Raw genomic sequence first — 69,494 nt, 5'->3', positions numbered from 1 at the left:
CCTGAGATTGGCACAGCCGGGGAAGTTTGCAGGAAGAAGCAGGAGCATACTAGCCAGCAGTGTTCAGGAACAGAAGTCCCTCAAGCTCTGTGACACTGACAACATTCAGGGGAAGGAATGAGCATGGGAGACGCCATTGGGAGACACCATTGGGAGACACCATTGGGAGACGCCATTGGGAGACGCCATTGGGAGGGCCAGGGGATGGTGTTGGGGGCTGACCTGTAAGAAGTCTCCAGAACCCACAAGTCTCCAGAACTCACTTGCTGAAAGGGCTGCCTCTTTTTTATTTCCACTGTGGTAAAAATCATAGAACATGAACTTTACTGTCAACCATATTGAAGTGTACAGTCAGTAGTGTTAACTACATCCACATTGTTGCGCAGCTGGCCTCTAGAACTTTTTCATCTTACAAAACTGAAACTCTATACTTATAGAACAACTCCTCATTCCTTCCCCTCCCCCCAACCAGCCTCCGGCAGCCACCATTCTTTCTGTTTCTGTGATTTTGACTACCTTACATACCTCCCATAAGTGGAATCCTACGGTATTGTCTTTTTGTGAAGAACTTACTTCACTTCATATAACGTCCTCCAGTTTCCTCCCTATTGTAGTGTATGACAGGATTTCCTTCTTTATTAAACCTGAGTAATATTCCATTGTATGTATAGTTCCCTTTTTCTCTTTTTCTTTCTTTTTTTTTTCTTTTTTAAGATTTATTTATTTATTTTAGAGAGAGGGCGCATGTGTATTGGTGGGGAAGGAGCAGAGGGAGAGGGAGAGAGAAACTCAAGCAGACTTCACGTCCAGCGTGGACTCTGACCAGGGGCTCAATCCCATGATCTGGAGATCATGACCTGGGCTGAAAACCAAGAGCTGGTTGCTTAACCAACTGAGCCACCCAGGTGCCCCAAGACCACGTTTTCTTTATCCATTTATCCACAAATAGATACTTGGGTTGCTTCTACCTCTTGGCTGTTGTGAATAAAGCTGCAGTGAACATGGGGCAGGGGACAAATATCTCTTCAAGATCCTGCTTTCAACGTTTTTTGGTGTATGCCCAGACATGAAATCGCCGCATGATACAGTAATTCTATTTTTAATTTCTATCTTTAATTTTTTGGGCAACCTCCACACCATTTTCCAGACTGGCTTCACCATGTTGCGCTCTCACAAACAGTGCACAAGGGTTCAACTTTTTCCACATCCTCACCAACACTTAATTCCTTCATTTCTTTTTTTTTTTATAATGGCCATCCTAATGGGGTTGAGGTGATATCTTATTGTGGTTTTGATTTCCATTTCTTTAATGATTAATGATATTGAGTATCATTTTATATGCCTGTTAGCCATGTGTGCATCTTCTCTGGAGAAACATCTATTCAAGTCCTTTGCCACTTTTTAATCCAGTTACTTGCTTTTTTTGTTGTTGAGTGGTAGGAGTTCTTTATATGGCTCGGATATTATCCAGTTATCAAATGTGTGATTTTTTAAAAAAGATTTTATTTACTTGTTGAACAGAGAGAGAGAGCGCGAGAGAGCGAGCAGGGGGAAAAGCAGAGGAAGAGGGACAAGCAGACTCTGTGCTGAGCATGGAGCCGGAGCCCTGAGCCCGATGTGGAGTTCAATCCCAGAATCCCTCATGACATGAGCCAAAACCAACAATTGGACACTTAACCCTTAACTGACTGCACTCCCTCCCCGCCCTGTACCCCTCCAGACTTGGGATTTACAAATGTTTTCCACCATTCCACAGGATGCCTTTTCACTCTGTTGATTGTTTCCTTTGAAGTGCAGGAGTTTTTAAGTTCAATATGATCCCATTTGTCTATTTTTGTTTTTATTGACTGTACTCTTGGAGTCCTGTCCAATAAATCATTGCCAGATCCAATGTCATGAAGCTTTTCCTTTCCGTTTTCTTCTAGGGGTCTTGGGGAGAGGGCTGCCATTCTGGCACAGTTAGGAAGATGGGGAAATGACTAACATCGAGAAAATCTGATGTCACCAAGATTCAGAGCTTAGAAATCGGCACCACCGCACCTTCCCGCCCCGATCACCACACTTTACCCTTGACGTTTATGAAGTCAGTGACTAGACACTGGAACCTGGGTGCAGAGAAACCCACCATGCCCACAGACACGTCAGCAGTGAGAAGTAACTGGGGTAGCAGGGGTGGTCTCTACCATACGTTTGCTTCCCAGTCTTGCTTGGAAGCATCTAATCCTGGAGCCATATTTTTGTTCAGCAGCCAAGGAATCTAAAAGGGTGGTGTTGGGTTGTCAGCCTCTGCACTGAAACAGAGGCCCAGTAAGGAGGTTGGAACAGTTGAATGGATGATTAAGGCCCAGGGAGGGGGGAAGGAGGGTAAGGTAATAAATTAGATGATACACCGCCAGGCTCCCACTTAGCAGATAGTGGAGTGTTAGTCTGTGCCTCGACTTTCCAGGTGTGAAGGCATGGTGGAGTTGATGAGGCAGGCTGGTGCTGGGTAGGGTGGCCCCACGGCCCTGGGCACCGATTCTGCACCTGGACAGGGCTATAGAGGAGTCCCACTTCTATCACGCATGAGCTGGGTGGCTTGAGCAGGTCACTGGGTTTTTCTGGATCTCCTTGTTTTCCCCCCGTCTCTGTAAAAGGAGTAGCCCAGAATATCTTGCAGCTCTCTCCTGGGCTGCTGGGCCATTTCTCACTCAGGTCAGCAAGACTTGACTTTAAGTCTTCCTCCTCAGCCAACCTGCTCTGGGAGGTGAGTGTGGCCCTGGGTCTCTCGCTCCCCTTTCCCCTCTGCGACATCTCTCAAGAGCCAAGGAGACGCTGGCTCAGAGCTGCAGGGCCTCCTGAGTGTGATGATGGCATGAGGCCTTCTGCTCTCCGGCATTGTCTCTAGGCCTCCCCTCAGAGCAAGAGAGAATTTTGCAGTCACAGCTGAGAATGGATGGATGGATGCTACGTCATTTAGTAATTCCAAGACTCCTTTTTTGGCCCAAGAACCTCCCCTTCTGGTTCCCCCAAACAAAATATTTTATATAATCTAACCTATAAAACAGATTTAAAAAATTGGGGGTGCCTGGGTGGCTCAGTGGGTTAAGCCGCTGCCTTCGGCTCAGGTCATGATCCCAGGGTCCTGGGATCGAGTCCCACATCGGGCTTTTTGCTCAGCAGGGAGCCTGCTTCCCTCTCTCTCTCTGTGCCTGCCTCTCTGTCTACTTGTGATCTCTGTCTGTCAAATAAACAAATAAAATCTTTAAAAAAAAAAAAAAATTGGAGCTGGTCTGAGTAAAGTGTTGGAGGGGATCCCTGCGGCCCTATGGAAAGAGTGAACACCAATGCCAAAAGGCCTAATTCTCTCCCCAACTTGCTGTTATTGGCTTGGGTGGTGGGGCTGGACAAAACCACTTAACTCTCTTTGGTCCTCAGTTTTTTCATCTATCAAATGGGAATAATTTCCCTACTTTCTGTGCTGTCTCTTGTCTCTGAGTCCATAGATAGGAAAGTACTTTAAGCTGAAAACACAGAAGTAAGGGCATGTCGGGTTTTGTTTATAACTTGCTTTGTTCTGCATTTTTTTTTTTTTTTTTTTTTTTTTTTTTTGCAGTGGGGGTTAGTAGTAGCAGAATCAGTTAGACTTCCAGGCTTTCAAGATGAGTCTTTCTTGTAATTCTACTCCAACCTCAAAATCTGAAATGGTCTATCGGCTTGATCTCTTCCTTTCTTACAATGGAAGCCCCCTTCCTCCCTGTCTTTCCATGTTCCCAGAATTCCAGGGTCTACCTGCAGCCTGGACCTCTAGAGTCTCCGATTTCCCCTTCTCCCAGCCCCCTCTTCCCTGCCACTACCCACACTTCTTTGGTTGCCTCAGTCTCCCTCTGGCAGAATCCCCTTTCCAGAAAGGGCACTCCCAAAGAAGCCAAAACATATGTCATTTCTGGGCCACTGAGAACAGAGAAAAAAGAAGAGAAGGGCCTGACCACCCTGATAGAAGGGTTGGAGAGAGAGGGGCCGAGCTCCACAGCCCCTCCCTCCCTTCCTGCACACGGGAGATTTTCCTTCTTGTATCTTAGGTTTGCTAGGCTGCAAATGGGTAGGTAGGGAGCCACCGTAGTTCTTCAGATTCAAAGACAGTGTTGTCTGCCATCCTCAACCCCAGCACTGGGGACATTGGGGACCAGAGAATTCTCTGCTGTGGGAGCTGCTGTGTACACTCTAGGATGTTTGAGAGAGTCCCTGGACTGTACCTGCTAGGCACCAGGAGTCCCCTGACCCTGAGTGGGGACAGCCAAAAGTGTTTCCAGACAGTGTCCAATGACCGTCCCCTTGGAAGCAAAACTCCTCTCAGCTGAGAACCACTGGTATAAGTTGAACACACTGGAAAAAAGAGACCCTTCATAATACTGCCTGTATGTGACCAATACACATTTATAAATTCATCCGCTGAAAGACATAAACTGAGAGCAGATTTGGAAATGAGCATCAAAGCTGTCAGGCAAAACCCTTCTCTCCTCTCCCCACCCCCACCAGCAAAGACCCAGTATGCTCCGTGTGCTCGGGCGAGAGTCCTACCTTCATCATCCTGGCTGACCCCCGAGAACTCCCCTCCACGGGCCCGGATAATTCCCGCAGCGTGGACCTCACCCTTGTGAAGTCGAACACATTAGTACCAGCAAAATATTTCTTAATCTCCTAAGCCTCAGCTTTGAATCCTTAAAAAGAAAAGAAAGAAACAGCACAAATCTCTTAATTAGGACGCCCAATCACTTCGATAAATATTTACCCGGTTCCAGCATGAGGCTGGAAACCCCGAGCAGTTAGTCAATAGGGGTCAGCACAGTGCACCCTGGGAGCCGCCGGATGCAGTCCAGCCTGGCTTTGGATGGCGGCTTGGAGGATGCCTCTTTCAGCGACAGGTGAGCAAATACATTCCATGCCTACTCTGCACACCTGCCCCCTGACAAAGCCCCAGGTGGGCATGGGGGGCTTATCATAAATCATTGCCTGGCTTCCTTGGCTTTCTGGAGCCAGGTGGTGGCCTCCTGTGCCAGCTGGGCCACCAAGCCAACCAAACCATCCCCTGCATTCTGTCACGTGTCCTGGCTGAGCACCTTTGCCCCTATCTGGAACTCTCCTCTTTTCCTCCACTTAGCCATGTTACAGGCCACGCTCTACAGGTAACTTCCCCGATTGTCTCCTCCATCCTTCTACCCAATCCTCTTTCCCTCCATAGACTCTTCATAGCTCTTAGGACCTGTACCCAGCCTTGAAGTAAGTAGGAGCTGTCTGGCCTTGCTACACTCCAAAGGCGAGGGCTTCCCTTAAATTTTGGTACCTCCAAAGGGGTCTTGCGTAAAGTAGGTTTTCTGCCCATTCTCACCAAGTGAGCAATCAGATGCCACTATTCCGTTCCCATTTTATAGAAGTGGAAACTGAGACCCCAAGAGTTTCAGGTCTTGCAGATCCTCAGGCCTCCTGACACATGTGGGAGCCTTCAGTTGCCACTGGAGCCTGAGATGGAAGTAGGAACTAGGGAGGAGGTCTTCGGGAAGCAAGCTCTTAACTCCCTTCCTTGGAGAACAAAGACACCTTGTCAGGTGGCAAAACAGAAAGGATCCAAGGAAGGTTCATATTGGCCCTTTCCACTCACTGGAACTTCTGTCCATCCTTCTGGACTGAGTTCAAGGTCCACCCTTCCTGAAAGTCCTCTGAGAACCACAGAACGAGACTGCACGTTGATATGCAGGTACTTTTCTCTGAGGCTTGTCTTCTCAGAAAGCTAAAAACTCCACTGCTGTTGCAATAAGACCTCTCTGCCTGGATTCCCCCCAATCACACCCCCACCACCACCCAAGGTGTGGCTTTGAATTGCTCTCCCTGTCCTTCCCTCACAGACATACCCCTCAGGGGTCCTTGGGCAGTAGGGGTCTCCAAGGTCACCCCAGGGCCTAGATAAAGAATGGGAATTCCAGAGAGGGAGGGGACCACCCACAGATGTCAGGGGAAGGGAACTAGGTGTTCCCACTTGAGTGTGGTTACTGCCTGGTTTATTCCGCCTAGGAGCCCTGACACTAGATCTTCCTGTCTCTGCAGACACCCAGAAAATGCACAAGAACTTGAATCACTCCTGGTTCTGCATCACCATCGTGGCCACCATAGCTGACTGTGATTGATTGCTTCACATGCCAGGTTCTGGACTAAGTACATCGCGTGCATGATCTCCACCAAGCCTCAGAACAATCCTCGGCAGTAGACAGGATTGTAATCTCCACTTTACAGATGAGGAAATGGAGGCTTAGCAAGATTAAATAGTCACATAACTGGGGCCAGCCAGAGAATTAGAAGAGGGGTTGGGAGACCCTGGGAAGTCCCCCCCCCCCACCTCTCAGAGCTTGGTCCCCTTCCCTGATAAGAAGTGGCTCCCTGATATGCTCTCTAGGGGCTCCCTTTGGGACTTCCTGCAGCCCTCCAGTTTCCTGTGCTGTGTCCTGAAGCCTGACCTGCATTCCCGGGGGAAGCCAAGCTCTCCTAGCGGTGAAGACCTTGGAGCAGAATTGCCTGGGTTCAAGTCTAGCAGCCTGCAGAGTGACCTTAGGCAAGTCATTTTACCACAGTGCGTCAATTGGTCCCCTGTAAGACAGGAGTGACCCTGATAGCACCCACTCCATTCACTGTGAAAGGATTAAGTGTGTTAATATTTGTCAAGTGCTTAGAACAGTGTCTGGCAGAGTAAGCACTATGTAAGAGTTTGTTAAATAAATAAAAATTCTCTTTCCTCTTGCTCTATGGCCAGGTGCTTGCTTGCAGAGTAAGGCCTAGAATGACTAGTGGGGGGGGGGGTGTGGGGCAGGATTGCCTTAGCAATGGAGCCAAAAGGCCAATCATGAGAGGAGCCTTACAGAATCAACCAAAGGGAGAGGGATGAAGATTTCTCTTCCCTCCGGGCAGTCCAAAGGAGAGGTCTTAAAAAAAAAAAAAAAAAATCAAAGTCACTTGAGGCAGAAGAAGGGATGACGCGAGAGGTTCAAAACTCCACCCGAAGCACTGGGATTGGTTCCTCAAACAGGGAACCATAGCCGGATGGCTGACCTGAGCCAGACCCTTTAATTTTTGAGAAAGGGAGAAAACATATATTAAAACTCTCTCTCTGAAGTGTTTGGCAATTATTTTGAAAGAACCAGAGCAGCAGCTCTTGGAGCTGGGAAACAGCTGCCCATCAGCCACCCTGCACCCCAAATGAGGGGCTGGGGAAACTCGGTTTAGGAAATCCAGGCCGGGCTTTCTGTCTCACCCGGGTGACTTTTTTTTTTTTTTTTTTTTTTTTTTTTTTTTAATGTGCCAGGAATTCCTCTCCCACGTGGGGTGGACTCCGAGGTACTCAATTAAGCAGCCAATGAAAAGTCAGCTCTCCGGTAGCAAATGACCCTGACACTTCTTGTAACATAAACAGTTGAAACGTTTCCAATTAGAACTGGAGACAGAGACGTTTGAACTCTTTCTCTCCACTCCCCTCCTTCTTTAAAAATAATTGTCAAGCGCTTTGGACATGGTGTTGTATACATGTTTTTTTATTTTCTTTTCTCTTTCTCGAGCATAAAAGAAATGTATATTTCTCCTTGTTCTGTTTTAATTTGTAGGGTGTCGCGCGGGTTAGAGTGGTGGCAAGCCTAAGGGGGTGCTGGCCTGGTTACTTACCTCCGGCCCCTCTTCCGGTTCTGGACTCGGGAGAGCAGGGAGTGATGCTGGGTGTGCATCGAATAGGATTCCGGAGGCGGGCGAGAGGGGCCTGTGACCCTACAGCTTGACCCTCGGAAAAGGCTGCTAATGAATGAAAGAGTGAATGAATAGGAAAGAATCAATGCCTTTCCTTCAGCAAAAGCTTGCACAGATCCTCCTCCCGCAGGCAAAGGAGGGGCTGAGGTTGGTTCTTGAGCTGGCTGCCCGGGATTCTAATCTTAACACTTCTGCCCAGCTTGGGGCAAATTGGGAGCTTTCTCTGCCTCTCTTTTATACTCTGTTAAATGGGGTTACCAGCCGGGCAGCTTTCCAAGGGCGTGAGGTGAGGACAGAGAGAGTTCTCGCTTGGGTAACAGCGGCCTGCCTAGTGCATAGTAAGCGCTCTAGGGCCCTAACCATTCTTGACTTCGTGGCGGGCCCTCCAGCTGCGCCCTACAGGAGGCGGCGCTCCGCAAAACCAGGTCCGTCTATGCAGCCGCGCACTCCTCCAACGTGCTGCGTCCCGCGCGGGCGCTGGGGCTCACAGGTGAACTGGACGGGAGTCCTCCCTGTGGGAGTGTCCAGGCTCCTGGGTTCCCGGAGATTGCGGACGTCGGGGCAAGAGCGGTGCCTACGCCAGGGACAGAGCTGCTGGGCTCTTCTGTCCGCAATCCGAGTAGATCTGACCGGGGGGCTGGGACTAGTCGGCCGACTGCGGGCGGGCGCCGTCGGAGTCAGTCCGGAATCAGATCGAGAAAGGGAGGCCGGACGAGACGCATCTTGAAGGCATTGTGTTTAATAAATCCAGGCGAGACGCACACCCGCTACTCCCCCTCCTCTTGGCTCCCAAATCGAGACCTGCTGTGGGATCCCCAGTTTACGGGGTCTTAAAATCCCCTCCACTTTGATTAGCAGCTTCAAAGGGCTCCTTTTAAAGTTTGCCCCCTCCCTGCCCCCACCTTTCCCTTTACAGGCCACCCCTCCCCCATCTCTCCTTTCTAGACTTCTGGACAACAACAAAACACAACGCAAGTTTGGGGCGGGGATGGGAGGGGAGGGAGAAATCTTCAGGTTTTCTCCTAAACGTGGGCCGTAGAAATTACCTGTTTCGGGCGTGCGCAGGAGTCAGAGAACCGTGGAGTTTAGGGTTGTTTTTTTTTTCCTTTCTTTTTCCTTTTTTTTTCTTCCCTTTTTTTTTTTCTTTTTTGGTGTGTGTGTGTGTGTTTTTTACCTTTTATTATTTAAATTGATACGTTTCATTACTAGGGAGAAAAATAAAATATTCCTTTGATACACAAAATCAAATTGATATTTAGCCTCTGCTTACTTTTTTATGCATGGCTCCTTTATACCACATGGTAGTGACAGATTGTTTGAGCTGGAAGGAAAAGCCATTCAAAGCTAATTAAGCAGCCATTCCAAGCACTATTTGCAAGCGGGAGGCTCAGAAGCCTCGGCATTTGTCAGCGCTCCCCCACCCCTCGTGGTTTTGATTGACAGTTCTGGCCGCGGACTGACAGCTCCCGGCAGTTCCACCAATCAGGAACAAGGAGCCCCCTCGGAGGTCTCTGATTGGTTTTCCGGGTCTTGCTCGGGGGCGGGGTCGACGGCTCCCACGTGGGGGACAGGAGCGAGAAAGGGGCGGGGCGGGTAGGAAGCGGGTGCGCCCACCCGTGACGTAAAGGGGAGGGCAGAGAAGGGGGAGGGGAAAAGGAAGCTCCAAAGAGGAGCCATTTTGTGTCTAATGAATGCTGCGGCCAGATGCTCGCATCTGTCGAGCTGGGCTTCTCCCTACCCACCCCCTTCGGTGCGCGCCGCAACGATTTATGTTTTTATTTAGGAAAATAAATAAATGAAGAGAGGAGCGCGGTTCAGGGCTGGCGGCCGGAGCGGGCGCTGGAGGTTCAACTCCGAGGCGGGCGCTCACGTGTAACTCCCTGCGCACCGGCCTCCGAGAGCCCGCTCGCTCTCAGCTCCTCATTAAGATGCAAGAGCGAACTCCAGATCCTAATGAGGGGAAAATATAGATCCGGGGGCGCGCGGCCGGCTCGCTCGCGCCCGCCACCGGCCCCGGGGTACGTGCGCTCTCATGGAGATGCCGGGGAGGGACCCGGATTCCCCCCACCGGGGCCGGTCCACCTGGCGGTGCCCGAGGGGGTCCGGGGCAGGGCCGCTTCCCCCCACCCCCTTGGCCCGTCTTCCCTGACGTAACCCCGAGCGGCAGATCGAGGCTATCGGTTTGCGGGCAAACTGGTCCCCGCAGTCTGAGTGGCCTGTGCGACCCCGCGGGGAGTCCCGGGGACGCGGCGGTGGGGGTACGAAAGGAGCGCACGGGGGCGAGCGAACGTCTGCGCCTCCCGGGGCGTCGAGGCTGGCGGCCGAGACACCCACGGGCCGGCACGCGCGCCCCTCCGGAGGCTTCCGCCGACGCTGTGACACTGCCGCGAGCAGGCCAGCTAAACCGGGTGGGAATGGGGAGCTCCCGGGCCCGTGCAGGGCAGGGCCGCCTCCCCATCGCCTCCGCCGCATCCCGGGCCCGTGTGCGCGGTGAGGAGCCGCGAGAAGGAGCCCCGAGTGGGGAAAGCGCGATCTGGGCGGGTTGTCCGCCGGCAGCCGGCCCTTCCATCTGCGCTGGCCGCCGAGCAAGAGTTCCTCGGACTTCTCGCAAGCAGCCGCAGCACATCAAAGACGCCGTTTATTTGGCTTTCTGAAAAGAAGGAGGAATGAACAAAGAAGAAAAGCTGGGGGCCCGTGGGGGGGGCGAGGGGGGGAAGGAGAAGGGTGTAAAGAAAGGGGCACCCTCAGTTCCCAGCGAATTTTTTAAGGTGGGAGGCAACTTTGCGACCCACCATTTTATCAGTCTTAAATCTTGCGAAGTGAAAACGTTAAAGTGACAAAGTGATTCTGTTTGTTTTATAGTATCTAATTGGGCTGCTTTGCAGACCTAATGAGATTCGAGGGAGGAATCGTTCGCCGCCACTGCAGAATAAACTGATACATTACTACCAGCCACAGGTTTTGAGGACCGTACAGCTTGTCTTTTTTTCTTTTGTTGTTATTCCTCTGTTTCCTTTCTTTACCCCTCCCGCCAAATAATTATTTGCTAGTAGATCGTGGGGGGAGGGGAAGAAAGAGAAAAGCGGGGTGGGGGGAGTCTAGCAGCCCGGGACTATAATATATATCTATTTATTATATGTCTTTCGGTTAATTCCTGATCTGAGGAGCGCTGTTTTTCACTCCCATGCGAAAGTCACCAGCGGGTAGGGCCTGATTGCTACTTTTCATGCATAGTTTTAGACACAAGAGGGCATTGTGACGTCGCGCCCGGCGGCGCCCAGTCGCAGGCCGAGTCCGGTAGCCCCACGTGGGGGCCCCGCACTCCCATTGGCCAGCGCAGGGCGAAGCTGCCACATTATTTTGTTACTTTTCAGTCCCTATTTGGAACTGCTCTCGCGGCAGTTCAGACCTCGTGCTCGTCCCCCTCGCCTGTCTGTGTGTGGTATCCGCAGGTCCGGGGCACTTTTTTGGGTGTGTGTGTGTGTGTGTGTATGTGTGTTTGGTAGTGTGTGTTTGGGGGGGTTTGTCGGGGCGCGGAGAGGACAGCCGGGCCGAGGGGAAGGAAGGAAGCCGCAGAGCTCCCGGGTCTCCGGCTGCGCTCTCCTGCCTGTGCGCTCCGAGGCGGCCGCGGTGGCGGCGCCGAGCGCTCCTCGCCGAGGACGCGGCGCTGGAGCTGGGAACAGCGAGGACCCATTTGCGGAGGCTTCCTGTGCCCGCTGGAGTTAGGATGCCAGGGCGGCTGATTTGCACCTACTGAGCCTGGAGTTTCCTCCTCGGCCCTGGGAAGGGCTTGCAGCGGCGGCGGCGGCGGCGGCAGTAGCAGACGGAACAGCAGGCTCTCCTCTCCGAGGGGGGGCGTCGAAGCGCCCGCGCCGGGCTCCCGCCCTCACCCTCCGGCGCTCCTGCGGCCCCCAGCCACCACATCGGTGCTTGCCTCCTTCCTCTTCTCCACGAGCGCCGCCTCTGGGATCGGACCCGCGCGCCCCGGATGCTGGGGCAGCCTCGGCGCGCCCCCCTCGCGGCGCGAGGCGCTGAGTGATCCCGGAGGGGGCCCGCAGTCGCCCCAGGAGGGGACCCCGGCCTCGAGACCCCGCGCCGGAGCCACCGTGGAGACGACGATGTCCGCAAAGCGCCCGGCTCTGAAGCGCTCCACGCAGCTGGGGGAAGGCGGCCGGCCGCAGCCCGCCGAGCCCTAGGCGCACAAAGCCCGCGCCCGCCGCCCGGCCTCGGCGCCCGCCGACGACTTTGCCGCCTGCTCCGCAGCTCTTTGTCTCGACTTGGGGCGAGCGCCCGACTCTGGGATTTCGCTGCGAGAGCGGGCTGGGGGGGCCGGGGGCGAGCTCTAGGTTTCCCGGCCGCCCCCCGCTGGGGCTTGGCTCCCCCCTCCCCCGTACCTCCCCGGCCCGAGCTCTCGGCGCTTCTACGCTCTCCGAATCACGACCCCTCCCTGCCATGTATCCGCAAGGCAGACATCCGGTGAGTAATTGCAACTCGGTTTATTTAAGCATCTATCATGGCAGGGTAAACGAGGCAGTTTATCTGGCACCTCCATTTTGCTTGTTGCTACCTTTATGGGGTGTGTGTGTGTGTGTGTGTGTGTGTGTGCGCGCGCGCGCGCGCGCTCACACAAAGGGGATAGGGATGGGGGGGCGCCGTTGAGAGAGGAGGTTAATTCCGCCCGAGTGGCGCGGGGGGCTGCCCGTGTTCCAGCGGCACTGTTTGTTTTCACGCTGCCCCCCCGCCCCCTCTCCCAACTCACCCAGCTGTCTCCCAGTCCCTGTCTTACTTGGGAATGGGAGCCCGTTCGTGCAGGGGATGCAAGCCCCGGCCGCCAATGGGGAGGGATATGGGGCGTCCACCGCCGCCTCCCCCTCCCCCCGCCTCGACGGGCAGCTGAGAAACTTGCTAGGAACGTTCTGGGTTGTGAGGGTGGCCTCTGGGTTGGGCGGGGGGGACCGGCAGAAGCCGCCGAGGGGCAGAGGCAGCCCGGAGCCCCATCTGACTCCCCCGCCCCCTCCCCTGTCTTGTCCTCACGGACTCCAGGCTCCCCATCAGCCCGGGCAGCCGGGATTTAAATTCACGGTGGCTGAGTCTTGTGACAGGATCAAAGACGAATTCCAGTTCCTGCAAGCTCAATATCACAGGTAAGGCGGGTGGGGGCCTCCCCGGGGCCGGCGGGGAGGGGCGTCCCCGCCACGGCTCCTGCCACCCCCAGCGGGGAGGGTGGGGGCTCCCGACCCGGGGCGGCGGGGCAGCCCGGGCCTCCGCCTTTTGTTTCCCCTTTGCGAGAGCGCGGCGCCTTAACCCTTTGCTGCCCGCAGCCTCCCGGCTTTCCCGGCCGCCCGCGGGGCCCGCGCGAGGTGAGGATCGGTGTCGCGGGGGGCTCATTCCAGCTTCCGGGGGTCGCGAGCCGGGCCCCCCGTCTCGTTCCCCGCGGCCTGGAGAGGTCCACGCGCTCGGCCGCGGGAAGTTTCAAGTTGTTTCACTCCCCTCCCGGCGGCGGGGAGCAGAGCCCCCTCCGCCCCGAGGCTGCGGGATGATCGGGGTACCCCCGGGGCGTCAGGAAGTAGGAAAGTGGCTCGTGGAGGCCTGGGCGCTGGAGCCTCGGAGGAGGCTGCGCGGGCTCCAGGCCTGAGCAGGCTCCTCCTGCCCTCGCAGCCTCAAAGTGGAGTACGACAAGCTGGCGAACGAGAAGACGGAGATGCAGCGCCATTACGTGATGGTGAGAGGCGGCCGCGGGCCTGGGGCGGGGGCAGGCCGAGGGCGGGGGTCCGGGGACCCTGCAGCGGGGTCCCCAGCACGCGGCGGCCGGCCAGCCAGCCAGCCAGCCGCAGGGTAACTCTGCGAGCCGGTGTCAGCCGCAGTGTACCCCGACCCTCCACTAATGCCGTCCCCCTCCACTACCCCCCCACCCCCACCCCGCCTTAGCCCGGGCCACTTGCAGGAGGGTAGGTGAGAGGAGGGGCAGAAAGAGAAACCCCACTCCAGGCGGGGCGCTTGGACGCTACCTTTATGCCCCTTTCATTTGTGTTTTCAAGGTTTCCCAGAGGGCTGCTTGCCCTGTCTTGGCTAGTGAGATAGCATTGGATCAGCCCACGTCGGGGTTGGAGGAATCTCTCTCTTAGAGACCTCCTGGGAGTGTTTGGAAACTTTGCTGCTTTGCAGCCCTGGGATCTGGCCAGAGTGGGACAGAAGCTCTCTCTGCCTCCCCCTTGCCTCCCCCTGGGTTTTGTGAGCCTGGAGGAGCCTTTGAAAGCCCTTTGCCTCCATTCCCCTCCCTCCTCAGGGATACCCCAACTGGAGAATCTGGTCAGCCTTGGGGCAGGAGATTGATTCTCACCCGTTTCCCAGTGTCTGTTTCAGTGAGTTTCAATCTTCCGTTTGTGAGAGAACATGGAAGGCACTTAAGCGGCCTCCCTGCACTGCTTTTCACATAAGAGGCCTTCGACACATTGCTAAATAACTCTCAGAGGACAAGAGGGTCCCAGTGTACACACGATTCCCTGTTGAACCCGAACCTTGTATAAACAGGATATATGGCACATGGGATGCTTGTGGGAGGGGTTGGGCTCTGCTCTTCGCACTACTGCATGTATAATGTCCTGTAGAGGAGAGAACAGCACTCGCCCACTGTCAGCTCTTAAACCCATCTCTGTAGCTTGCTTCGGGTTTGGGCTGAACCCCTTTAGCAGACATATCATAAAAGTATGACTTGGCCAGAAACCTGCCCCAAAAGCTGAGTTTGGAAAGTGAGCAGATCAGTGTGTTGCCTGTTAACGGTGATTCTTTTCACTTTTAGTACTACGAGATGTCCTACGGCCTGAACATTGAAATGCACAAGCAGGTAAGTGCTTTTCTTTCTAAAAAATCTGATGGTTAAAAACATATAAGCCATGGGTTTCTGATAGCCCCTCCTGTTTGAAAATGAGCCTAATCCTTGTGTTCCTCCTACTTCCCCTTGAAGAGTGAACGGATCCAGTCTCCAAAATGCAGGGTCTGAGGCGTCGCTGATTTCTTGGACATTTTGAGGTTTTTAGCAATCAAACTTGTGAAATTAGTCCCGGTTTTGGATGTTGGTGGACGATAAAGGAGCAAAAGGAAAGTTGTACTTTCAGGATCTGCTTTACAAAATCCTGAAGCCCAGAGTGGGGATGGCTGGCTGCTTTGAAATGTTTTAATGTAAAATTCTTGAGGGGAAACACAGGAGGGGTATGTCTGTGTGTGTTTGTGTGCGAAAATTTGATGTTCTGCCTTGATAAGATGAAACTTCAAGAGTCTCAAAAGCCAGGCTGAGCTGTCAGAATTTAAGGGCACAAGCCACTAAATGCTGAGAAATAGGAATCCAGGATGAACTACGGCTAAAGTGCCTTGCAGTTCCAAGGCCGCTTTCTCCTCTCCATCTTCATTTGAAGGCAGCTGGGTTCCCATTTTACAGAGAAGGAAGCTGAAGCGGAGAGGTGAAGTAACTTGCCCTGGGGCAGCCTCGTGGGGGCTGTTGAGATGGCTGGTAGTTGAGCTCAGCTTTGAAATCCTGAAGTCAAACCAGTTTCGCTAGTGTGCTGCTGTTTGATGGATATGTAAACTATCTCGAATTGTCACTCTTCTAATAACAGTATACCTCAAACCTAGCAAATACAAACAGCCTTTATCTCCGGTGCATATCAGTAACTAGTCCCAGGCGCTAGGCTGGGCTGTGGGAGAGGCCTGTTTGTGTATTTGTGTTCCAAGGAGAGGCTGCCTGTAATTTGGCTTGGCCAGAGATTAGAAGTGACTTGGCACAAATAAATGGCCCAGGCCGGTTGTTCTTTTTAACAATTGGTGTTCTTGAAATCTCAGAAGGCTGTTGACTCATTCCAGCCTTTGGTGACCGTGACTTGAATGGATTTTCTGCTTCAAACGAACAGTCATTTACAAGGTCTAAATTTTGTTCTTTCTTCGGGGGTGCACAGGGACCCAGGCAGGTGAGAAGGGCAGGTGACCCAGGAATGCTTGTAGATTGCCACCTGCTCTAGCGGCTTCCTATAAAGCTTTTTGAATCTGTGGTTTCCTTTCGGTACTGGAGGAGCCCCAGTGTTGGGTAGAGGGCAGCCAGAAAGGGGCCCGAGTTTCTGGAGCAAGGTAGGAAGCCAGTCTGTGGCTTCCTGAGGGATTATGAGCTCCTTAGGAAGGCGCAGGAAGGCTACCAGGGTCTTACTTCTTGAGCCATGGAAAATCATAAGCAGACACGGCTTGGTACGTAAGGATATTTCTCTTCAGAAGAATGAACTGGAGACAGGTTCTATCCACAAATTTTAGGTGGGACCAGTGGGATCTGACTCGTCCAGTCCGAATGCCTGCAGCAGCCCTGGGTTCTCAGGAGTTCAAGGATCTTGGGGTATCAGGCAAGGTGCCACCTCCTCCCTTTCTCCACCCCCACTCTTTTTTCCCCCTCAGTGCTTAGTATCTTGGGTGTGTTTAAAGAGGGTAATTGCACCCAGGTTTAAAATTTATAGCAGCAGTTATTCTAAGAGCTTCGTAATTAAGGTGTAATACGTTGTTGCATGTTGAGGTCTGCATGGGTGGTGTTCCCTAGTCTGTGAGTGGATGGTTCTTTGGCACAAAGAATCCACCTTGGCCGGTGGAGCAAAGGTGTTCCCGGAGTCCTGGGGAGACTCTGAACTCCAGAAGAGTTTGCCTTCAGAACGCCTTCGGTGGTGGGGTTCGCCCCAAGAGCAGCTCAGCTGTGTGCGTCTGGGACCTCTGGCGATTCCCCAGACTGAGCTCTTAGGGGGAGAATGCCTGAGGTTTGGCAACATAGTCTCACAGTCCTCCCAGCTGCTAGAGGCAGACAGATGGGATTCCTTGTGCCCTTTGTAGAGGCCAGGAAACTGAGGCTTCAGGGAGGCCAGTGGGGCAGAGCTGAGACTCCAGGCCACACCTCTGGATTGCCCCACTGAGCACTTTGACCCCACTCCCTGCTCCCCTTTGCCTTCCAGCTCGTTCCACTTGGCTTCCGAGCATGGACGAGTGTGCTCTGAGCGCCAAGGCCTTCGCAGGGTTTAGGGCACAGTCTTGCATTGGGTGTAATCGCCCTGTGGCTGTGGAGGAGCAAAGAGGCAAGAGGTGAAGAAACCGGGGCTGAGAAAGGCAGCCCTGACCTAATGAGGCCGGCCACTCCCTAGGCTTGTGAGGGTTCTGCAGAAGAAAGCCCAGCCACTAATTGTAGTGTGGGTCTTGGGTGCATTTGGCGGATGGTGGTTAGGCCTGAGCAAACAAGTTTATCAGCTGACCTGTTTAGCGGTTGACTGGTGTTTTATCTGCACACACAATCAAGTGACTGGAGTGCTTGAATTATTCATGCAGTGTCCTGCCCTCTAGACTTGACTGTTCGTGTGATTACATCTGCCTGGAACAAACACGCCGGATTCTTCATCTTTAAGCTCAGCAGTGGGGGCGGGGACTGGGTGTACCTTTATATAATAGGTAAGGTCTAGAGCCAGCATCTTGGGAACTGGGGGGGGGGGGGTCCTCAGCCTGCTCGCCCACAGCGCCACACCCCCTCTTTCCACCAACCGCCAACACACACACACACACACACACTTTTTTTTTTAAAGCTCTCCTTTGCTGTCTCTATGGGAAATGCCTATTGGGACGCCTGGGTGGCTCAGTTGATTAGCAACTGCCTTTGGCTCAGGTCATGATGCCGGAGTCCCAGGATTGAGTCCCGCATCTGGCTTCTAGCTCCACGAGGAGTTGGCTTCTCCCTCTGACCTTCTCCCCTCTCAAATAAATAGATAAAATCTTAAAAAAAAAAAAAAAGAAAGAAAAAAATGCCTATTAGTTGGGAACCTCAGGTTCCACCAGCTGGGCCGCAATTATTGACGGAGGGCAGCTGACAAAGTGTATCCAGCTGAGAGGTAAAACTCACTTGGTCTAGCTCCTTTCCTGGCTGTTTCTCTGTCTCCTTCTCGCTCTTTCTCCAAGCTGTCAGATCCCAGAGAAGTAATAAATGGATTTTCCTCCTACTCCTCTGCCTATCTCCTTGAGTATGGCAGAGCAAAGATTACAGAACCACGGGCCAGGCCTCAGGCTTCGAGGGGGTCACCCACCTCCTCCAAGCTCCTGCTTCCAGGCAGAATGTCAAGGGTGATACAGCGAGGCCAGGGAGGCGATGGTGGCTGTCGAGCTCATCGGCTCCCATCCTGTTCCTGCTGAGGCTCTTGGTGCCAGCCACCATTCCCAAAGCCGGCTTAGAAAGGAGCGCCCCAGAGCACCTGTTGGGCGCTGGGTTTGAGGCCGGAGAAGCTGGGTCAGGCTGTCTTTACCTCCCCCACTCAGCACTGAGGTTTCAGAAGAGGACTTGAGGCATTTGGAACTCTGGGACAGCTCCATGCCGATACCTAACAGTCCCCTTTCTTCTGTAAGCCTGGAGGAGGAACCCTTCGAGTTTCCTTTGGCATCCCAGAACTGGGAGAGCCCTTTGGCTTCTCATCCAAACCTTCCATGTTACAGATGAGGAAACTGAGGCACGGGAGGGGAGCTGAGCTTGACTCAGTCACCCAGTCCCGAGTTAGTGCTGGGGCTGCTTCTGCAGCCTTCTGTCCCATTCCCTGGGTCTCTGTTTAGCAGGACTTGAGAAGTGAAACATATTTACTAAGCCATTGCCCTCTGTGGCTGAGTATTCCTGCTTCTCTCTGCCTTATAATCTCAAAAGGCTCAAAGCTGGGTATACGAAAGTACAAAGTACCCCATTTCGGGTTGTATAACCTTATCAGCTGAACACTTTTTCCCATAGTCCTCTTCTGAATTGCCCGCTGTTTGCACAGCCAGTGACTTGATGTGCGTAATAATAAACCCAGTGCATACCTAGCAGCCTCAGAGGGAAGGTTCGCTGGCAAGGTAAAGTGGTACAACCTGTGAACTTTTTACCCGAGGATACAGAAAACCATGAACATGGGGCTAAAGAAGGAGATAGCAAATTTCCGTCCCCTCCCCTCTCCATCCCCCCAGTAATTAGGGCCTTGGCTGGAAGGTCTCCAGGTACAAGTTGATGTTCTGTGACCATCACTTTAGCAGGTGCTGGTGGCCAGAGGGAACCAGCAGGTGGCGAGGTTACAGAGTCCGCACCCAGGAGTGCCAGTCTCTGTGGCATCGGGATTGAGCTAAGAAGAGATCTGGACTAGTGTTTTCTTCTGGCATCCAGGCACCCCTGGTTTCCACCTAACCTTTCCCGGCTGGTCACTGTCGCCCAGGATAGTCTTCTAGAGTCCCACAGGTTCTCTCACTGCCCCGGGGGCCTGCCTTGGTTGGCTTTGGGGTCTGCTGAGCTCCAGGCCCCAGACTGCCTTCTACCCCAGTCTTCTCTGGACCTCTGGTCTTCACCTCCGAATGAGCTGTCTGAGCAGGGTTGGTGTGGTTCTCTGGCTCTTTCCCTTATCATTCTTTTGATCACTGGGATAGCCCAGGAGATGGGCACATGGATGGCTCCCCCTCTTACTCAAGGACACTGAGCCTGGGTTAGAAACCTGGCTTCTTAATAAGATTCCTTCAGTGAACTCTCCTAGGCCAGTGGCCCCCGCAGGGCACAGAGCTCTTCTTTCTCTCTTTGGATTCTTCCTCCTCCACTTAGTATAGGAAGAGCCTGGTCTATGTGGAAGGCCCTTCATTTCCATTTTATCCTAGGAGTGTGCTGGTCAAGGAATGAGTTCCCTTTTCCCTCCTGCACAGGGAAGTGTTTTTAATCCAAATCTGTTTGTACAATATACTGGGACACGTGGGGCGAGAAGGTGGTCAAGGCCAAATCTCAGTGGGGTTTCCCCCTCTGCTGTGGCACACTCTGGCTGCCTTTCTCACACTTCATCATCTTGTTTCTGTAGCCATGGAGGAAACCCCTGGGCTGGGGTCTGTTACGTGCACTTAGCACGAAATAGGTGCTCAGGAAACACGTTGGTTTTCCTTTACTCCGAATTCCTCAGCTTTTCAGAGGGTGGGATTCCAGATTCCCTGAGCCCCAGCGGGAGGAAGTGAGGGTTTTAATTGTGGGTTGGCCCCCCAGCTCTGCAGGCTTCCTCCTACAGCTCAGCATCCAGCTTCTTCATCAGGAAAATGAGGGGGTTGGATGCCTGCCAGAGCAGTTATTAGGGGCTGGGATGTGCCGGGTGTGGGCTGGGGCCCGTTACACAGCCGAATAAGACACCATCCCCTCGCCTGGGGAGTCGGCATCTCAGGAAGTCATGGAACACAGTGAGGGAAGTGCTACTAATATGGCCCAGTCTCCCCGAGGAGCACCCAGGACAGGAGCGGGACAGAACGGCTTATTCATCCCCGGAAAGGGGAGTCAACTCGGGTCCAGGAAGACTACACCGAAGGGCTGTTACCTGAGCCTTAAAGGGGGGCAGGGGTTAGGAGGAGGAGGAGGCTTCTCGGCTTCTCTCTCTCTCTCTCTCTCTCTGTCTCTCTTGGTGACAGCAGCTCTTGGAAAGGCCAGCGGAAGCACAGTCCACAAGTTGGGAATGGTGGTGGGCGTGGGGCTCCACTTGGGGAGTGAGGCGAGGTGGTGACATTTTGCAGCAAAGTGATCTCCCAGGCCTCTCTGCTCTCACACTCCCGCCTCAGCGGCTCCCTCTGTCCCCATATGGCTCTGCAGGGCTGGCCCATGTCCATCTGCCTGGGGCCGACTAGGAGGGGGGGGCGGGGGGGGGGGGGGGGGGGGGGGGGAGGTGGAGGCGGTGGGGGGCAGACGCCTGGGACTGGCGGAGGCCTCTGGGCCCTGCTTCTCCACCCCCGCCTGCCGCTTTGACCTTTCTTCCCCAAAGTGGCATTGCCTCCTTCCCCCGTGTGGGTAATTCTGTAATGACTGGTTCTGACCCGCCCCTCCCCCATATTTAATTCTCATCAGCCGGCTCTCTCCACTTTGCTATTAATGATAGCAGCCAGCGAAATAGCTTTCAACATGCCATTGACAGTCTGGTTTAAGAGAGCACTTGAAGTAGTGCTAGACAGCTGAAAGCACCCATAATTGTGTACCAGAGTGAGAACTGCGTGCTCGAGGGCCTTGTTTTTATATGCTTAAAGGGACAATATCTTGTTTTCAACAAATGCTCTCGCAGACTCCGGGCCAAGATGCTGGCTCCTCTTCACACGCCTCTCCTGTCCCCTGGCTTTTTCTTTCCTCTCTCTCGCCTTTCACACGACATGTTCCCCCTCAGGTTGGGGGCTGAGGAGAAACTTGGGGAAGGAGGTTTTTTCGGAAGGGCTGTTCTCCCCTGTGTGTGGATATGGAGTTCTTTTGTTGGCTAAGGATGTCACAGCCTGAGGAGGTGGGGGTAGGCTTCCAAGGGGCCCACTGTGTCCCTAGGATTGGGGGGGGGAACCTCTGTGGGGGCAGGCTCCACTCATTGGAGAAGCACATCAGGGACCGTGGAGGCCTTGGCCCCTTTCAAATCAGATTCTGGGAGGCTGTTCATTGTGCAGAGGCCCCTCTAGAAAGCTCGAAGGTCCGTAGAGCAGGGACTCGCTCTTAAGTGGAGGTTCATGCAGGGCTTCGGGGCTTAACCAGGGGTCCCATCTTCTCAGCCCTGGGGATTTTGCCTGAGAACAAAATCTCCCTCCTCTCCACCCCAGCCAACTTCATAACTGTGAAGATGCCACTCAGCCCTTTGGGCTGAAATCCCCCTCACCCCAAAGCTCCCCTTCACCAGTGGCATCCTTGGCGGGTGAAGAAAGAACCAGGCTCCCAGGGGTGGGGCCTGGAGTCCGGCTGTGGCAAAGGCCAGGACTGTGTGTGGATGGGCTTGGCGTGTGTGTCCAAAGGGGCGTCCTCCTTTCACCCACCATGTGAGTGACACCACCAGGGGCCTGGGGTCCCGCAGCAGCTTGCCACCACCACCACCAAGTAATTCCAGCCGAGGGCCTTTGTGGAGGACTGAGAGTTTGAACGTTGTGATCTTCCAAATATTGTGATACTGTTGACCTTGGTATTTCTGTTGCACTTGGTCGTTTGCAAAGCGGAGTAGACCTTTTCGTCTTAGAGACCCCAGATGAGAGGCATTCGGGAGCAGGACAAACACACACCAAGAGGAGAGCATCAGAGTATGGGGTGTGAGGACCTGGGTATATCCGGGGCACTAGAGGGCTGTGTTCATAACTGGATGGGGCAGCAGGGACTGGCGGGGGCGGGGGCGGGTATGTGTGTGTGCGGAATGCTGTCTTTGTGAGTTCCCTGAGGGGTAGGACCATTTTGTATTCATTGGGGCTCCTGAGCCCTGCATGATTCTGGGCCCATACTGGGTGCACAATGTAAGTTTTGCGGGAACTTGTGGAGGGCAACATTCTAGTTTGAGGTTCTCCCCTGACTCTGTAGAGCATTATGGACTTTCTGGGAAGGATATAGGTTTTCTCCGGCTTCTAAGAGAGATCTGTTGGCTGCAAAGTTGTGATTGGAGAAAAGAAGCATGAAAGTGTCCTGTTGAGCTTTTGTGTTAATGCGTCTTTAATACAGTTTAAGGGTTTTGTCTTGTTTTTGTGTTTTGTCTTGGTCTGTGGGCAGTTCAGTTGTACAAAGGGAAGATAGGAGGTGGTGAGGAAAGAGATAGTGGGGAAGAAGATGATAAAGCAGAGATGGGGGAGGAAGGAATGAGGAAGAGAAAACATGCTGAATTGGGATTCCGAGAAGGAACCGAGTAGCAGGAAGGCGAGAGTCAGTGGCTCGGAGGTAAATTGGTAAACTGTGCCTGGCATGCCTTGGACATCTCTTTGGTGGGGGAGTTCCACGTGCCACAGCCTTATCCTACTGCCCTTTAAATCCTTGCTGAGCACTGTTCACACGCTTCAACTGTTTGTTGTTGTTATTGTCATTCTTTTAAAAAACGGAACGACATCTGGTCTAGCCCAGTGGTAGAAGTTCCTTTTTTGTTTGCCCCCAAAAGTGACATCTTCCCTTGCAAGGAGACTCAAACGAGCAAGAGTCCTTCCCACAGTCCTGCAGCACTGGGGGTGCCAGGAGCGCCTTGGGGACAGGGGAGGGGCAGGGAAAGGGTCTCCTCCTGGTTGGTTGTGAAGGCTTTGGTTCTGGACTCCTGCACCACCCAGCTAGTCTCTGACCGGAAGGTTGGAGGAGGAGGGTACCCAAATGCTTGCCTAGGGAGAGCCCTCAACAGGTCCGTCCGGACCCCGAGTGTCAAACTGATTGTCGGGTCAAGGGCATGCTTGGTGAACCGGTGGCAATTTCTGCTAGGAAGAGCCGGGCAGTCTGGGGGAGACCAGTGGGTGAAGGATGGGAGTCAGTCCTTGGTCTAGGGTGGGGGGCAGGAAGTCTCCAACTTCCTGTGCAGGAAGAGGTAGGGCAGACTTGGCGAGCCCCGGATCATAGGTGGTCCCAAGTGGTCTGGAGCGAGGGGCTCGGTGGCCGATGGGAACAGAGTGAGCACGAGACCCTGCAGGTGGAGGCCGTGAGTGGGCCAGGACTGATGGGCCCAAAGGAGCTTTAGCATCTCCTTAAACCCTTCCCCGTTGCTTTTCCTGGAAGCCATGCCTTCCTCTGAGCCCCCTCACTCCTGGAGAGGGCAGCAGTCCAGTACTTACCTGGCTTTGCCTCAGGGCAGAAATCCTAACAGAGCGGCCCCGGTGTCCTGTGTCCCACCCTCCTCAACCCTGAGGCCCTCGGAGAGCAGCTCTGCTCCTGCTGGAGTCCTCTTACTGTTGGCTTGATGCCAGCTTCTTGTGCGCAGTATACAGCCTGTAGGGACTACTTAAAGGGAGTGGGTACAGTGCTTTCTAGATACCATTCTCTCTCTCACTGTTTGAGTTTCTCTGTTCTCTCACCTGTGTCAGACCACATTTCCACAGGGACCTCCTCTACTTGACATTCCCTCATTTTCCCCCTGCCCAGGCTCCGCAGTGGGGACTGGTGCCTGTCCCTGTTAAGACTTTCTCCTGACATCTTTGTGCCGGTGCTGAATTCCGAGTTTCTCCATCAGAAGCCACTGGTTTTCAGAGGGGTGTCCTGGCAGTCCCGTGCTGAGCACTAGCTGCCAGGAGGTGGTCAGTCCTGGTGGCAAAGCAACAGGCATAGGAGTCAGACAGCCTTGGATTTGAGTCCCCCATCAAGACCCCCTGGCCATGTGACCTGGGGCTGACCATGGGACCTCTGTGAACTTCAGTTTGTATTGGGGGAAGAATGGGAACCCCTGCCTGCCAGAACAGTGCCAACCGAGATATGGCTACCATGCCTGAGGAACTGAGTTTGACATGGAGTCGTAACTAACGACTTAGTTAGTTACAAATTTTTAAGTAACCACTAGCCCCACCTCCTCTGTCTGACCCCTCAGTTACAGGCAGCGCTAGGAGGAGTGTGTGTCGCGTGATGGGTATACAGTGACTGTTTCGCACAGTCCCCAGCGTGTAGGAAGGCCTCAGCAGTGTCCTCTCTCAGCAGGACGTAGTGCCACAAGTTGCGAAGACCTCCAAGAGTGAGGCTGAGATCCTTGGGGCTGTGGATGTTGTAGGACTTCCTAGAACCCTGCCTTGTGTGGCTGGCTGGCCCTGCATGCAGCCGTGAGCACAGATGTCTGCAGAGGGTCAGGCACTGGCTCGTGGTTCCCAGTAGACCGGGAGCAGGTTCAGAACCAGAAACTCAGTCTGTTTCACTCCTGGCCGGACCGCTTGTCTCCCAGGCCATATCAAGGCATGGTCTCCCCACATGGCTGCCTTCAGGACACGCACCTGAATGTGCTTCAGGACTTAGATTCTGGGCCTGGAAAGACCCCAGACAAGGCCTTAAAGAATTGGGTAGGTTTTGGGGCCCCCCGTGCACAGATTGGGCTGTCTCAGTATGGGCATTATTGACATGTGAAGCTGGATAATTCTTTGCCGTGAGGCTGTCCCGTGTTCCCCAAGGTTAGCAGCACCTCTGGCCTCCGCCCACTAGTTCTCAGGAGCACTGCTCTCCTTGTGACACCCTTAACTGTTCTCTAGACATCGCCAAGGGTCCCTTGGGAGGCAAAATCACTCCCCAGGTGTGAACCCTTGGTGTCAGGGGAAGAAGTCTGGCTGGAGAGCTGGGAGAGTTGGTTGCCACTGTCTAGCTTTGTGACCTAGGGCAGTTTCTTGCCTTCTCTGGGCCCAGCTTTCCTTGTCTGTGAACCGAGATGTTGAATGGGGGGGTGGAGGTTTGGGAGGTGGTCCCATCTGACCCATGAACAAATTTCTAAGTAACCGTCTTGATCTTTTCGGCCTGTGATCCTGCCATCCTTGTCTGGGGGGAGAGACCCTTTCAGTCTAAGAGGGATGGTCTTGCTTATTGGCTGTGAACTTGGTGATGGGTGGCTAGAATGGGGCTCTGTGTCTGCCCACAGTCCGCCTGTCCCCTCCCCCGACACCTCATTTTCCTTTCCTGCCACCCGGATTTCCCCGCGAGCCTCTGTCCTTACAAAGTCCTAGCCAATGTTCCATTTGTAGTGCTGACCTTAAGGGGAGACCCCCAAAATTTAACGAGCTGCCTCTGCAAGGGTAATGTGACTTTTACAGCCTGTTGAGGGGCAAAGGGAGATTTGCATAATGTTCCAAGGGGGATTAGGTGGCTGGGGGTTGCCATGGCAACCCCACAGGGATGAATTGAGAATTTTTCCTCCTGGCAGGAGTTGGCCAATGGAGTCTGGGAGGTGGGGGAGGGAGGCAGAGGGTTATCTGAGGGGAGGGAGGGGACCAAGGGCTCTAGGGATGGGGGGGGCGGTTGGTGGCGCCTGGAATGAATGGGCGGTGTTGGGGGAAGGTCTAATCGGCAAAGGCTTTCCCTGTTCTGTCTACACAAGCAAGCTCTTTGAGGGCCATCCCCTGGAGTGGGGGTGGGAAGCAAGCAGAGTTTAATGTGTTTGGGAACCAAGAAATTAAAGTGAACAAATATTTAAAGATTATTGGATCTTGTTAACAGGAAACCCGGTGGATGGAAATTGAGAGTCTGAGAAATGAAAGTCTGAGAGCCAGGGAGGGACTGGGCTGTCACCTAGGACCAGTTCCCTCCCAGGGAGTGGTATCTAACCCTTGTCCCTGTTAGGTGGCCATTGAATGCTCCTAAGGACAGGATGTTCGCTCTCACACACACCTAATTCATTTTTGAGAGCTCTGATGACTACTGCACCCCGATCTGCCTCTTTTATGCAGTGGGAACTGAGGCCTGAGTACCGGACAGACCTGGGACTTTGCCTTGCCAACTCTTCTGGGGTCAGTGGCCTAGATGCCTCTTCTCCTGCCCCTCTCCCCACAAGCTCTTTCCCCTTCCTTGCTTGACTTCACCATTCCCAGTTCCCTTACTCCCTAGACTCTTGGAAGAAAGTGCCAGAGATTTCTGGTAGACAGAGAAAAAGGGAAGGTGGGATTCCGTCCAGGGTGGCACGTGGAGGGTCATGTCCCAAGCCGGGCACCCTGGAGTCTCTTGCCTTTCATCTGTCTTAGCTGGGTGGGGGCAAGTGTGTCGAATGTTCCTTGCCATCCTTACCTGCGTGAGGGGCATGGGGGCTATCGCCAAGTGCCAGGTCCAGGCTGGCCACAGCCAGTGTCCTGTCCCGTTCCCTCCCTCAGGAGGCAGATCCTCAGGATCACACGGGGCTGGGCCTTTTCTTATATCCAGTCCTCCTGGCATAAAGAATTCAGCAGGCTTCCACAGAAGGCATAAATATTTAATGGCATTGTAGTTATATATAATTTGATCAATATGTCAGTGCTAAAAGGGCCTTTATGGAGGCTCACCTATCATTGAGTGATATGTGATGGAAACCCTCCCGGCCCCTCCAGAAGCAGGGGCCATTATCTCCCTGGGCTGCTGAGTGGATCATTTATTTGCCCCCTTCGTTAAGACCCTGGATGCTCCTTTCCCGTAGAGCCTGTGGCGGGGCTGGAGCGGGGCTGGGGAACCCCGTCCTGGTGTTTCCTGGAGGTGTCACCCCTCTTTGTCCCTGGACTTCCGTCCCACTGGTGATAAAACAGCCACTTGCTTTCTTTCAGAGTTGTCTAAGCCCTGACTGAGGAGAAACTGCCTGGCAAGGAATTTCATGGTCTAGTCCAATAATTGAGGGCCTATCAATTTAGAATTGCCTGGGACATGCAGTGGGATATTTTAAGTTAAAAATACTCAGGCACATTGTTCCAGAATCTTTGAACATTTGATTGCTTCGTGGTTATGGTACCTGGCTGCTGCGGCCGCCACCTCCCACCCCTCGTGCCCCTCTCAGTTTAATTTGAGATGAAGCAGACTCATCTGGAATACCCCAGAGCTTGAGTCAGAGAACCTGGTAATACCTGATTAAAATCCAAGAACCGTGGAGTCCCACCCCCCACCCCAAACATGCATGTTTCTGGAGGAGAAGGTCCCGGGTGAGCAGGATGAGCCCTTCCTACCGTGGCTGCTTGGGACTGACAGATGGCGTGTCACTGCTGTCGACCCCTCTGTGCTATGAAGCCTGGTCCTGGGGACTGAACCCCAGGCAGCAGCAGCCCAGCCACATCGTGAAGTGCCTCTCTCTCCTTCCTCATCACCCTTTAAATTCTTGCTGTGCTCTCGATTCCTATGCTGTATTGAGGAAGGACATGTCACAGCGCCCTTCAGGAACCGTTAGCAGGCTGAGACGCAGTGACAACTCCCGGATCTTCCAAGTTACCTCTCTGCCGCCCTGTGTCGCAGACAACGCAGTGGGACCCCGGAGGAGGGTAGTGATTTGCCCAAAGCCACACAGCTAGATGGAGGCAGGGCTGGGGGTTGGGGGGTGGGAGCCAGCTTGCTTCTTCATGGCTGTGGGTCATAACATGCTCTTTAAAGTGCCAGGGTTCTTCCTCGCCTTGTTTTTATGGAGCTGTTACAATGATGTATGTATTCCCAAAAGCCGGCGGGACAGACAACAGGGCAGTTTGAAATAAATAGCAGGGAGACCGTTGGGTGCAGGGGGCTGTGGACTGGGTTGAGCAGTCAGCTACATTTTCAAGAAAAAGAAAGATGGGGGGTGCAGCCAAAGCCTGGCTGGCTGTGGAATCCCAGGAGCCGGGGACTGGGGGGTGAGAACCAAGACCAGATTGAGGCTGGCGTCTTTTGGCATCCTGGGTCTGGGGGCTGTGGCTGGAGAGTGATGGGAGGAGAGGCAGGGCCTGGGGGTGCTGAAGGACCCTCTGTTTCCAGCAAGATGGTTGCAGGTCCTGTTTTCCTGAGATGATCACGGCGTGCCCAGGAGCTAGGCAGGCGCACTGAGCAGATTGCTCCTCGGGAAAGTCACTTGCCCCCCGCCCCATCTTGTTTTTCGTCATTTATTAGCCTAACCATTTCACCGGAGACGCTGGGCAGATGTTACTCCTTGTGCCCAGTTGGGAGCACAGATTCTGAATCTCGCAGGGTCTCTGGGCACATGTCTCCGAGCTGCTTCTGTCTGTGTCTGCTAGATTAGCTCCTTCCAAGGAGCAGTGTTTTCCCACCAGCCAAGCTGCCTTCTTTGAACCACACTTGAAAAGAAACATTCAAAGTCTGTGCCCGCCTCCCCAAACGCCTCTTTCCAAAGGCAGCGGTCTCCCCGCCTCCGGCACCTACCTTCTCTTATGTCCGCATCTGAGGACCTCACTCAAAGGCGATGGCTTTGGGCGACCCATGTGGACCACATGCAGCTGCCTTATTGATAACATGGTGCCCTGGGTTGCCAGGAGTTGTTTTCCAGTGTGTGGTCTGGTTCCAGTTTGTGATTTGTGACCTGTCCTAATTGTGGAAGTCACATGTCTTAATTTCTTTTCCCCCCTTTCTTGGAACTGAATGTTTAGGGCTTATTTGTGTTGGACCAAATGCTGTTTTAACAGCTGTTCTAATCGGAAATGCTGTCAATGATTAACCCTGATGGTAGTTTTTCTTTCAAAAATACTTCTCCAAGCTCTCTCAAAATGTCCAAATCGGGCTTCTTGGTAGGAAGTCGTTTAGTGTGGTTGCTTCATTGCTGGGCAGGCCTCAGTTTCCCCATCTGAAACGTGGAGCTGCTCATTGGAAGGGCCTTCCCTGGAGGGTGTTATGAGCTCTCATGTGGGAAGTGCTTGGGGGCAGCTGGGGTGGTGCATGGTAACGGTCATGATGGTGGTTGTTGTGAAGAGTGGCTCTGTCCGTCCAGCTTACATTTCTAGGAGCTTCCCCTCTGGGATCACCACCCTCCAAAAAATCAGTGTTAAGGAAAAGTCCTTGAGGGGGATAGTCTCGTCCATTCTTCGTGCACTGGTGTGCGGAGCCCATTCCGCACACAGTCACAGAGAGATGGGGCAGTCACAGAGAGATGGGTAAGGTTTACTCCCTGCTTCTGCTGTTTGGGGAGGCCGGCAGGGGAGTGTCACTCCAAGGCAGGGGAATCACCCTGCAGTGACAGCTGGGAGGGACTGAATGGGTGTGGAAAGCCCACCCCAGGCCCGGACCCAGGGACAGGGAAGCCCTAGTTTACTATAAACACTGGCCAAGTGTGCTTCCTCTACCCCAACCCACCCACTCTCTGCCCACTTCCCAACCCTGTTTCATTCTGTCTTATGCAGTTAGGCCTTCCTGGAGTTCAGGCTCAGGAAAGGGCCCGAATGCCCATATCCCAGGGCTCCAGAAGGTTCCCTGTCTGTGTGCAGCGGTTCTGATGTTTGTGGTCTTGGGAGGTGGGCGAAGGAGGCAGGAACTGCTTCTAGTGGGGGTGGAAGGGTGACACTGGGAACTTGCTGAGAGCCACCTGGTGGCCTGGGAGGCCAAGGCTGGAGCTGGGCACAGCTACGGGAAATCTCAGCAGGTCCCTTTTCCTTATAACTGGAAGATGCTGGACTCCCGACCACACCCTGCAGGAAGATCCCACCTGGGCAGAAGCTGTGGCCACATGTTGGCTAAAGGGTATGGGGAAGGGGAAGGCCAGCTCCTTTTCATATTTTGCCTGGAACTTCCAAGACCCTGACTGACACTTGACCTATTTGCTAGTGGAAGTAAGCAACAGATGGGAGCCCATTTATAACCACCTGCCCCAGAGGTTGTGTGAGAGCTGGAGCTGCTGTGTAGGCCAGAGTAACTGGGAAGGTTCAGATCCTGCCTGCTGCCCGCCTTCCTGGCTCAGGGTTTGGGAGGGCAGCAGCCAGAGACCCATGGGGATGGCCGTGCCTCACCCTGTTGGTGAAGGGCGCCTGTCTGCCCCGCCTCCCACTTGTATGTACGTCAGCATTCCGTCCACTGCCACCCTGGCCACAGATGTCGCCCACCATGGGCCAGGCCCAGATCTGCACCCAGGGGGGCCTTGGAAAATCAATGCAGGGTGGCTAGTGATACTACACACCTACTGTGTGCCGGGCACTGCTGTGCTGGTTGTTGGTGGTAAGAGGCCTTTGGACCAGTGAGCCTGGGTGGTCTAATTTATGTCTGTTTCCCGTTTTTGATACGTCCTTCTGTTCTGATGGGGCACATGAACATCTGACGGTTGAAGGACCGTGTTACCCTTTGCAATTTTGGACTGAGATGTAGGGGATTGTTCTAGAACTCCTGCCAGATACAACCTTGATCCTGTTTCCTTCCCCTTCCCCACTGTCAATCAAGAGAGGGAGGAACAGAAATGAGGAAGGATCCTGTTTGGAAGAGAAGATACTGTTTGAGAGAAGAACTCTTCCCACTTACTTAGATTAATAATTTATACATTAATTACTTAGTCATCTTCCTAGATTCCTTACAATATAAATGATGAGTATCTAGTGGGTGAAGCCCAGAGATGGTGCACAGAACAGCTCCGTACAGCAAAGAAGTATCTGGCCTCAATGTCAACAGCACTGAGGCAGAGAAGCCCTGGTGTCCAGTGTCCTTACTGGAGCGTACCCAAATGGCAAATGGGGTGGTAAGGCCCAGAGGGCGTAGCTAGGGGAACGCTCTCTCTCCACCCTGGAATTTGGAAGTGGGACCCATTACTGGCATTCAGTGGGTCATTCGGTCCTTTGTAACAAAGTAACAAAGAATTGTTCCACCCCAGATGCCCACAGTGGGCAACTCTGGCCCTGTCCCGAGGATCGGAGTGTTCCAGGAGAGGACCAGTCCCTGGACCCCACCCAGGACTCCCCCATGGGGTAGACAGACTGTCCCCGTGTTGGAACCTGCCTGCTGTGGCCGGCAGCCCCAGGATGTAGGGCCACCCTAGCCCATTCCCTCTCTTGGCACTTCCCCAACCAGACAGGTCCTCCTTAGTGGCCGGGGGCTAGAGGGAGGTGGGGGGTGCTAGCCCCAGGAATTCTCCCAAGGTCCGCACTCTGTAAGCCTTCAGACAGCGTTGTTTTTATTTTAAGTGCACCAGATTTCTCATTGAGAGCCATTTGACACGCAGATGATCAGAGATTTTTAAAGGCTGTTGTCATGGTTTTGTTTCTGGAAGATTGCTGTGTGCTGATGAGAGCTTTGAAGCCTGCGCTGGGACCCCGGTCCTGGGGGCCTCGGGATTCAGCAGGAGCTGAGGAAGGCAGTCTGTCCTGAGCCCTGTCTGTCAGGCTATTCCTTCCTGTCTGGACACAGTTAACCATTGGGCTCTATCTTTTTTTTTTTTTTTCCCAAACCGCTCTGGATCTGAGATCGGGGGTTCACATAGGACAGGAGTGGGAGAAGCAGTTGGTACTTACCTAAATATGATCTTGGCTGGCATGATGGGGGTGGAGCAGAGAAGGGCTCAGCTCACGATCTACTTCTTGGAAGGATTGGGGTTCCGACGACTTACCCGTGAGCAGCTGCTACAAGAAGGCAATGTTGTAACCCTAAGATGGGGAGGCACTCATGGTAGGATTTCAGGCTGCATGGGGGAGGGATCTGTCTGGTGGGGGAGAGGCCGAGAGAGAAGTGGAGAGGGCTGAAGGAGACCCTCGAAGGCACCTGTGGCCCTGGGGACTTACGGTCACCTGCTTCATCTGAGCTGGACAACCAGTCTAGCTGTTGCCATTGGGCATAACCAAGTCCTCACCACTGTGCGCTGAACTCGGATAATAGGTTTTACTGGGGTGTACGGCGGAGGGCACGGGGGGGGTGGGAGTGGTTCTTGTTTTATTTATTTATTTATTTATTTTTATTTTTTTTAATTAGGGCTTCCATCCAGAGCTGGCAGATTCTCTGGTGTGAGCCACACATGTAGACTCCCCTCTGATAGGAAATTGGAGCTCCCCAAAGCCCAGGCAGCCCGGCTGGGGGAGGGCCACGGATTCAGCAAGGCCTCCTGGCAGGGGGCCTGATGGGGGCATCTGTGGCTTCAGGGGAGTGTGCGTTGACCCCTGTGCAACATTTCGGCAACTCGATGTATCTGCTCGTACTTCACACCGTCTCTCTTCTTTTGCAGACAGAGATTGCGAAGAGATTGAACACGATTTTAGCACAGATCATGCCTTTTCTGTCACAAGAGGTAAGACCTTTGCTCTGCATCTTTCTCGTCTTTTGAGTGCAATGCCTCCCGGTGTCACCTGGGTCCCCCTGGAGCCCCAGCCTCTATTCGTTCATAGGGACTGAAGTTAGCAACCTGGGGTTTTAGAGAAAATACTCCAGCACATCAGAGGGAGTGTTTGCTCGTTCTTCTGGTAGAACTGGTTGGTTCTCTGCCACTTCCGGAGACTAAGGAGGAGGATCCCAGCCTGTGATGGGACTAGCAATGGGCAGTGGGTGCCCTCTTTGCCTCCTGCCCCCCCATCCAAATGGGCATTCCTAAATGCCTCTGCATCTCTCTGTCCCATCTCCAACACCTGAAAACATCTAGGAGCAAGACGCCTGGCCACATAGTGCGAAGGGGCACACGCTATAAAGGGAATACGTACCCAAGGGGGACTCCAGCTCCTAGGACAGAGGGTCCTCCCTGGAGGCATGGCCAGTCAGTCATACTACCTTCTAAGCATGCCTTCCAAGAGACCGCCACCTGAGGCCTGGACGGGGCTAATGGGTGAGACAAGGGAAGCGTCTCCAAGGAGTCCCCTTGGGGCAGGTCAGACAGGTGAGCTGTCTTTCCGCCATAGCTCACTCCAGCTGGGGCAGGCCCCAGCCACCCCCCCAGCTCCCTTCCAGACTTCTAGGTTTCTTGAGTCAGAGCAGCAACCCATAAATGATGGCGTCCAAAACACGACCCACTGATGTCCTAGAGCTCACAGCCCAGTAGGGGAGACAGGTGCACATGAAGTGGATGTTAACCCCAAGGCCGAAGGGAATGAATGCACCAAAAAAATATGTATTTTTCAGAGTGGTTTTAGGTTCACAGCAGCCCACGGGTGGAAGGTCCAGAGCTGTTCCCAACACCCGCCCCAGAGCGTTGTATTTATTACTCTTGATGAACCCGCATGGACCCATCGTGACCATTCCCAGTCCCTGCTTGATTTAAGGGTTCACCATGCCACTTTTTCTTTCTCTCTCTCCAGACATATCTTCGTTTTCCTCTTTACGTGGCTAGGGATTGTATATCTGTAAAATCACTTCTGAACTCCTTGACTGTAGAGTGCCACTCTCCTGACTCGGCACGCACTCTAGCTGCGTCTCCTAAAACATGGGAACACCCTTCTATGTGATGATGCTGTTCCCGCATTTAGAACATTAATGGGGGCTAGCCTCTCCCACTCGGCTCCCATTCGAAGGCGGGGAAGGACTTTTTTTTTGTACGTGTGGTGAGAGGAGACGGGTGACTGACAGGCATGTTTGGGCTCATTTCTGTTGAAACTTAAAACAATGTGCGGGAAGTGGGGCTTGAACACGCGCTCTTTGAAAAGTGTTTAAAAACAGAAGGTAGAAAGGCCCCACCTGTTTCAGGGGCCTCCTCTGCCTCATGTGGGGGCCCCGTCCCTGCCTGGCCCAACGGTCCCCGGTGCCCCCTTCGGTCGGGAAGACAGTGCAGCTCACCCCTCCCTGTTCCCTCCAGCACCAGCAGCAGGTGGCCCAGGCGGTGGAGCGTGCCAAGCAGGTCACCATGACGGAGCTAAACGCCATCATCGGGGTACGTGGACTCCCCAATCTGCCTCTCACCGTGTGTATAGCCCTTTTATTCCTTTCATTTACCATAACCAGAGATCGACCCTGACCTTAGCTGGCCTCAAAGGATGGCGGGCCCAGGGCTCCAGCTTCCCATGGCTTAGACCCATCTGGGGTTCTCACCCCATGAGCTCCCCAAGTGGACGGCTTGTCTGACATGCCTCAAATCCTCCTCTAAACTCTCCAGCCCTAACCTCCCCCAGCTTTTGGTGTCCCCTCACCCCGTGGTTGGGGGGGCAGGCTCTGAGATAACCGTCAGACCCAGCTGCTCCTCAGGGCCTCCCCGGGGGGCCCTGTCTGCCCTGTGTCCCCCTCTCTGGCAAAGGTCTGCCCTTCTTTGGCCAGCTGAGATCAGAATTATCTCTGTTGTACTGTGGATCTGAAATGTGCTGTGGAATTTGGGTTGGGCCTTCCTGTGCCATGCACTGAGCTGCCTGACTGTGTGATTGGTGCGCCCTTGTGAATTCCAGCCGGGATATTCTGGGAGTCCTGTCTCACCGGGAGTGGGAAAAATACCCAAGACCGCTTTGTGAGGTCCACTTCTGGTCGGACCCCTCCGTGGAAGAAGGAAGCCAGATCTCTCCTCTTCTGGATCCCTTTCTGGCTTGCATCTTGAATGCATTTCGTGGATTCACAGAGCATCTCTCTCCTGCTTTGGTGTGAGGCTAGGGATATTTAAGAGAAGCAGCTGAGGACAAACAGTTTTTGCATGTCCCTCTGGGCAAAACTCTTAGCCTCAGGTGTTTTCTCCACCTTTTGTCCCTAAAGTGAAAGAGGGTCAGGGGGCTTCTGAGCGATATAAACTCCAGGACACGCACCCTGGAGCTCTTTTCCATGGGTCTGGGGGTGGGGCTGGGAATGTGTGTTTCTGAAGTTTTCCAGATTTTTGTGAAGCAGTGGCCCAAATGACTGACGTCTGGGACCCTGCTTGGTCCTCATTTCTCTTTTGTTCTCGTGTGAGGTCATGATTTCAAGGTGGAACATCGCGATAGTCCCAGAATGTTCTGCTTGGTGGGATAAAGAATAACTCTTAGGTTTTCGGTCTGGGGCAGAAACCCCGAAACATACATTCTAGTTACGGTTCTTTCCTGTATGACCTCAGCAGGTCCTGTCTCTTCCCAGGCCTCAGGTTCTGCATCTGTTCAAGGAGGGAGTGGACCATCTTCTGGGGCCACATGTGCAGGGAGGCTGGGGGCAGAGGAAAGAGGGATGCTGGTGGCTTCTGCTGCTCTGTCGTCCTGCTGTGGGGACCTGTGACGGTGACCAGTTTCTGTCCTGGTCTCAGCCCCGTGGTGGCCGCTGAACGCTGCCGCGAGAGGGCATGGAAGCATTCGCCTGGTCCAAAGCCTGGCAATGTTTGGGGGGAGCAGAGCAGAGTCCAGAAAGAGGACTGTGAGTAAGTGGTTTGTGCCTTTAGCCATTAGGCTGGGAGGCGGCACCCCGATGGGGAAACTGTGCTTTCGTAAAGTTTATTGTCCCTGAGATCAGCCAGCCTGAGCCTCTTCAGCCTTGACACTGTCAAGTTTGGGGCCGGATGCTTTGTTGTGGGGCCTGTTCTGTGCACTGTAGGATGTAGGATGTCTAGCAGCAATGCTGGCTTCTACCCACTGGATGCCACTGGAACCCAAAAATGTCTCCAGACGTCAGCCAAATGTCCCGGAGGGGTGGGGCCTCCCTGGTTCACGGATCTTGCCAATGCCCGTATTTCACAGAGAGGGGCAGTGATTCGAGGATGGGCACAAAGTCAGCCAGAGGCCTGAGGGCTGACTCCCAGCCCCGGGCTCCCTCCCTGCTCCACTCACTGGTCAGCCCGCCTGCGGCCCCTGGGGGCCTTGGTCTCAAGGACCAGTTCACGGCTGGCGTGGTGGTGGTGGTGTGGCGGCTCTCCAGCAGCGGTGGAAAGAGGCCCCAGGGCGGGAAGTGCGCCGTGGGTTCTGTCCTCCGAAATTCCTCCTCTTCCAGGTCCTCGTCCCAGTCCCCTTTCCAGGCCAAGCCCTCCTGCCTGTGCAGTGGCCCCGGTAGGTGCCCCCTCTCCCACTCCTGCCTCCCTCTTTGGAATTAAAATCCTCTTATGAAAATAACTTTTTTCTAAATTCTAAGAAAAGAGTGAGATTGGGGAGGAAGTGCAGCTTGGATTAGCTCCACTTCCTTTAAGTAGTATTTAGGAAGCTACAAGTTAGGTCAAGGCAGCTCGAGGCAGATATTGGAATTCAATTAAAGCCAACGAGTGGGGCCTGTGACCCCCATTTCCAAGGTAATTGCTTCTCCGGCTCTGAGTGAATGCAGCCGTCGGCCTGTCATTAAGCAGGAGGCCGTCTCATCGCCGCGCCTGACAGAGCCGCACAAGGCAGAAATTACGGACAGCTGAGGCCTGCTCGCGCCGGGGAGCCGGGCCTGACTGCACTCTGGGAAGAAGGGGCGGCTCTGCTCCCTGGGAGGAGTGGGGCGAGGGGGCTGGCTGCTGAGAGCTGACTGGGGAAGGTGGGGTGGAGGTGGGGGGCGGGGGGTGCACCGCAGGGCCGGGGTTCTGGCCCCAGTGGTAAAGTGCGGTGCAGGGACGGGCCCAGGAGGCTCTCAGTAGCAACTGGTGGCTTCTCCCCTCACCCCATGGTGGTGTTGGATTTGCCCGTCCAGAAGGAGAAGTAGTCTGGCCTCCTGGTCTGGGAACTAGGATGGCTTTGGGCAAGGCCATCCAGAGTTCCTCCAGGCCTCAGTTTCTCCAGTTGTGACCAGACGGAGGAGGGCTGGGTAAGTGTCCTAGAGTGTGCCTGCTTCAGTCGGGTGTTTCTGGCTGTCTTGGGCATGGGGTTGAAGGAGACTAAGGTCATGTCTTGGTTCCATAGTGCAGTGTATCTGGTGTGGGCACCTGTCCTGGCTTATTTATCACACGAAGTAGAGTATTTCTAGGGTCTCCTGGGGTGGAAGACTCGGAACCGCCATCAGGCTGGTGTGAAGGGAGCGGGGGACAAAGGGGCAGATGGGGGGAGCCCAGGTTTGCTGGCCCAGCACACCCCCTCTCTGGGGAAGTCAGGTATTCCCCCATGGGCCCAACGATCTGTTACTGTCGACCCCGTACTGTGCTAGGGCCCTGTGTCTTGGATCCACATTATTATGACAGGGGTCCTCAAAGAGTCAAGGTCCCTATGCATGGGGGCGGGGCACGGGGAGCCTTGTCCCTGGAGCAGCATCTAGCGGAAGGCATCCCTAGGCCGATTATAGACCCTGTGAGCTGACCTAGCAACCATTTCCAGAATCCTCCTTTTCCATCGCTCTGTGCTGGCCCAAGGTCGTTGAACCTGACGGGCGGCGTGACCTTTACCCCATCCGCCCACTGACAGTTTGGTCTGTATTCCCTTGGAGATTGATTAGCGGAAGACATGTTCTCAAGTGTTGATTTGATGGGGCGGGGCTGGGGGTGAGGGGGAGGAAGAGGGAGATCACAGCTTCTCGCAGACACTCCGTATTCTAAAGCCCTTCCTGAGGGTTTTGCATTCACTCCGGGATGTAGATGGGCAGGATTCACTTGACTGAGTTTTCCAGGAGGAAGAAGGTAGCGAAGGGCTTGCTTCAGAATGTATCAGTTTGTTTTCAGGCCGGCGGCGTGGAGGGGAGAGGGCGTGCTGGCTCTCAGTCCGGGCTGTGCTTGCCTCCCCGAGCCAGTCCCCATCTCCGAAATAGGATAGCAGGCATTGTTGGGAGCTCTCAAAGCTATCTCAGCACGGAAGCGCGGTCCAGTGCGGAGCTGTGGGGGGGCCCCCAGCCATGCAAGTAGCAGGAACAGGGAAGGCCCAGGGATGCTCCCCCACATCCTGGGGAGGCCGTAAGTGTCCATTTTATGCAGACAGACCTCTGGGTTTCTTCTGGTGGGTATCCTTAGTGGGTCTGGGCTTTGGAAATGCTTGGACAACTTCACTAAGTTTAACCCAAATCATGAACCTGAGAAGTGAAGCATTAAATCAGCCAGCAAAGGCATTACAGCATGATGTGCATAATCCAATTACCCGTACTCGGGGAGGAAGCCCCGTCAGCCTCTCCTGTAAGCGGCCCTAGCTTCTGAGCCCAGGGCATTGGCACTTGACACACGTGAAGAAAGGCACACACTTAGGGCCCATGGGCCGCCTGCTTCGACATGCTTGTGTTCTGGCATGAAATATTACAGGAGGGAGGAGTCCTCCAGAGCGGGCTTGGTTCCAGGCACTTAGCCGGTATTTGGAGGTTGGTGGTGGTTGGGGGGTGCCGGTGACTTCCTCTCCCATCCCGGTATTGGAAGTAGTAGCAACTGGAAACAGGCTAAAGCGAAGTGGTGAGCTTCATCCCTTCTTGGATGGTGGACTCGATTCCATGTCTCCCCGCTTGTCACACCCCGCCCCCCATGGCAATGTATTGCAGCACAAAGTCCTCTGAGGTCAGGGTGGGCCATAGGGGATTGAAGTGCAGCCTGAGGCCAGCTGGCCGCGCCCTGTGTGCCTGTGGAGGGGCTGGGTCGGTGACAAGGAACAGCAAGGCAGGTGCATCGTTGCCAGCCAGCAACCCCTGCCCTGCTGGGGGAGAAACTTTTGTTTCACTCTCTTTTTTGCAACCAAGACTGATGAGCAGACCCCACCCCACCCACGCCCAGTAAGCGCTAGCATCTGCCCTCGCCAGGGCTTCCAGGAGGCCAGGGCTTCCATCCTTACTTCCTGAAGCCTGCAGGGCCACTCCCAACTCTGCCTTCAAACTGGGCAAAGGACACCTCAGGGGACTTTCTGGCTGCACAGGGGGTGCTTTTGTACTTGAAGATGAGAAGTATAGGGAAATTTCCTTTCCTCTGTTGCAAAGAGGACACTGATGTCCAACTCGCTGTGGCAGGAAATCACCCTCCCAGGCTTGGATGCGCAGTAGCTTTGAAAAGCCTCTGTTCTCCGAACAGCCACCACAGCCTTTGTTCCAGATTTCTGATGCTTGCTCATGGGTTCACGTTTCCAGGAAGCAGGACACGCTCCACGGAAGCTCCTTGTCCCCATGAACTGTTCTAGCTGTATTTCAGTGGGCCTCGGAGAGGAGGCGCGGATCTAGGAGGTGGATGGCCCTTTTCAGACAGAGTCACTGTGTGGACTGACTTTCCAGCCTCTCCATGTCTGCCTTTTGCAACATTATCACTTACTTACCCAGCAAGTGCACACTGAGCAAACAAACCAGGCACCATTAGAGGTGCTGGGATGGATAGAGCAAGGTCCTGTCTTCCTGAAACTCACAGGTCGGCAAGCATCCCATAGAGATGAAGGAAATGGTTATAGCTGTGATCCATTCATAGCTTTTGCTAACGTGAACTGCGCATTTGCTCTGCTTGATATGTAGTATCACGTGTGTGGTCCTTGCACAGGGAGAAAACAGAGGCCCGGAGAGGTCCACTGACTCCTCTAAGGTCTCAGGGCTGATAAAGGGTAGAGCTGCACGTCTGCCTTAGCCTGTCTGGTGGCCCCAGTGTCAGAAGGGAGACCTCTGTGCTGACCAGGCTGGTGGGGAGGGCTCCTGGAGAAGGAGGCATTTGAAAGTGGGCCGGGAGCCGAAAAGGTTGGGTAAAGAGGACAGAGCTTACCCAGAAAGGTAAGAATTGGGGTATTTGGACTTACTCAGCTGTGTCTCTCCCTGGGCAGGAATCTGCAGTCAGCTCTTTCTCTAGCAAAAGAATTGTTCATGGAGGGAGCCAGCCTTGGACCCATGCAGCTGCTTCCCAGAAGCCCTTCTCCTGTCCTCCCCTCGCCTCTCCTCCCTCTCCCTGCAGCGATCTCACTGGCTGTGCCCTGTGAAAAAGTAGATTAAATCCCCACTCCTTGCTTTCTGGGATTTTACTAAATAGTTAACACTGGCAGAATTAAACGGCCTGCCAGCAACCGATCTAAAACCGCAGGGCTGCTGGCGGAGACGCATTTGAAGGCCGCCCGTGTAGGTGCAGTTGGATGGTTGGCCCGCACCGAGGAGTGATGGGTAGCTCTTGGAAAGGATGTGTTGGTTGGTACAGAATAGTCTTCAACTAAAACCCAGTTGTGTAGTAGTAGCAGTTGTGGTGAGGTTGGCAAGAGCCTATTGATTCAGGAACACATTTACAATATGTAGATTTTCATAAAGGAAAATTCTAGAGAGAGGAGCAGTGGAATCTTCTAGAGCGTGGGATTGAAGAGTAATTTTTTAAGAACAACTTTTTAATCCATACTTACTTTACGTGTCTTCTGACTGCATATGTTTTTTTTTTCTTGTAATAAGACCTAACAGTTTTAATTTATTTGAAAAGAAAGAATAGGGGAGCTCTGCTCTAAGCTCCTGTGTTCCAGGAAGAGCCGGAGTGCAGGCTGGGTTGGGTGGGGTTTCTGCATGGGGCCCCCTGCCGGGGTTTTGTTCCGGATCAGGGACCAGTGCCCACCAGTAATTTCCCTGAATCATCCAACAGTAGATGTTTCAGCTCTGAGTAATGGTCACTGGTCCCAGCCTTTGACCCAGAGCTGATAAAAAAGCACCTCCCCTTTTGAGTTGGGGGCAGGAGTGTGGTGGTGGCTGGGGTTCCCCCATTGGCTTCCAGATGAGCCAGATTTGCAGTTTGCTGTGTCGTGGTTGTGGGAGAGCAGGGCCCTTCACCCCAATTGCAAATACTTCCTGCCTCTGAGAGCCTCACCTCCCACCAGACTGTAGACTTTCCCCCTGTGTTCCCCCTGTGTTGTCTGCCAGCCTGGCCCAAAAGCCAAGTTTACATCAGTAGGCAAGCTTGTCACCCCCACCAAGCTCTTCAGACTTGAGGAGTCATGGCGGGGTGGGGGGGCTCTCCTTAGGGACACTCGTTAGATAAGATCGATGGTTGACGGATTTGAATCCAGGTCTCACCTACTAGTGGTTGGACCCGGCTAATTACTGGCCACCCATTCCAGCCCCCTAAGTGTCAGTTTGCCATCTGTAAAATGGGCACAAACCCTCCTTTGCCACCCGGGCCGGAAGCGTCAGAGAGAATATTTGGAAAGTGGCATGCGTTCATTTGGGCTTTCAGTAAATGTCGGTCCCCTTCTCTTGTGTTCCTGGAGAAGATGTCAGCATACCCAAGGCCCTGGCCACTCCTCAGAGGTATTTGGCTGGGGTGTAGCCCACCCCACAATTCCTGTGGTTCTTGGCACAAAGTTAGGAATGGTAAGATAAAGGCTATTTTGTAGTGGCTGCTGGGGAGAGGACCTGGCTGTCCAGAGGGTGTAGGGTATGGCAGGGAAAGAGAACATTCTGGGGCTAATCTGGGTAGGGGTCCCTTGTTAGCTGTTGTTGTGAGATCACTTAATGAGTCAGCTGCCTGAGGTCACACAGCTAGGAAGCACCATAGCCAGGATTGGAATCCTGGTCCATGTAGTTCCAGACTCCACTCCTGTTACTCTGGTCTCCGCTCTGTTCTCCACTCTGAGGTCCAGCGACGTCAGCTCTCGTTCCACTGGCCCCAAGGTCCTCTTGATCTTGGGAGTTTTCTTCTGTGGCCTGGCCCTGGCTCAGCCAGCCAGCCTGGAGTTCCTGAGAATTAGGGAGGCTTCCCAGGATATGGGCTCAGGGTGGGAACCACCGGCTGCGAATGTCTGAAGGCATGCAAGCATGAGCAAGTGTGACTGCTGGCTTAAAAATGGGCCCTCCTCAACCGAGGGGGAGCCCCGATGATTCTTTGGTCCTGAGATGCATGCTTTATTTATCTGGGGCTTGGAAATGGACACTGAGGAATTGTGTCCCAAAACAGGGGGTGGAGGGATGGGTGGAGAGTTTGGAGACAAAAGTCTGGTGCCTAAACTGCCATCGGTTAACAGGCTTCCTTCAGCCAGACAGCATGTGGAATGAGCTGGGGGAGGGTAAGGGTTTTGGAGGGCATCCTCCCCACCCTCCAGCGGCCTCCCCCGCCGTCCCCGCTCAGCTGTGCTCACCACCCACTTCATTGCAGCAACAGCAGCTCCAGGCCCAGCACCTCTCCCACGCTACGCATGGCCCCCCGGTCCAGTTGCCTCCCCACCCATCAGGCCTGCAGCCTCCAGGGATCCCCCCAGTGACGGGGAGCAGCTCGGGGCTGCTGGCGCTTGGCGCCCTGGGCAGCCAGGCCCACCTGACTGTGAAGGACGAGAAGAACCACCATGAGCTGGACCACAGAGGTGCGGCCCGGAGCTGGGGCAGAGGGCAGGGCTGGGCTGGGGGTGGGGGTCCTGTAGGTAGGTCCCACTGCAAGGGGACAGAGCAGGTGTTGTCACCCTGGGGCCAGGAGTGAGAGAGTTAGCGAAAGATGGGGGGCCGTCTGTCAGATTTCTGGTACACGGAAGCCAGAGCCCCACCCTCCGTGACTACCCCTCCATCCCTGCTGTGGACCTGGACTTCTCTGGCCTGGAATGCCTCTCGTGCAGCCTCCATCATCCCAGCTACACGCTGCCCATCTTTAAAGGGCCCATTCCTTTAAGATGCCTTCTAGTCTGTGCTGGCAGCTTTTTTCCAGGAGAGTTAAAGAGCTGGGGTCCCAAGAAGGAGCCCTTGGTTGCTGTCCTCTTCTAGCCTGCCCCTACAGAGTGTTTTGTCCTCACCCAAGAGCATCAGTCCTTCAAGAACAGGGGCCACATTCCAGGCTTTTAACTTAGCATATGTGTCTCACCAACGCAGGTGCCTTGGAAAAGGTACACAGTTGGCACTCAAGTAAAGACTTACAAGTCGACTGTCTTTAAGCAGAGATCGTGATTGCTGGGGAAGGAACAGTCATGGCTCCCTGGCAGGCCCTTTTCCCAAAGTTGTCATGTCGTGTGGTCTGCCCTTGGACATTTATTTCCCCGTTTTATTGAGATAGAATTGACCTGCAGAATTGTGTGAGTGGAAGGCTTGCACCAGAATTGTATTGGCCCTTGGCTATTGCCCAGGGCATCTGGCCCAGGCCAGAGCAGCAGGGCAGCAGCGGAGTATGGGAAACAGAGACTGAGTTGTGTGTCGCTGCAGAGGGCTGGCACACTAGGCAGAGGAGAGGGTGTCCTTACAGCAGAGAGGAGAGTTAGGGAGCTTATGCTTGGCCACGCAGAATGATAGAAGCTTCTCTGCAAAGACACACAATGTGGTGTTAGTTTAAAAAAAAAAAAAACAAAAAAAAACCAATCCCACAGTTCCTTTATTTGTTTGTTTCTTTGAAACAATAACATGCTCAATACCCAGATCCTTTGCAAACAGGTGGCTTTAAAAAGTGCTGACCAGGGATCTGGGTCCCCTTGTTGGCATGTCAGGGAGAGCAGGACCACGGCCCCTGCCCCACCCGGGACTGGTGAGAGAGAGAGCATGGGGAATGGAGGCGGTTAACTTGCAAAGTGGGAAATGTCACCTAATGACCCTGCCTTGGCTGACCCACAGTGACTCAGAGAGCTAGGCCTGCTGCCCATTTTAAAACCCATCAACTAGCAAAGCATAAAAGCCAGCTGCATAAGACTGACCTTTTTTTTTTTTTGTCTTTTTCTCTTGGGGCGCCTGACCCTCCTCCTGTCCGGGCCTTCCATCCCCAAAGAAAGAGAATCCAGTGCGGTAAGTGTCAGTGCTCTGGAGCCTATGGAGTGTGGGGTGCGTGGGGGGGGAGAAGGAAGGGGGACCATGTGGGATCCGGGGGTTGTGGGGGGGTCTTGCAGGCTTTCCACCCATCATTTGGCCAACGAGTAGCTTTAAGTGAGCTCTAACCCTCTCTTTTATGAGTGGTGATTAACCAGAGAGGTCAGCTGGCCAGTTCGTGGAGTCCCCGGGCCCCCACAAGCAGCCTGGGGGTCTGGTGTCCCAGGCAGGGTTGCTTCCCTTCTCCCAAGTTGGCCGCCCCTGTCTGATCCTGTATCCTCCTCCCTCCCTCCCAATGCCTGAGGTTTCTCCATGTTCTGGGCTTAAACTCGGTTTAAGAAAGTGCTAGCGAGCGAGCATCAGGGCCAGGCATTCTGTGCGTCTGCCAGCTCTGAGATTTGTCGTAAATCTTCCTGATCACACTGAGGCTCAGAGGTTCTGTTTCAAGTGAATAAGCCTTCTGAATAAGCGCAGTGGAGTCTGGATAAAAAAAAAATCCTCCAGCGATTAGCAAAGCTATTTTATTCCTCATCGCTGTCCTTGTATCTGGGGCCATCTAATCTGCAAGGATGGCTTTGGTTATTACCTCGTGTTAAGTAGGACTTGGAAGGTCAGGCAGTTAACTAACCATCTAGACGGCAGCTTCCTCGGGCAGCTCCCTCCCGACCCCCTTCCCTCCTCCCGGCCCTCCACCAGGCTGACTTTTTAAACCTTCCAGTTAGCAGTGGCGCTCTCGTCCCCTCTCAACTTGCCAATGTGCTCAGAAATCCGGGTGCACGTTGGGGCCCAGCAACGGCTAGGGTATATTCGAAAGGGAAAACCGAAGCTGAAAGTCCATTTTGATTGCTTGAGCGTTGATCCTCAGAAAGTGGCATTTTTGGAGAGTTGGGCTGGCCTAGATAGGAGTCGGGGGCTGGACTGGACCCCTCCAGGCCTGCGTCTGGTCCCAGCTTCATGGGACACCGGGTGACTCTCTCGGCCTCCTTGAGCTGCAGCTTCTTTGTCTGTGCCACGGGTATATTCCTGTGCAGCCAAGCCTCTCTGCTTAGGAGACCCCCCCACAGCCGCGCCCAGCCTCTGGGAGGTGACCCGGTTAACACGACCTGCTGCCGAGTGACATGAGGGTTTGACGCCTGACGCCCTCTGTCTTCACGTCCTCCTCCCCACTGCTGTTTGCATTTGGCTTTGTGCCCCTGTCTGTGAAAGCTTTCTGCTCCAAGAATCCCCTGGGGAACCCCCCAAGAGCTGAGCTCCTCACTCCGCAGTGCTGGTCCACACCCGTGCTCGGCAGACTCCAAGAGAGGGGGCCCCCTGGAGCCCCCAGACTATCGGGAGCAGGGTTGGGGGGGGGGTGAGGAGTCAAGCTGCCATCCATCCTGGGGCGGTGGTGGCCTCGGCCCTGCAGCCTGCCGCAAGCAGCCCTTTGCAAAAGCAGGTTGTCAACAGATGAGGCCCCCGCAGGAAGGACAGGGCTGCGGCCGAGCGGGAGGGGGACGGCTGGGCGGGCTGGAAGCTGTCCCGGAGGGGTTAGTCTGGAGTCCAATTAGAGGTAGCTTCATTCATATTTCCTTGCCTCGCCGAAGCAATAAAAAATACTTAGTTTTTTGGCCGCCTGCCAGCCAGAGGCGGGCTGGATCGATGCCGCTAAATGCTTGACATGACTCTCTCCAGTAGCGGCGAGGGTTTTCAGCCTGACTGCAGGAGAAGAAAGGGCTTGCTGTTCCCCGAGCCACAGACCGGGTCGCAGAGAGAAAGCAGAGCAGCCGCGCGCCCCCTCTGCCCCGCTCCCCGCCCGCCCAGGAGCCTAGCTGCCCAGCGCGGGGTGGCCGCTGCCGTGGGAGGAAATGAAATGCCGTTGATTTCTGGGCTGGGTTCGCAGCAGCTAATTGAATTGCGGTGTGCGCGCGCCTCGCCACCGCTCCCGCCCGGCGCTGGGGAAGGCTGAGCTGCACTTCCATTAGGACCTCCATTTTTTCTTCAAGGCTTGATAACTCTGCCATTTTAATTTGCTTCAGGCAGAAACTTGGCAGGGAAGGGCTGCCCAGGAACCGGCTTAGGAAAGGAAATGAAGTTCTGCAGTTCCCACACCGTCCCTCCCCTCCAAACACCAGTGCTGGTCTCCAGGAGAGTGGGGGATATGGGAGGTAGAGGCTCATTCCCTACCCGCACCCCCATGGTCCCCGGCCTTTTGCTGTCCTCCTCTGCCCATGTCTCTCTGAGTTTCCTGCATGGCCGTGTCCAGCACGTCCACACTGCCGGGGGAGCATGGCCAGACCGGCCTTGCCCGGTCCTGCAGTCCAGCTGTGTGCCCCAGGAGAGCAGGGGCTGTGTCTGGCTCCTTCCTCCAGCCCTGGCACCCAGCCTCAGGCCTGATCTAGGGTGGGTACTTAGGAGAGGCAGGGGATGAGTGGTGAGTGATGAAGGAAGGGGTAGTTTGGTTTCTTAGAAAGGAGTAGATCTCAGTGGCCCCCTGGAGGGGCATCGGTTCTGATACCATCCTGGCCCGGGTCTGGAGGGCACAGGCCGCCTGGCAGGTACTGTGGCCAGTAGCTCCTCCCTCTCTGCTCCCCAGCCCGGTGCTGCCGGCCACACCATGTGGGCCGTTCCTGGCCCCCATCGGGGCCCCAAGCCAGCTGGACTCCATCCTCCATGGGATGCTCTCCACCTGCCTGTGCTGGTCCAGCTTTGTCTGCTGGCCCTGACCCGCTCTTCCCAGGCCTTGGATTCCAAACTGTTGCTGCACTTGCTTGCTTTGGAGTTTGAAGGGGGAACTCATTAAGCCCTTCCAGGCCCCGCTCAGGTTTCCTTCATGTTGCCCCCCATGGGGGGCTCTGGGCGCGTCTCCCAACCTCTCAGGACACGATTCCATCTGCCCTTTCACCTTTCCCTGCCTTTCAGAGGGAAAGGCTTCACGAAGTTGGAATTCTTGTTTCTTTCTAACACTTTCTCTGAAGTGGCTCAAGGCCTGGCATGGGTGGGGGGGTAGAATGTTCACACAAAATGCCAAGTTGCCCCCCCATATGTAGAGAAGGCTTATTGGCACCCCGACATCCTCCCTCCCTGTCCGTCTTCCCATTCCAGTTGAGCTAGGCAGGGTTGGACGCGGTCCCCCATGTGTCCACTGAGACCCATCTTTCAAGACTCAGTACAGATTTCTCTTGTCCCTTCTTTGAGCAAAGACACGGGGCCGGCCCAAGGTGGGGAGTGAAGGAGGGGTGATCCAGCTCTCAGAATGGAAGACCCCCCCCTAAAAAAGAATGGAAGATTCCACAGGCTGGGAAGCAGAGAGCTCAGCGCAAGCCTGTTTATGTAACAGCTGCGTCATGGCTACAAAAGAGAATGGTGCCCCCAGGGCTCCCCCGACCATGGAGACCCTGTCTGGAGAGCTGGGAAGGCTTCCCTGGCGAAGATCCCTTGGCGGGAGGATGAGAGGACACACACCACACCTCCGCTGACCTCGAGACCCCTGCGCCTAGCTGTGTCTCAGGGTGCACGAAATGTTCACACCGAATCTCCTCTTGGTTTCCAGAATAACTCCGTGTCGCCCTCAGAAAGCCTCCGGGCCAGTGAAAAGCACCGGGGCTCCGCGGACTACAGCATGGAAGCCAAGAAGCGGAAAGCCGAGGAGAAGGATAGTCTGAGCCGATACGTACGTCTAGTGGGCGCCATGAGGCTGGGGCTGGGGGCTGGGGCGTGGGAGCACCTGCAGGCCTGACTCATGGGTGAGTCAGAGGCATGGGGGGTGGTTGCTGGGTTGCCTGGTCAAGGGGTCAGGATCATAAACACACGCTGTGAGCACATGGGCCATGGCCAGGACGGGGAGAACTGAGGGGAGCTGTGGGTGCCCCCCCAACACAGACCAGGGTGCCCCATGCTGCCATGGTAGCCTTCCCACAATCCTGGTCTGTCCCAGGGGGCTGTCCCCGGTGCCCCCGTGCTTTGAGCCTACCGTGTGGTCACAGGATCTGCTGTGGGTGGGCTGTTAGGATGAGAACTGAGACCAGGGGGGAAGGCCATGCTTTGCTGCTTGCAGCTCTGGGCGTGTCACGCGAGGGCCTCGGCTGCGTTTCTGGGAGACGAGGCAGGTCACCCCTCCCACAGAGAGTGGTGGAAGCGATGACATGAGGCTAGCACGCTTCCTCGTCTGTGGTGGTGGCCATAAAGCCACTGGAAGGAGCCAGGTGTAATTGGGCAGGTGTGGGTGAGGCTGCCAGTGGGCGTGGAGCACAGTGATCCCGACGGGAGCCAGGGGCTAGGCAAGCAGACCGCTGACATCGGTGGGCCAGAGGGGAGAATGCGCGGACAGTGGGGTTTGGCCCCGGGTTCAGACTCCAGTGCTAGAAGCAGGGGGTGCTTCAGGCTCGGCATGGTTGGGAGTGGCCCCCCGACAGGCTTCTTTCTTGCTTGCAGGACAGTGACGGGGACAAGAGTGACGATCTGGTGGTGGATGTTTCCAACGAGGTGAGCACAGACAGGCCTGGGTTGCAGCGTGCTCTGCTTAGGGTGGTTCTAGGCAGCCCATCCCCTGGCTGGGAGCTATGTGTCTCGGCTGCTGCTCCAGTGTGGCTGGCAGCCTGAGCAGGGCAGCGAGGCCTCTGGTGTTGGTGCCTTGGGCTGCTCAGGAGGAGGAGGACAGGGCTTGGCTTGCATGGTTGCCCGGGTTCTTAGGACGGGAGCCCAGGGGAGGGAGCGCAAGCATGCCTCAGAGGTCCCAGGCAAGGGCCGGCTCCTGTTCCCCGTGGTCTTCCAGGTCAGCTCTGTTTTTCCCTCCCATCCCCCAACCCTGGCATCTTGAGGATAGAGGTCATGAGCCCCTTGGGACCTGCCTCAGCAGGGAAGGAGGACCTGGAGAGAGCTGCACGAGGCCGAGAGGCCCCACTGCCCAGATTTGAGTCCTGAACTTGTGTCTGGTCCTGGGCTGGTCACTGTCCCCCACCTCCCACCAGGCCCCAGTCTCCCCATCTGTGGGATAAAGGGGTGAGACCAGATCCCCGCCCCCTGAAGTGGGGATCTGGTCTCTCTCAGCCCAGCTCCCCTCCCCGGCAGCCGTTGCGCTCCCGCCCCGTCCCTGGCACAGGGAAGACTCCTGGCTGGTTGTGACTGTCAGTGCATCTCTGCGTCCCTTGTGCTTTTAGGACCCCGCGACGCCCCGGGTCAGCCCGGCACACTCCCCTCCTGAAAATGGGCTGGACAAGGCCCGCGGCCTGAAAAAGGACGCCCCCACTAGCCCCGCCTCAGTAGCCTCCTCCAGCAGCACACCTTCCTCCAAGACCAAAGACCTTGGTCATGTATGTGGGGTCTGTCGCTGGTGCCACAGAAGCGGAGGGCTGGGGGCAGGTTGGGGTGGAGGGAGAAGGTTCTGGAAAAGGGACAAGCTGGAGTGGTCATAATTGGAGGGGAGAGGGGTGGAGTAGGAAGAACATGGATTGGGGTTTGGCCCCGGTTCAAACACTGGCTTTCCCACTTACTGGCTGGGCCCTGTGCTACCAGTGAAATGTTCCCGAGCCTTGGTTACTGCATCTGTAAAATGGGAACGATTGCCACAGTCCTGGCCCAATAAGGTTGGGCAAGAATTGAGGGGCTGTTGGGCAGAAGATTTAGAACTGGGGCCGGCACTGGGTAGTGTGGCCGGTTCCAGATGCCCGCCTCTTGAGAGAAAGGAATCTTGGTGTCTTCCCTGTTCAGAACGACAAGTCCTCCACCCCTGGGCTCAAGTCCAACACGCCTACTCCAAGGAACGATGCCCCGACTCCAGGCACCAGCACGACCCCAGGGCTCCGGTCGATGCCGGGCAAACCTCCAGGCATGGACCCGATAGGTATAATGGGTAGGCACGCTGGGGCTGGGGCGACCGCGCTGGAGGGTTGGGGTCTGCCCGGGCCAGGGCTGGAGCTGCACAGCTAAGCCAGAGCTCTGAGCACTATGTGGGAGTTGGGGCTCTCCCGGGACCTGCCTCCAGGGGGACTCCACAGTCAGGTTTGAAGAGGACATGGACACCTGGTGGGTCAACACTGATGTCAAGGGCTCACTGAGGCCTCTTTTGGACTTGGCGTGTGCAAGGCACTTCAGATAGGTCAGGACACCTGTAGTCTATTCCCAGTTGTGTCATTAGTTCTGTGACACTTCCAGCAACTCCCTTCTCTGGGCCTCCATGTCCTGCTCTGTAAGAAGAAGTGGGCACGTCTCTCAGCTTGAACCTTTTGGACTGCGAGGACCAGATTCCTAGTTAAATGGTTTCAGTCCAAGAGGACGTCCTGGAGCAGGCAGCTTTTGAGTGCAGGAAGGATTGCTGCGGGGCTGGGAGGCATCCTGGTGGCCCGAGCTTTGTCCCGGAAGGAGGGGTGGGCCCGCTCCCCCCTGGTGCCCCCCACCCCCCAGCTGACGCCCGCCTCCTTGCAGCCTCGGCCTTGCGCACGCCCATCTCCATTACCAGCTCCTATGCTGCCCCCTTTGCCATGATGAGCCACCACGAGATGAACGGCTCGCTCACCAGCCCGAGCGCCTACGCCAGCCTCCACAACATCCCACCGCAGATGAGCGCGGCGGCGGCTGCCGCCGCCGCTGCCTATGGCCGATCGCCAATGGTGAGCTTTGGAGCTGTACGTAGACCTTTTGGCTCCTTTTGTTGGCGGGGAGGGGACTGGGAAAGGAGTGGGGACTTGGTGGGGGTTGTCAGGCAGCTGCCTCTGGGGCAGAGTGTTTATTAGAAAAAGAAAGGAACATAAGCTTTGGGGTCAGCAGACCTACCCCCATTTGGCTTGTTAGTCGTCAAAAGACCTCATGTAACTCAGGCTCGCCCCTCCCCATGTCCAGGCCATCTTTTTCCATCTGGAAAGTGGGGCTGCTCTCTTTTTCTGGGCTCCGTGGGGATGGGAATCCCAAAAGGAGTCCCGTGACTTCCACATAGCCTGGGTTTGGTAAATGAGGCTGCTTGCTATACCAAGAATGGGTTTGGATTTGGGTCGGCAGAGAGGGGTTCTTTCTCAGGAGACGGTTTCTCTCCTGGGTGGCCTCCTCTCCCCGTGACGGGCCCACTGGACACCAGAGGAGAGAAAGAAGTGGGGCCGGGTCAGCTCTGCCTGGTGGGACAGGGAGCGCTGGGGGTGTGGGGCTCAAGGGTACTGGCTCACAGTTGGGGTCTGGACTGTCACCCTGTCCTCCCACTGTCCTGGGCAAGATTGGACTTGGCGTGTGCACTACCTGGCCTGCTGGGCCTGTTTTTCCTCTGAGACCATAGGCTGTTCTCTGTCTTCTGGGTTTTGAAGAGGGAGCACTATGGGCAGGACGTAGGAAATGGTGAAGGAAGAGGCTGGGGGTAGGGACTGCGAGGCGGCCTTCCTCACTAAGGGCTGGCCTTGTCTTGCCTTACAGGTTGGTTTTGACCCTCACCCTCCCATGCGGGCCACTGGCCTTCCCTCAAGCCTTGCCTCCATTCCTGGCGGAAAACCGTAAGTTCTGGCTGGCTTACTGCATGCTCGTTGGGGAAGGCACACAAACCCCTACCCCTCTCCCTGGCCCTGGCCCTGACCTTGGCCTTGGCCTTGGCCTTGAGAAGGTGTCTACCCCCAGAGGTACGCAGAGACCAGATTGGAGCCGCAGGAAACCACTGCCTGGCCACACCCCTGATCGGCCCTGGGGCTCCTGCTGAGTGGGGAACTGAGAGGGGGCTGGGGAACACCTCCATTGATGGGGCCTCCCTAGCTAAATGATGTGAGCACCTCAGCCTCAGGAGCTCCTCTGGATTTGAGCTGCAGGAAGGACCCCTAGCTAGCACCCACAGTGGCCTAAAACAGCAGGCAGCCTATGCTGGCTTACCTCTGGCTCTGACTCCATGATTCATCCTGGGGGGCACACCTCTTTCCCTCCCTGTTAACCCCTGGGCTTGCAAAGGAAGAGGTGACCTTCAAGCCAAACCCTTTCCACAGGGATTTAAAGGTGGTAGGAAAGGGCATTCCGCGGCCCATGTGGGGCCGATGACGAGATCTAGAGCCAAGGATCTGGGGGCAGGAGCTGAAGTCCAGGCTGGGTTGTTAAGCAACCCTCTACCCTGTAGAGCCAGGCCAAGGAGGTTGGGGTGCCCAGGTTCCCTAAGATTTGGGGAGTGGGGTGCAGAGGTGGACCAGTCAGGGTGGTGCCATCTGACCTGGGTTGGACTCGTGGGAACTGAGAGGATTGGGAATGACGGAAGGGACGTGTTCTCCCTTTTAGGGCGTACTCTTTCCACGTGAGTGCTGACGGGCAGATGCAGCCCGTGCCCTTCCCCCACGACGCCTTGGCCGGTCCTGGCATCCCCCGCCACGCCCGGCAGATCAACACGCTGAGCCACGGGGAGGTGGTGTGTGCTGTGACCATCAGCAACCCCACGCGGCACGTCTACACGGGGGGCAAGGGCTGCGTGAAGATCTGGGACATCAGCCAGCCAGGCAGCAAGAGCCCGATCTCCCAGCTGGACTGCCTGGTGAGAGGCCCCAGGACTGCAGACACTTCCTCTGGCTGGCGGAGGGGCACCCTGGCTGGGCAGTAAACTGGCTGGTGGACCCTTGAGCCCTGGGTTTACCATCCTTAAGTGGAGATGATACTGAGCTTGCCAGGGTTGGTGAAGACGTGCACAAAAGATTGAAGGGTTGTGGGTGGGGGGGAGGGAACGGCTTCCGGAGGACACTCAGTGTCACTGGGTGGGATTCTTCTGGTCCCTGGGAGGAGGGGTGGCCAGAGCTCAACGTTGCCCCTTCTCCCTCCAGAACAGGGACAACTACATCCGCTCGTGCAAGCTGCTCCCCGACGGGCGCACGCTCATTGTGGGTGGCGAGGCCAGCACGCTCACCATCTGGGACCTGGCCTCACCCACGCCCCGCATCAAGGCCGAGCTGACGTCCTCAGCCCCTGCCTGCTACGCCCTGGCCATCAGCCCTGACGCCAAAGTCTGCTTCTCCTGCTGCAGTGACGGCAACATCGCCGTGTGGGACCTGCACAACCAGACCCTGGTCAGGTGCGGCTGCACCAGGGGGCCGGGGAGCTTCGTTCTCGGGAAGGTCGCGCTGGTCCTAACAGCGTCCCGCCCGGGGTGCTTTGGCTGTGGGGTGGTCACATCCGAGTGGGCCGGCTGAGGGGGCAGCCCTGTGTCAGGTGATCGGTGTGGGTGGGGGACGGAGGGCACCTTTGCAGAAGGCTCCGAGGAGAGGGGAGCATAGAATCCAGAGCATTGGAGACGAGCAGAGGGAGGGAACTGAGGAAGGAGAGCATCGGCTCCCGGGCGGTCGGAGCAGTGTCACTTGGTGGTTGTTGTGGGGCCTCAGGAGTGGTGGTCCCATGCGAATCCTGCCTCCATTATGACCCCGTCCCGGGGGAGGAGACCCAGCTCTACTGCAAGCTCACCGGAGGGCCGTGGGTGCACGGTCCACCCCCTTCTCAGCCTAAGTTTCTTCTTCTGCTCAGACACAGCTGGCCTTGACGGTCAGTGGGTCCGGAGGGCTCACTCCCTCTCCCTTCTTGGCCTCCGTAGGCAGTTCCAGGGTCACACAGACGGGGCCAGCTGCATAGACATCTCCCACGATGGCACCAAGCTGTGGACCGGAGGCCTGGACAACACCGTGCGCTCCTGGGACCTGCGCGAGGGCCGGCAGCTGCAGCAGCATGACTTCACCTCCCAGGTGTGTGCGCTCCTCCCCTCCCCCAGGACAACGTGCGCCCTTCCCTTTGGGGGTCCCAGGGGCTGGGTCAGGGGACAAGGGAGCCCTCACAGGTGGTCATTGCAAATGGACTGTGACCAACTTGAGCCACCTCGGAGGGCTTCCTGGAGGAGGCAGCAATAGAATAGAATGGAGAAGGAAGGCCCTGGACTAGGATGTACTTGACCCAGCTGCTGTGATAGGATTCTTAGCTCCTTTGTTGTTGAGCACTTTGGCCCCAGTTTTTTCTTCCCTCGTGGGATGGACACGGTAGTAGCTATGTTGTAGGTGTGGTGTGAGCCTTGAAGTGGTCCCTCTAAAAGCCTTCGCCATAGTCCGACTCGTAGAGGATGTTCTGTGGACATCGGGTAGCCTTATTTTTTGTTGTTGTTTGTGTTACTCATTTAAATGTTTTAACCATACGTATTTAGTATTTTAGCATTTCTATTCACTTTTTTCCTTAAGGAAAGGCTAAAGTCCCAGGGACAGAGTAACTTTGAAAGTGAAACGCCTGTGCCACCTCTGAGTTGGAATGCTGGCTCTACCACTTACTTTTTATTTTTTTAAAAGATTTTATTTATTTATTTGATAGACAGAGATCACTAGCAGGCAGAGAGGCAGGCAGAGAGAGAGGAGGAAGCAGGCTCCCTGCTGAGCAGAGAGCCCGATGCGGGGCTCGATCCCAGGACCCTGGGACCCTGGGTCCATGACCTGAGCCGAAAACAGAGGCTTTAACCCACTGAGCCACCCAGGCGCTCCTACCACTTACTTTTTAGAGTCAGCGACCTCTCTGAGCCCCTACATCCTGGCCCCTAAAAGGCATTCCAGAGCTGAGGGAGAGGAGAGGGGCTTTGCCTTGCAGGTGGGGATGTGACGGGAAGGGGAGCAGTGGGCCCGGGGTCCCTGAGCGGGGCCTTTGAGGAGCCCCTGGGGCCCCAGGTGGAGTGTGGGGGGATAGAGGAGCTGAGTCTGGTCTGCCGCCCCCTGCAGATCTTCTCACTGGGCTACTGCCCCACTGGGGAGTGGCTGGCTGTGGGCATGGAGAGCAGCAACGTGGAGGTCCTGCACCACACCAAGCCGGACAAGTACCAGCTGCACTTGCACGAGAGCTGCGTGCTGTCACTGAAGTTTGCCTACTGTGGTGAGCCTCAGGGGGCCGGGAACTCCGGGCAGCCTGGCCTGCCCTCTGCGCAGAGGGGGTCCCAAAGCTGAGAGCAGGGCAGAGCCTCTGCGCCAGCCACGTCCTGGAATCCAGCCTCCCGATCCCGACTGCTGTCATTCATGTTCAGCGTCTGTGTGCCCCCCTGCCCCCCCCCCCCCACCGCCATCCTTGTCCCTTGGATGCAGATATGGCCACAGGGTACCAGGCACTCATGGCAGCAGGCTAAGACTGCAGGCTGTGGTGGCAGACAGCCCCAGGTTGGAGCTCCTTCTCCCTGGTCTGGCTGCACAACCTCAGCTACCCCCATCCTCTCCGCCTGCCAGGGGTTCTTTCTCCGGAGCGGCCCGGGGCCCCCGTGCGACTTTGGGGACCAGGAGCGCATTAGCACAGGCAGAGCTCTGCAGAGCCCGAGCACCAGCCCATCTCCACCTGCGGCTGGCTAGGTCTCCAGACCTCAGGGCTCTGCCATTTCTAGCACTTTCTGCCGCCTTCCAGTTGTAAAACTGAGAAGGATCACTCAGCTGGTGGCTTTACAAAGAATCTTTTGGGGAAGGGCAATGACTGTGATGAGGTGCAAATCCTACTGTTCTCCGTCCCGTCTGTGCCCACCGCCCCCCCTCCTCCGCCCGGGACTGCAGAGAGTCCGTTCTGGGAGGGTCTGTGAGTCCGTTACAGGTCTCACTTACGAAATGCCCCCCACCAGCCGAGAGTCCACCTGTGGTCCACACCACCTCTCCATGGCAGCCAGCCGTGTCTGGGGTGGGTCTTGCTTTCCAAGGCAGCGAGCCATGAGCTGACGTTCCCTTTGCCACCCGCCTGCAGGCAAGTGGTTCGTGAGCACTGGGAAAGACAATCTCCTCAATGCCTGGAGGACGCCGTACGGAGCCAGCATATTCCAGGTACCGCCCGGGGGGCCCCTGGCTCCTGCCCCAGGTCTCGGCCTCCCCCGGGGATGGGGATGGCCCCTTCCAGCCCTTACGTGCTGGGGGTCTGGGATGGGTCCCCTGGAGCCAAGTCCTGGGACACATCAGCGGGCCACACACTGCGGCTCGTGGCCTCTGACCCATGGGGTGAGGGCTTTTAAGCGGGGATTCTACAGGATTTCTAGAACAGGGAGTTAAGTCATGTTCCTGGTTCTGGCCGGTGAACTGAGCACTCACAGGAGGTGCACTGGGCAGCTCTTTCCAGAGAAGTGTTACCTGATATTCAAGTTAAGTTTGTGTTTCGACACTTCAGTGTGAGGAGTGAGGTGACGCAGGAGAGAATGGTCTGGAAAGAGAGGGGAGAGCAGGGAGAGGCTTTTGGTGATTTTTCAAGATCTGGGTCCCGACATACAGCTCTCACTCACACACAGTCTTGACCACACACACGCACGTGTATGCGTACACACACAGTGTGCTCCCAGCCTACAAGACGCTTTCGGGACCTGTGTTGGGACTGTATGGCATCCAGAGTGTCCCACGTGTAACCCTCAGAGTCTCCCTAGTCACACTGGACACCTCGGGTCGGGCGTAGGTCCCCTTCCTAGCTCGGCCCGGTGGCTGCCCACACCCTGATCAGAAGTGCTCACTCCTGTCTGTAAACTCCGGGGAGAAACTCGTGCTCCCATGCTCTTTCGGCCAGTACAACTCCAGGATCCCCCTGGACCCTGCTCGTGAGCCTTTCCCGGTGGGAAAGCCAGAGGACAGGACATCTGTACCCAAAAGTGCCTCTCCAGGTGGTGCTGGGTGTGCTCAGGGTTGGAGCTCCAGGGGCTGGCAGGTGGGACATGACACACACAGCACAGAAGTCATGCTGAGTACCAGGAAAGTGAGTGTCTGCCTTTTTTTCTCCCCCCACCCTCCTGCCTGCCCTCGCCTTCCTCCTGCAGTCCAAGGAATCCTCATCTGTCTTGAGTTGTGACATTTCAGCGGATGACAAATATATTGTAACAGGCTCTGGTGACAAGAAGGCCACGGTTTATGAGGTCATCTACTAAACAAGGACTCTAACTGGGCTGTCAGACTCCGGGAGAGACAGACTCGGCGGTGACAGGGCGACCCCGCGAGGGGCCCCGAGGCTGGCAGAGGCTGGCGGCGGGCAGCCGAGTGGTCCAGGGCTGCGCTCCGGCAGGCCGAGAGGGCGCGCCCGCCACAGTCCGGACCCCTGGGCATGGACCCCTGTGTCTCGAGGACTCCGGTGGATATCTCTCCTCCTCCCTGTCCACAACCCTGGCAGATGCTACAAGTAGATCTCTTTGGAGGGTTGGGGCTCCAACCCCCCAACAGACGCCCTCGTGAATCTCCATCTTTCCTTCCCCTCTATTTTGCTCTGTCCCCCTGCCCCGGGTCGGGGATGCTGGAGTGGACCATGTGCTTGTGCTGGGGGAGGGGGGGAATCTCATTTTCCCGATTGTGCAGCGCACAATGTTTGTGAAAAATGTAAATAACAGACTCCTCTATCTCGGACTGGTCAGTGGGGGAGGAGGCTCCTTCCCACCGAAAACGCTAGCCGTGTACTTCGCCTGCTGTATTTGTAACCCACTCGTGGTGGTGGCTTTTTTTTTTTTTTTTTTTTTTTTTTTTTTAAAAAGGGACATCCCCACCTGGGAAGGGGAGGCCGGGAGGGGGAGCCAAATGGAGAGGGCGTGGAGGGGGCAGAGGAAGGGAGCTGCAGCCCGTGACCAGACTGACTAGGAAGTGGGGGTCCCTGGGACGAGCGCACCTCCCCGTGGACTTGGGAACAGCCTGAGTCCTGTCAGGACCCTGGCAAGGCTTGCTTGGTGGCCAGCTGGGCTGACGAAGGTCAGACTTCCTGTGGCCGCCTGCGCTTGCCTCCCTCTGTCTCAGGGGTCTGACTTGCTCTCTCTTTCCTTCTTGCCTCCCTCACTCTCTCTCTCTCTCTCTTTGGTGCACACTCGGTTATGGTGAGGAGAGGTGGAGGCATAAAGGAACTCCATCTCTGGACCTTCTTGATCTTCGGACACAACCTTCAAAGGACAGAAAGAGGAAAGCATAGCAACTCAGCTCAGGGAGCTACCAGAGAAAAATAGCAAAACTGATGTGGGTGCTTTTTTTTTTTTTTTAATTTGAATAAAAAGAGTTAGAATCGATGTCCTTTATAAAATGCCTTCTCCCCCCCTCTCCTGCTTCTGACCCCCTCTCTCCCTAGAGGGGAAAAGCGTAATCAACCTATATAAGAGTTGGGAGTCCGAAGGGATACTCTCCCCCCCACCCCCTCCCCAACCCGGGCCCACCCCAGGGGGCACAGCAGGGCTGAAGGGACCTGGGGTTGGGTGGGGACACCGGTCCTGGCACTGTGGTGATTTCTTGTAGCTTTCAGTCTTTCCTTGGAGCCCAAACAGTTTACAGGTAGAAATATCGTCTCCTGTAGGTGCCACTCTTTGGTACCAAAATGTTCTGAGGTATTAGGATTTGGGTTTTGTTTTTGTTTTTGTTTTTGTTTTTTCCTCCCTTCTTGGTCTTTTTTTTTTTTTTCTTTTAAGGAAAAGCTAAAGGCCGATGTGAGTCCTGGTGATGGGCTCTCCGTGGATGTAGCATATGGAAGATAATTTTGATACTGCATTTTTATGGATTATTTTATAATGTGTGATTCTGTCTGGTGAGAAGGAAGGAAGGGGCCCCAGTGGAAACTGCCGGTCTTCAGTGATCTTGCTCCAGGCGAGCAGCTCCCGTGACGTGACCCAGAGACTGTGGAGACGGGCTGGGTGCCCTGTACCTTCTGGAGGGTGGGGAGGGGCCGTCTGGAGAATTTCTCTCTCTCTCTCTCTCTGGGTCCCAGGTATGCCTCTGCCGTGTCTTGTTAAAGGCTCCAGCCACAAGGGAGGGTGAGGGTAGAAGAAAGTTGATTCCTGAAGAAAAAAAGAAAATGAAAAGTCATTGTAATGAGCTGTTTTTATATTTTTAAAAGTTGCTATTTAAAGGTTGGCTTGATTGTTGTGTCTTAATTGCCTCTACCTGTCCCTCCCACCTGTTTGTCAGACCTCCCCCCAGAAGAGAGGGGGGCCGCTGTCGTCCGTACGCCCTGGATTCTGGGTGATTTCCCTTGTCATCCCTCAGCAGAAGCTCTTCTCATCTCAAAGCACTTCCCTGCACTGCCCCCAAACCCTAAAAGTCTGATCTCGCGGGACAGTGAGGGGTGGGTGCTCTTTCCTGACTTGCCCAGGCCGTCTTCCAGCAGGCCAGGGAACGGTGGGTGGGAGCCGGGATTTCCTCCAGGTGCCTGCTCAGGATCAAGTTCCGGGCGGGAGGACCGCAGATTTATACCAGAGTCTAACTAAACAGCCGTCCGTGCTAAACGTTTTGGCAAAAAATGACACCCAAAGAACTTCAGGTGTAAAGTGTCTGTGAACGTCTGGGCTCTGAAAGCCTTCACCATCTTAAGTTTCAAGTTAGATGTCACACGGGGGACCTCAGTTTCTAGTTCACAAAGCTGCGCGTGAAGGCTTTCAGAGGGGGTATTTTGCAGAAGGGGGAACAGGGTAGGAAATGCAGGCCAGTGCTGGGAGGGAAGCAGGGCTAAAGCTGCTTCTGAGGCTCTGGGATTTCCTCTACCCAGTAGAGAAACCTGTCCTAAAGCTGGGGACTAACGTGGTTTCCAACTCCTTACTTGGTCCAAGGCCTTTTAAATCACAGGTGCGCACTGTCCTTTTACACAAAAAGGGAGTAACGGTAACATTTTTAAAAAGGGGTTACAGTTAGTATAAAGCACAGTCTTTATTAGCCTAGAAAGGACAGCAGGACTGCATGCGCAGGGCTTGTCCAGCTGGAGAGGCTTCTAGAGGAGAAGCTTCCAGCAGGTAGAGCAGGTCGGAGGAGGAATGCCGAGGCCACATGTGGCCAACAGCTCTGTATTGATCTCATGGACTTGAGTAGACCGGCACACTGTGTTGACGCACCGAAGCAGAGGGCCAGATGGCTCTGGCCAGAAGATTCTAAGAGTCTGCGTATGCCCAGGACCCACCTGGGGATTGTCCACCAGTGCTAAGAGGATTGGGCTTGCAGGCCTCAAGGAGAGGACAAGCAGCGCACCTGTCTCAGATGAGGAAGCAACGCGCGGAAGGCTGTTGTAACCTGATGTCTTGGGCGCTGTCCAGGGTGCAGAGCTGACCATGGACGCTCATAGTCGATGGTGATGAGCTTATACAGCCCTGGGTTTGACTGTGTACGTGCTGCTGGCAACACCGCCCAGGCCCCAGCCGCAATCGCCTTGCCTCCCACCTGTTGTCACGGCCACTGTCCCTTACACAGGCTCGCCAAGCCTCCATGCAGATAGTCCCATCTCCTGCCTCTTCCTCGGCCTCTCACCCAGCACTCTGCTCCGCTCTCCACCCAACTTGTTAGAAACCTGGAACCCCAGTCCTGCTGCAGCTGACTCCGCATTTTAACGGCCCCTCTGTGATCCCACGGCCCCTGTACGTTTGTCTAATAGTCCAAGGCGAGGGGCCTACTCGCAATGAACGATACGCCTGCCTCCCTCAGTACCCCCAGGTCACTCCTGCCTCCTCCCCAATGGGGGCAGAAGACCTTGACACTATTTTCAAAGTCACCCCTAACCTTTCCCTGCCGAAACCCAGACCCAGTCAACCCTGGCATTGGCCACCTATCATCGCACCTGTCTGTCTGCCCAGGTAGACGAGCTTCCCCGGAGGGCAGCATACAGGACTTCAGGACGGTCTTGGTCAAGAAATGTTGAACTTTCCCCCGCTGGAGGTTATCCTATCTCTCTGGGAAGCCAGGCATGTGGATGCTTGGAAATGAAGCAGAGAAGTGGCCTGCCTTCCAGAATCTTTCAACTCTTCCATTGCTCAAGGCTAGCAGATCTGTTTTTATGGCACGGCTGTGAGAAGGCTGCTTTCCTGCTTTTAGTCCACATCGGGTCATGTGCAAGTGTCTGGGCCACCCCAAGCCACAGCCGACCAGGCCGCACGCCTGCTGGCCTCTCTCTGAGTCACTGCCCATCCCCTCTCCCTACCCCTCAGCTATTCAACCCCAACCCAGGCAGAGACTCCTAATTTTAGCATCTGTGAGAAGGTACAGAGACACGCATCTCTGGATACAGCAGCCGGACAGATCCTTAGCAAGACTGCCAAATGGTAGAACCTGGCCATCGAATATTTCATGATGATAGAGTATACTTTTTTTTTTTCCCCCCAGAACACAGTGCTTGAAAATGAACATTATTTTTAATGTAAAGTACGGCTAACAAACATGATTCATCTTTAAAAAATTTGTGCGGTTCTGCACCATTTTATTTTTCTTCATGATAGCAATAGAAAACACAGTCGATGCCAGTTCCGGGGCAGCATTTTTAAACCTTACACTAAAATTGGACCTTTTGTGTTTGAAAAGGTAGCTCAACTGAGCCCTTGATTTTAAGAATGGGACAGTTAGGTCCAGAAAGGTCAAGAGACTCACTGAGTCAACCAAATCACATCTCCCTTTCCTCAGTTCCTTTTCAGGGAGGCCAGGACTGATGTTTGGAGGATTCGAATCCAGAGTATGAGGGCTCCTGCCCCTTCAACAAACAGTGCAGGTGAAAAATTCCTCATGGAAATAGATAGGCAGGAAAAGTCATGGAAACCAGCCGCCTCCTTTGAGAACCTAGAACTCACCCACTCAACCATCCCTCCCCCACCCACTCATCCAGCCACCCATCTGTCGAACTATCCTTGTATCCACCCAACCAACATTTATGTAATGAGCATTAATATGATAGGCATGGTTCTAGGGAATGCAAAGATCAATAAGACATAATGCTTATGCCTACAGAACTTTCTCAGCCAGAGGTAGGAAAGAGCTGATCCCAGACAGGGGAGATCAGTGATCTCGAAGTGAAGAGCGTAGAAGGGAAAGTGAAAGAAAAGAAGCCCCCTTCCCAACTCCAACCCTGCCCAGCTCAGGCCTTCCGTGTGTCAGCACCCAGAAAACTCCAATGTGCTTGCCCTGACCCCGACTCAGCTCTCTCCCAGGCAGATCAGAGAGGGCAGGGTCGATGGCTCAAAAGTAGGCTCTTGGGACCTCCCGGACTGTGGAGGCTGGATGAAAGTCAGATGGGGCTGGGGCGTTTCTCTCGCCTTGATACTGTAGCTGTCCGGTGCAAGCGTTACATGTTTGAAAATAGGTTTTCATGGTTTGAGAAAAGCAGGTCTGGAATTTTTAATTCTGGCAAATGAAACAGCAGGCTAGTAAGATTTCCCTTTAACTATGTGGATACTGAGACATGTTGGATAAAATTAAGCTAGAACATTTTTAGTAGCTTACCTAGAAAAAAAAAAAAAAAGAAAGGGAGGGAGGGAAGGCAGGCAGAAAGGAAGGGGAATCCTTTAATATAGATTTTAAAACTTTAAAGGCAGAATAGGGAGCTCCCAAACTCAGAATAATATCCCAAACTACATAGAGCAAAAATTGACAAAATTACAAGGAGGAACAGGAGTCTTTAACATCCCACTAACAGGAACTGGTAGATCAAGCCAAGAGTAATGTATAAGGATGTAGAAGATGTGAGTAGCATAACTTGCAAGCTTGAGCCATCGAACCCTACAACCAACTACTGAAGAACAGAGGTTATTTTCCAAAACACCCGAAACACTTAGTTTTACCAATCAAAGGAGCAGATGAGGCATTTTACAAAATTCAATCCCCAGTCACGACTCTTCCTAAAGTACCAAACTAGGAATAAAAGAAAATGTCTTTAATCTGATAATGGATAACTAAACCAGACCAGTGGCCTGATAATAGATAGTGGTTAAGTTTCAAGAGTATTGGTTTAAAGTCAGCAAAAAACCAAGAGTGATCATTATTACCGCTTCTATTCACCATAGTTCTGGGGACTTAAGCCAATGTAAAAAGACAAAAGAATAAACAAGGTACAATGAGTGAAATGAAAAAAAAAGTTGTAATTATTTGTTGCAGATAATATGGCTGTGTACATAGAAAATACAAAAACAAAGAATTTAGTCAAGTTGCTGGATCCAAGTTCAACATTTTTCAATCAAAAACATTCCTATTAATAAACAATAACCAATTAGAAAAAATAATAAATAAATGCATTAAATAAAATAAAGAAAAAAATGCATTTACATAGCAAGAAAACCTACCCACAAATAGATCTTAGCAAAGCTACACAAGACCTTTATGAAGAAAAATACAAAATTTTATTGAAGGAAATATTTTTAAAAGACCTACATGGATCCTATATTTTACATAGGTATACATACATTATTCACATATATATTATACACACACACACATATAAATATGAAAAAAAAAAATATATATATATATACACACACATACACACATTGATGAGAAAATCCAATTTTATTTCAAATGCTGTCTTTTCCAGAAACCTGTAATGGAATGTTAAACAAAATCCAGCTGGGATGTTTCCTATTTAATTTGATATGCGGACACTAAAATTTATCAGAACAGTAAAGGACCAAAAAATAGCAAGTATAATTTTGAAGAGGAGTGAGAAAGGAGGCCTTGTCCTCCAGAAGCCAAGGCTTACTGTGAAGCTACGCAGTCAAACAGACCAGTGGGACAGAATGAGGTCCACGAAGAGACCCCTGTGTAAATAAGAATCCGACTATGACCCATGTGGCATTATGTGTCTCAGCAGATAGTTCGAGGACAGTAGGCCACCGTTATGAAGGGAAGATGGATCCCTACCTCACGCACTACACAAAAATAAACTCTAGTGGGATTAAAGTCTTTAAACTTGCAGGATAAAATATTGGAGAACAACCTCAGTGGTGTGAAGAGGGAAAGGATTATGGAACAGGACACAAGAAGCGAAAGCTGTAACGAAAAAAAAAGAAAGATCGGCTTGATTACATTAAAATTTTAAACATCTGCAATAGCAAGAGAGGAAAAACAAGACATGAAAAGATATGCATGTAGGATGCACAACTGACAAGTGATATTTGGAATACATAATAAGTTCTCCCAAGTCAGTACATGAGAGCAAACAACTCAGCGAAATGAGTAGAGGACAGAAACAAGCAATTCTCAGGGGCGCCTGGGTGGCTCTGTGGGTTAAGCCTCTGCCTTAGACTCGGGTCACGATCTCACGTCCTGGGATCGAGCCCCACATCGGGCTCCTACTTCTCTTTCTCCCTCTGCCACTCCCCGTGTTTGTTCACTCTCTATCTCTCTCAAATAAATAAATCTTGGGAAAAAAAAAAAAGAGAGAGAGAGAGGGAAACAAGCAATTCATTCCCATTGGATGGGCAGGTCTTTGATGAGTTTCCTAATACGAAACTTGCACCAGGATGGGGAATGAGCAGCCCCATCTATTAGAGCTAGTGGAACGTACTCGAGTCACCCAGTTTGCGAACACTGGGCAATCTTGTCAAAGTAGAAGCAACACAACCCTATGACCTGGTAATTCGACGTCCAGGTGTATACCCTGGAGAAGCTCTTAAACACAAGTACAAAGAGATGTACATGGAGGTTTTCATTGCCCCACTATTTGAAGTAGCAGAAATAACTGGAAATAGCCTGTCCATTATCAGGGGATCAGGGGAATGGATAAAGAAAAATAATCTATGCACTTCCCTATAATGAAATTATATGTGGGCATTAAAATACATGAGCTAGATCTTTATGTATCAGCTTGGATAAATCTCAAAAACACAATGTTGTGTGAAAAGAGCAAGTTGCAAAAGGAAATAGATGATATGATACTACTTATGTCAAATATAAATATAAAACACTTCTAAATTTCAAGTATATATATCAAAATATAAAAACATGAGTGAAAAGAACACAACTTGCCCCCCAGGACAGTGGTTATCTGTGGGAGAAGAAGGAAGGAAGGAAACTGAGGGTTAGCTGCGAGTCTAGCTATACCTAGCACATTTTATTACCTTTAAAAAACATGGAGAAAAGTTAAAATGTTCACATTTTAAAAATCTGTGTAGTGACTTTTCAGTAGTGTCGTATTATTTTCTGATCTTTTCCATGTGTTTGGAATATTTCATAATTAAGGATCAAATGAGGAAAGCCAGACCACTCAGGATCTGATAAGAAACCACCATTCATAGGGCAAAAGTGGGGGCATTGGGGCTGGGGGTGCGCATGCCCAGTGACAGAGGAGCAAAGCCCTCGGGTCACCACATCATCTCAGCAGGATCACTGCGCCTCTCCAGAACTTGGTCTTCCCATCTACCGACTGATGCTTGAAGGCTAGATAAGCCATCCTTGGCTCCTTTCCAGCCTAGATGTTTATGATTCTAATGATTTTGTAGGGATGCAAGGGCAACTATGTCACACAGAGACAACATGAATTAAATTAGTTTAGCTTCTCATTGTGAGACATGCTGAACAGAGAGAGAATAGTATAGCAAATCTCCCTGTGCTCATTAATCAAGCTTCAGTAGTTACCAACTAAGGGCCCATCTTGTTTGATCTTACCCCACCCATTTCTACTGGCCACCACCGCCAGTGGGGTATCACGCAGGAAATCCCAGATAGCTCAACATTTAATTAGTAAATATTTAAGTATCTCCAGTTAAGATCTTATTAAGTTATATAAGATCTTAAGATCTATTTTAAAAATATAACCAATACTATGATCCCCCTCTAAAAAACAAATAATAATTTCCAATGCCATCCAATATCTAATCAGTACTCAACTTTTTGCAATTGTCTCATAATTTTTTAAAAAATTGTTTATTTGAATTAGGATCCAAATAAGGTCCATACAGGGCAAGTATAGTTGTTACATCTTTTAGGTTCCTCTTTCATGTCTTATTCTCTCTCTCTCTCTCTCTCTCTCACACACACACACACACACATACACACACACACACATTTATTAAGAAAAAAAAATTATTTGGTCTTAGAGCATCTCACAGACTGAATTTGGCTGATTGCTAAATTTTTAGATCTTGGAGCTTGATTAACTCAAGGCTTGATTTTGGGGGTTTGGGGGGTCAAGAATACTTCATGGATCCATGAGGAAACACATGCTATACTGATGTTTCTCCATTTGTGTATTAGCTGTCACTGATGATAAAATTTAGATTCATGAATTCATTAAGGGCTACAAAATGGTGACATTTTATTTCTGTCACTCCTCCGTCTACTTGCTTGAATGCTTCTGTAAAGAGAAACTGCTCCTCCTCAACCATAGGATAATCTTAATGTATAGTTTAAATGCAGGATTAATGTTTGGTTCATTTGCTTTATTTGGCAATTTTTAAAGTGTAAGTTAGTATCTTCAACAGCTGACCGATATGGGGTTTTCTTTTTTAAAGACAAGATTATGAAATTGTGGATTTAAGCATATTTTACATGCTCCAGTCAAGCATGTAAGCATATCCTAATCGTTTCTCAAATCATCCTCTTCAAGATGCCTCCTGAAGCTTTTTGATATGATTTTGGTAGTCATTGATAACTTCATTGCTTTCTGATATAAGACAACGTTCCTGACTCCTCTTGTACATTTTCTGTCCTGGACCTGGAGTCAGCCATGTCTCCAAGTCCTTTTAGTGGGAAGTGGTATTTAGAGACCATAATCTGGGGGCGAGGAGTGCTTGGTCATTGTTTTTAGATCCCTTCAGTAGCGAGCTAAGAAGTGTGTGTGTGTGTGTGTGTGTGTGTGTGTGCGTGCGCACGCACGCATTTATTAAAGATAAAAAACATCATGAAATCTATTGACACTTCTAATTCAAATTCAGGGTTGCGTGTTTCCACATCACCTCTTTGATCCTCTATCTGAATTTTCTTACAAAGTGGGTTAAATTCTGAGTGGCTTACAGCTAAGTGACAATGACGTTCAAAAGTTTCTCTTGTTGTTATCCATTTGCTGTTTGCCTTATTCTCCAACCTGACAGTGAACTTCCTGAGGGAAGAGATCAAATTTGATTCATTCTGCATTCCTGGCTCCTAAAAGAATAACTGTCACCTGCTAGGTGCTTAATAAATAACTACTGAATACCTAAAAGAATGAGGCTTTCAAGAAAAACAAGGAATCTGAAAACTAGCTCCCAAATTGAAGCCGAAACTATTCACCCATCTATGAATTCAACAGAAATAGACAGAGCATCCCCACTGTTGGAGGCCAGGGACAAAGGACATAGATCAGACGAGATCAGGTGTGTTCAGGGTGGTATGGCCGTATACAAGACAAGGGATATAGAGATAAACCATCCATGCCCTCAAGCAATGCACCCAAGTAGGGAAAATAAACTCAAATTATCAGAAAATGATAAAACAATGCAATTAATAAATAGTGGCCTGGAGAGCAGGTTTCGAGGGTTATGAGAAGGTTGGATGGGGCAACTTTTACAAGGGTAAAAGGGAGCTACCCATGAAGGCTTTCAGAAATCAGGTTTGTCCTGGCTATTTAAGGATGCATGGGATTTGCAGGTTGAGAAAAGAAAAGGTGTTTTAGACACATTAGCCCCTGAGTTGCCTGCCTCTCTCTAGTGCTGAGCTAGTTTGCTCCTGGATGGCTGAAGATCTTGCAAATCTTTGTGCTGGGGCTGGAGACTACTCCTTGGAGAACCCCTAGGTGTCTCCCCTGAAGGGTGTGCAGGAGGGCAGGCACTAAGAGTGAGAGGAGAAGGGAGGAGGCTGGGAGCAGTGGGCCCGAGTCAGCTTTCAGGAAACAGAGAGGCTGCCTCTGAGGGCAGAGGGCTGTTCCCAACAGGGACTGTCAACTGCTTTGCATGCACTACCAAGATCAGCTTGTTTGTCAACGAAAGTAATTTGCATTCAGGCATGTATGGAGACACACTCCCTAGTCCCCAGGAAGCCCCAAGCATCCATGTTACCCAAGATTCTACCAGTTGACTTGCCATCACCTTTTTATCAGGGTGGGGATCCCTCCCCTGGCCCTGCTGGTCCAGTTTCAGGAGCCACAGCTGTCAGGTTGGAGTCCTGTCTCCCAACAAGAACACGGCTGCCTTTGCAAGGCAGCAGCCCCTGGACCCAAGGAGCAAAAAAAATCAGTTATTTGTAAATTATTGTCTAGGGAGATTTGTCCTGCTTTACTTAACCCACCAGCCTGTTGAGTGACTTTGTAGTTTCTCTTTAAATAAAAAGTTTTTAAGACTGAACGTAAGTATTTTAAAAGGAAACTTAATATCATCATCTGAAATGGATATTGCCCAGCTTTAAAAAACGTCTCCACGCTCCTAATACAACGAGAACAAACCTTGCTAGCTATGCCTCAAGTCCTTCTTATTAGTACCTCTTTGTTACCAAAGGGGAGGGGAGGTGTGCAGACTATTGAGGACCTTTGAGCGGTGTGAGGACTCCTCAGCACGGAAATGAAACTCACTGCCGGATCTCATCAGAAGGTTTGACGGAGGGGCACCTGGGTGGCTCAGTCATTAAGGGTCTGCATTCGGCTCAGGTCACACTCCCAGGGTCCTGGGATCGAGCCTCACATTGGGCTCCCTGCTTGGCTGCCTCTCCAGCCAGCAGCTCCCCCTGCTTGTGTTCCCTCTCTCCCTGTCTCTCTCTGTCATAAATAAATAAAAAAATTTTTGAATAAAAAAAGAATGACAGAGAAGAAGAAAAGGCGTAACTTTCCTGCTGTGAGTCAATGATTGTTAATGCCTCCTTTTATCACTTAAAAAAAAATCCTCCCCTATACCCAACTTTGGGAAACCCGAGCTAGTTTAACACCTCCAATGCAGATGGGGAAACTGAGGCCCAGCAAGCACAAGTGACTTGTAATGAAGTCCCACAGCCTTGCGTTCCCCAGGTCCTTAAGCTGTTTGCTGAATAGACGAATGAATGACCTCACACAGCCCGAGCCAGGAGTGAAACTAAAACCAGCTTGTGTACTTTGAGCCTCTTTTGCATGGCTGAGTCCCCCATCAGGCCAGGCTTCAGACACCTCTCCTCAGCTTCCTCTTTCGTTCTTCACTGGTTCTTCACCGGGGAATTCCAGGGACCGTGTTTCTAGGGCAAGGGGGCGTGGCCATCCCTGAACCACGCTCTCCTACAGTGCCCCACAGTGTTCTGGGGTTGGTCACAGCCCACTCTCTAGGTGGCCTGGCAGGTGATGTGCAGGAGGGAGAAGACAGCAGCCCCATCTCCGCCCGCTCTGACCTCCCCGGTCAGCATCACAAAGGCCGACTGGGGGCCATCAGCCCTGCCACATCTGAGCCTTCTGGAGCCAGGACTAGGGAGTGGATAGTGAGCTGCTCAGGTCTGGACTTGCGGGGTGGGGGAGCCAGGGGATATGGGAAAGGCCTTGCTAGGGGTGTAGCTTGTGTCCCTTCTCCTTCCCTCCCTTGCTCTCCACTCTGAGGATGCTGGTCTCTGGCCCCACTGGCCTTGCACCCACCGCCCACATCCAGCATCTAGCCAGTCAGCCCCAAGATTTCAGAGAGGAATAGGACTCAAGCCTTGACCCCCAAGTTGCTGTCAGGGTTGTAGGTGGGGAACAGACCTGTCCCCAGATAGCCCCAATATTCCATGTTCAGAGCTCCAAAGGCTCTAGCATGCGGGGATGGGAGCCCAGAGGGAGGGCCCCCACCTGGCCTTGAGGTAGGCATGGCTTCCTGGGGAGGAGGATGTGTCAGCTGGGCACTGAAGGACAAGTGGGATAAGGGTCTAGAGGAGGAGGGGCAGTGCGTCGGTGGACTAGCAGGTGCAAATGCCCTGGGGTACACGTGACAGAGTCTCAAGGGAAAGCCCCTGAGGGGTCAAGCAGTGTCCTGAGGAAGCCAAGGAGCCCCTGGCAATTTAACAAAGGACACTTACAGTGGAATTTGAGCACTGAGAAATGAACTCTAGTTGGAGCACTGGGCAGGGCTTGGGGGAGGGAAAGTCAGACAGGGAGCAGCATGAGTGCCACAACAGTGACTGCTGGCTCAGAGGTGGGCATCCCCAGAAAAATATTGGTGAGAGAGTAAGGAATAAGCAGGGGAAGGGAGACCTGAGCCTCTCTTTACCTCCCACATGCCTCATTCCCCTCACCCCACCACCAGTCAACAGGGGCTCAGAAGGGAGACACTTCCAGATCAGGGACCAACACACGTGCTGGGCCAATGCACTGGTGTCCGGTTCCCTCTGGCTAAAAAGGCGGCTGTGTTCTGGGATGACTGGTGTCATTGCTGCCTGTTGAAAGGTGGCTCCGTCCTCCCCACCCCTCTACCTCATGGCGGCACAGACCACAGTCATGGACGTCTATCTCCCTCTTCCCTCTTGTCCCTCCTGGTCACCTTGTCCTGAGCTCATCGTGTCCCAATCTGCTGACTGCTGATCAGTGATCATCTCTTGCCCTCCCCCCACTCCCCGAGACACTGCCCTGTGCCCATTGTCCCCTGTACTGTCTCCATGGCCCTCTTGTCACCCTCTTTGCCTCCTTCTGGGGTCCCTCAGGGTCTCTCAATCCTCAGTCTGGCCCCTCC

At 53.6% G+C, this 69,494-nt stretch overlaps 1 protein-coding gene across 13 annotated transcripts; it reads left to right on the top strand.

The window, feature by feature from the left end:
- The first annotated feature begins 11,125 nt into the window (after window positions 1-11,125).
- TLE3 (TLE family member 3, transcriptional corepressor) lies at window positions 11,126-58,048 on the top strand. 13 transcript variants are annotated; one of them, XM_032342588.1, is made up of 20 exons: window positions 11,126-12,237; window positions 12,805-12,905; window positions 13,420-13,483; window positions 14,561-14,605; window positions 32,070-32,132; window positions 33,624-33,698; window positions 41,667-41,871; window positions 43,248-43,264; window positions 46,815-46,934; window positions 47,696-47,746; window positions 48,421-48,573; window positions 48,971-49,103; window positions 49,685-49,869; window positions 50,657-50,733; window positions 51,494-51,743; window positions 52,027-52,274; window positions 52,788-52,935; window positions 53,944-54,094; window positions 54,938-55,014; window positions 55,986-58,048. In XM_032342588.1, exons 1-20 carry the CDS (start codon window positions 12,214-12,216, stop codon window positions 56,091-56,093), a joined length of 2,295 nt encoding a protein of 764 aa, XP_032198479.1. In that variant the 5' UTR covers window positions 11,126-12,213; the 3' UTR covers window positions 56,094-58,048. The 13 variants fall into 13 exon arrangements, with proteins under 13 accessions (XP_032198479.1, XP_032198477.1, XP_032198478.1 ...); XM_032342586.1 differs by having other exon boundaries at window positions 49,685-49,884; XM_032342587.1 differs by having other exon boundaries at window positions 48,971-49,112.
- The last annotated feature ends 11,446 nt before the right edge of the window (window positions 58,049-69,494 follow it).

This window comes from Mustela erminea, chromosome 5, assembly GCF_009829155.1.
Source record: "Mustela erminea isolate mMusErm1 chromosome 5, mMusErm1.Pri, whole genome shotgun sequence".
NCBI classification, from domain to species: Eukaryota; Metazoa; Chordata; class Mammalia; order Carnivora; family Mustelidae; genus Mustela; species Mustela erminea.
The sequence above is the reverse complement of the archived record's forward strand: the minus strand, read 5'-3'. Positions and strand labels throughout refer to the sequence as shown.

What these genes read in the sequence shown, in the direction of transcription:
- TLE3 (XM_032342580.1), top strand. Translation starts at nt 12,214, where the DNA reads ATGTATCCGCAAGGCAGACATCCG. An exon ending in TGGTGGATGTTTCCAACGAG is followed by an intron (nt 47,747 to 48,420) that starts GTGAGCACAGAC and finishes TTGTGCTTTTAG; the next exon opens with GACCCCGCGACGCCCCGGGT. An exon ending in GGACCCGATAGGTATAATGG is followed by an intron (nt 49,113 to 49,684) that starts GTAGGCACGCTG and finishes GCCTCCTTGCAG; the next exon opens with CCTCGGCCTTGCGCACGCCC.